Here is a 72,089-nt window from a genome sequence, read left to right on the forward strand (position 1 = left end):
TTTACTATGATTCTATGTTAGCACAATCTTTGACTATTCTATATTTCTACATTGATTTTAAGTAAAGTAACAAGCATAATTAAGAAATAAATAGAAACATACTGTGTTTTTTTGTCTGATTTAATGTTGAGTTTTATAAAATGCCTCTAGTTTATTTAATAAATGTAGAATTCCAGTGAACATTACTGAGCAGCTGTAGGCATACAATTTCAAAGACCATTTAAAAATCCTTTGAATTGAAAGTTATGCCCACATAAAAATGCGCACAAAGGAGGCGAAATAGGATTACCCAAAACAGAAAGACAAAAGAATCAGAATGAGTCTGCCTGACTTCACAAGACTACTCGCCCTTTTGATGAACATATTTCACTACGGAACAGTCAATATATACAGACAGTTATGGGCTTCTGGTGGTAGGAACATACTATAAATGGAAGTAAAATCACTAAAAGACTGCACGTAAACTGTGATGCTGAACCCATTTTTTCTCCTGATGAGTTTGCTACAGACAGGAAACTTGATTAGAGTGTGCTAGCGAAGATAAACAGAACACTGCAGATATCTGTTAAATTGAATCAGGGGGAATTAATCCTGACAACCGGAGACAGCGCTTGTTCTAGGGGCAGGGTAAATGTGCTAATACTTTGCGAGCTGGAGGCTTTGCTAACTTAGTCGCATCATGTTGGTACATTGTATTCCTTATTTTGTACCAATATTTCAGGAGTATCCTTTTCATGGGTGGGTATTGTAAGTGTAAGGCCGGTGGAATTATGAATGAGTAGACTCATTATCAAGGACTGGGAACTGAGAAGATCTGTTGAGTCACCTACTTAATTGCCAGAGGAAATAATGACCGCGTCGAGTAGCCGCAGTGCCACCCTGAACATAATATATATAAGCGAAAGGTAAAAGGGTCTCCATAGGGGGGTTCCAATTGTATAAAAAAAATTAGAAAGGCAAAAAACGTTTATTGGCGTTCTTGTAGCTCCTGATTGAAGAAGAAGAAATCAACAAGGCTCCAAATTCCTCCTGAGATCTCTGGAAAGACAAGAGTGTGAGCAGAATCCAAAGTGAAATTTAGAAGGCCAAAAATGCCAGAAGCAATAATCTGGGAAAAATTGCATCAAGGAATGAAGAATGAAATGAAATATAAGAAAACTAATAGACAGCGATTAACCCATCACTTGGTAATGGCTCTTTACATAAGGTAGTTAAAGGAACTGAAATCACTAAAAAGGTTTCATCCCATCTTGGATTTGGAGGCTCTGTTAACATTCTCTGGTCAACACGCCATCTTGGAGAGGGCTGGTCATATAGCTTAGGAACGAACAAAATGGATGTGTTTGGGTCCACGCTCCTGTCCACACACCTTCAAAAAGAGGAGCGAAAACAACTCCAAGTAGTTTTTAGGAAACCCCTCACCCACCTACCTAGTAGGTGGCTTCATCATCGGGGCCCAGCTGGATCACCTAGCGCAAACCAGCTGTACTTCAAGGCATAGGTCACAGACATCGAACATTTGTATTGTAAAGGCTGGGCTAAACAAGGAGGACTTATGTAGCCGAAAACCCTTGGTAAATGTGCCTCCATCTCAAGGTTCCTGGCAGTGCCATTGTCAAAAACAAGGCGGTTCCCCACCTCTAAATGAGGCAGGAACCAAAGTTTTGGCCGGAGGAGATATCTACCCGTTTATGGCTGATGTCAAGCTTCGATCAAGCGCTAAATGTGACCCAAAGTCTATTCAGATCATTGCTCACAGCAAAGTTCTAAGAAATGATCTTTTATAACCATTTTTCAAAGACATTAACAATCACACAGAATTTCATGCAGAACAGCGTGTTAGGAAGTAGAATTACAAGTAGGCAAAGATTCGGCGGGGAATTTATCATGACTTTGTTTATTATTGAAGGCACATTCAGCATTTCCATATAGGGTTTGAAGTCAGTGTTGGAATTTGCCTGAACACACACTTTGCAGCTAAAATTGCAAGGTTTATGAGTTTGTGTCGCATAGAACTCTCTGTCACACTCAAGTAGGCTTCTCTTTGCTCCCAGGCAGTGCAGGTATACAACCTTACCATTTCTAGTGAAAACGGCAATCACATACATGTTGCCAAGGGCAAGTTGCCCTCAGCTCATGCAGGTACCCGTCTGTGCAGGCTGCATTGGCCACAGTATCCTTGGAGCTGTCCAAAGCTGTCCTAAGAAAGCCCCCTTTGCCAGAAGAGAGCAAAGTGTCCCTGTTGTAGTCTTTTGCACGAGGACCATGAGACAGTACCCTCATGATACTGACATGCCTTATGAAGAACGTCATTGGAATTGGTGCAGTCTCATAGACCTGTACATATACAAAATAACTTTATACCTATATAACCTAAACAAAACATTAGACCACATTAGCTATATGGATATATGAATGAAATACACACTATCATAGTATAAATCCAAAAACAAAAGCCAGACACTAATATATACATATTCACTGTGAAGTCAGATGGGCGCCAAAAGGTCACAGGTGAATGGTGAACCCCAATACATAATAATGAAAAACACACAATACACCCAAAGGAATAGTGCGCATTGGTAAATGATGTCCAGCCATGTTAAAACGGTGAATTAAAATGTTAGAAAAGGATGCAAGTTTCCTGTCTGCACTTTGCACTTGCTGGTCTCGCATTAAATAAATAAACAAATAGATAAATGAATGAATAAATAAAATTGAGAGCAAGGAGCAAGAATGGAGTCAAGTGGTGAGAATTGGATGTGGGGGGGAGAGCGTTTGGGGGATAGGAAAAACAGGGGGTGAGATCAATGCATCTGATGTAGTGCTCACATTAAATAAAAAGAGTCCCTCAAGTAAGCTGTGGAAGCATATGACTCATTAAGTCAGAACCCTGAGGGACCAAAATTTCTCTAGGGTGGGGGAATAAAATAAGGAAAAATCCATAGAATCAAGAGGCGACAAGTGAGATTGACACTAAAGGACTCACCCAAACCCCACTTTAAGAACTTGTTTTGTATTGGCAGCAATAGGTTTAGTTACGGACATCTTAGGCTGTCTGCAGGCGAGACCTAAAAACGTATACAAAAGCTGGATATGTACAGACAAACAGGTGAAACCGCATCTGTATGCCGCTAAAGTGACACAGAAACAGTAGACAGGCTAGAGATATCAATGGATGTTAGAAATGACAATTTTGCATGGACAATATACAAAGCTAATTATTGAGGTTTCTCCTAGCACTTCTGTGTTGAATTGATATATTATACAATGAGGGACAAACTTTTTTTCTCGTCTTCATATCTCATTTGCATTCAGCTGCCAAGAAGAAATCCACTCCAACGAAACAAGTTCTCATTGTGTTACAAGCTGCTAATGTGAAGATGCTTATTGCACAACGTAAAAAGATTATAGCTCTCTCCAATATTGACCTTAGAATCAGCTACAAAATCAAGCATTCTAAATCTTCATACCCTTCACCTTCTTTGAGTGTCATGGGCCTCACCACAAATGTATTCAGAATATATGTTTATATTAACAAAGGTAAATTTACACATGTACATTTATTCACTTGTTTATTTACTCATTCACCTAGGAGTAACTTTACACTTTTTTACTAATCCCATTTCCGACTGTAAAGTTCTGCTTGTTCGTTTCACTCATACGCAGAGTCTCTACTACTGTCAAAGAAATCTCTGTAAAATGTAGGAAAACGTCTTCCATTGTATTCATTTGTTATGTAATACTAACATTAAATAATTGCATATATTTATTTTCCAGTTTAGAATTAATAAAATAAAGTCTAACACCTCATGAACTTAAATGTACAATAAATAATTAATAATTTATGATATGTTTATTTCATTTAAAATATTTTCCCTGAAGAATACATAAAAAAATATTTCTACATGAATTTTGTTTATATATTATGTATCAAAATCTATTTAAAATTACACATAGAATTGATTGACATATTATTAATCATTCAGCACATGTTTTAGTATTATAATTGTAATAATAAAATATATATATATACTAGATATCTTTAGATATATATTTATATATACATATACCAATGTATTTGTATATAAATATATATGCATTTATATGCAAAGCAAACTCATTTATATATTTATTTTAAAAGTTGTGATAATTTTACCGATGTCAATGTTTGATGTTATTTTAAGTCCCTAACTTCACCGTTTTCTATGGGAGTGGGTTGTACTTGTAGTACTTGCGAGTGGCATGTGGGGTGCTGGGCTTACTCCAAGGCCAGCCTGGAGTTCATTTACAACTTTATTTGGACTTCTTCGGCTGTATTAACTTCAGAACTATTATTTGGAAATAGCAATGGGCTTACACTAGTGTGGGTGGATGGTTTGTGTTTGCATGTCCCACCCTAATATCTTCTTACCACACCCTAATTTCCTACCATTTCGGTGTATTTTCCATTTACTCTCTTTGTACCTCCGACATTTATTATTAAAACGAAGTCCTACTTACTTGGGAGTGATCTCTGCTATCAAAGTGGAGATCGCTGCACAGAAAAGAAAGGCAGAGGCTGCAATCTATGCAAGTAGGTTTGCGAATCGTGTTTTGTAGTACGTGATTAACACTACTGTAGTACAACTAAACATACTACAAAATGCTGTTTGTGAATAGGGCCCACATTTTGGGCATGTCTCTGCACACAGATATCATATTTTTACAATACCTATAGGCGGTACCTTTAACTCCATTCTAAGAACTCACAAATAAATATGAGTGTATTTCACACCGAAGGTTCTGTGCAACTTGCAGTGGACACTAAACAGAAATATTTGCAGGCTCACAATAAGACATTAGGCGATTCTACCACACCAGTCGCAGAGATTTAAACCCTCTTGAAAACCCTACAGGCGGCAGATCTTTAATTTCTCTCACTAATAGTGTGAGATTCTGTTACTATGTAGACCTATCTCACTGGACCCTAGGTGGATTGAGAGATTCAAAGGTAAAACAACAAAACCTAATCAGCTTTGGGGATAGTCACACACCAGAGCATATCAGTGTACTGATGATATCAGTTACATGATAACGATTGTTTAACCAAAATTGAATATTGGAATATGGTACACAAGCCAATATGTTGTTGAAAAAGGAGCTGCAAATATGTAGCAGAGATAGTGCTGAAATTTCTGAACAGTGGTCTTCTTCAGTTCAGTTTAGTAAAGCTTCATTCGTTATATATCAAACCATAACCGACACATAAACGTACAGGCATTAATTAATAAAACAAAGATAAAAACATTTACCTTAATATAAAAACCCAACAAACAGATAAAATCTACAAAAAAAATGCATAGCATCTCTAATTGTGTTAAAAAAAGTCAGTGCAGTCCATTCCCTCCCTTCTTAATGCCGTACATAGTGCATGGCTTTTCATACTAGGTCAATGTAATCTAGGCAAAAGCAGAGATTTGGTCTTAGCTAGGAAAATATACTGGATATTTATACATATAGGTAAATTCACTTCCCGACAATTCTCCTGCATTTAACTACAGAGACAAGAAATCTGTAAATACTATAACACTCCTCTTAGTATTTCAGTTTATTTAAATTTCGTGTGCAAAGGTTTCAAGATACGGGTTGGTTGTTCTCTATATAACTCATAGAAAAAGAGCAAATAAAGTTGTGACTGCAGTGCTATTGAGTTACATGGACAAGGAAGAAGATTGTGTGAAGGCTATTATACTAAAAAATGAACAAATCCCACCCTAAATCTAATAAGGTGAAACCGATGGTTGCGCGGAAATGTGAGCAAGTATAACCTCAATGGCTGGGGTTGAAAATTGGTGGAAAATATAACTCAACAGACTTTTTCTTAATTTCAGCCTCCCATATCCTCCATACTTTACGCTCGATCTGTTACTGACAGATTTTCATACAAATCCCTTTTGCTGATTAGATGAGACCGAGTTCTTTATAGGCTGAAATGGCTGGGTCAGAATTGGGAAGGGACAATACTCCGCGGAGAAATCTGTTTTTGCTAGATTATTTTTAATTTTAGTTGTAGGAGTCCTGCATGGATGCTAGTATGCTTTCAGTACTTTTTTCCGTTATTACGTTTACTGACATTTGTTTAGTATTTGTTTGAGGTATTGGAGTACTCAAAAAGCAACTGACCATATCTCTGGAGTTCGCAAAATACTTGAAATACTGAACACTTCACTCAATTTCTTCAAATTCTAAATTGCCAGATTGAATTGTCAAATTCCAATGTCACATAAGCTGAGAATGGGTGTTGGTCAGTTGTTATATGTTTGTAGGATTTTTGCGTTTCAGCTGCTGTCAGCTAATAGCAGATGGTGTATTGCAAAGACTGTATGTCTTCTTTCTAGCATTCACTGAACCATTTGCAGGCTCCTACATAAACTTGGAAGGTGTAGTAATGCAGTCTGAAGAGTAAGTGGAACTAGGAGAATTGTCTTAAGTTTTAAATTCCATTTCTATATTCACTCTAATACTAGCCCTTTAGGCAATACTGCAGATTAGGGGCAAAGCGAGGTAAAGGCCATATTAAATGCAACTGTTAGGTCCACATAGGGGGCAATCGATGTAAGGATGGAGAAGTAATTAATGTGTTGTGCCAGGTGTGTGCTACTGGCTCAGGGCTATGACTCAATTTGGGTCTTACCTGCACTCTTTGTTTTAGCCTGGAGACTAAGACGATCGCCTTTAAGGCCTTCAGAATGGCCCGCATGTTGGTGCTATATTTGTCGCTTAAAATATTGATACCTGGAAAGTCATTGTTTATTGTACGCGATAAATATATCCAGTTGCAAGTTTCCACTTGAAAGTGGTTAATAATAACATGCAGATTTTGGTGCTGAAAGCTCCCATTGCCCCAAGTTTTTCTGGACCTTTTGAACCCGGGCAATAGCAGCAAGTTTTACTTGCTTATATCTACCTGGTGAATATTTTAACAGTCGGCACCATGGGGCAGATTTACAAGCCCCTTGCGCCACTTTTGCGTCATTTTTAACATGGGAAAAATGACACAAAAGTGGCGCAAGGGGCTTGTAAATCTGCCCCTATGTGTTTACCAGGTGTACTACAATCCGACAAACTCATAATTCTGGGTAAAACTGTCTTTTTGCACTGTTTTTAATTTGAATTGCGAGAGACAATAATAAATATGGGGTCTCTCGTAACTCAATTTTAACTTCACTTATCACCTACGCACTGCACTTAGTTCCCATACACTCATCTACTCTCATCTGGTAGGAGGTTAACTAGCTATACTAAAACATCCTCAGGCTCCCCATCACTATGACAGGGTTGTAGCCCTTAGGGTCACTAGTGTGACTGTAAAGAGGAGACCCAGATGATGAAGCATGTCACCATGTTGGTGAGTGATGGGAATCCAGAAATTTATTGAATATTTTTCCTTTCTTGTGGCGGCGACTGTCTCAGTGTTGTGTTTCCCTTCAGATTCTACAGTATATGGAAGATTGCTGTAGACCCTTGGATAATCTAGGTATGTGACTATTGTTAATTTGGGAAAGGTATCCAGGTTGGTCTTTAAATATTGCCTCAGACCCTATCTTAAGTGTTTGTGTTTTTGTTCTTATGCAGCTCTGGCTGTGGGTCACGTTAGGATTCTGGCCTTGCAGTAGTTCTTGGTTGCAAATTACACTAGCAGTGTGATTTTTGCTCCATCCTGTTTGTGTTATCTGTTGCTTGATATTGTATGCATCCTTGTTGAATAACACAGAACAGTTAAGAAAATAATAAGAGAAGAAAAATGGCAGAAAACTGTGGGTTATCATATGATGAGGATGAATTACAATAGATACTCTCTGCTAATCCTAGTATTTTGGACAGTCTGCCCGTGACTGTAATTAATAATGAGGAAGACTGTAGTAAAGTCCTGGGTTTAAAAAAATCACACTCACGTACAGTAGTCCAAGGGGTGATAATGGCAGAATATCTGTGAGGCAATTGTGCCCCGAAAGGACTACTAGTGAAAAATGCCCCCAGATTGTTTCTCACAGATAAGGAGTTTCTCAAAGATTGGTCATTGATTGCATGGCGATGTACGCGTGATTGACTTATCTTGATTATTAAGACAGCCAAGCGTGTGGCAGACACTATTTTCATTGAAATCCAGGTTTTGGAAGCACAGATAAAGACCACCATCACTAACATAGCTTTCAAGAAAAATCAGGAAGAGTCCAACACAAACAATAAGGAATTCAAGGATAATATCTTATTCTCTACAATTGAAAAGTTCAAAAAAGATTTGGCAAGATTCAGACATGAGAAGGTCTATCCATACACTAGTGACAGCTACGTCTCCCCAAAATTTAACAGCAGAGGACGTAAGCTGGGTTCCACATACGGTAGTTCTAGTTCTGACGAAGGGTCTAGTGCTAGTGACGCCGACACATCCATGAGGAATGGTCAACAATTGAGAGGACAAGGAAAGAATTTTCAACACAAATGGCGTGGTGGTCCACCTAATCATTATCAACAATGGTGGCAACCACACCCTTGGCAATGTCCACCTCCCCCATTCCATACTCCTATGGGTCCAATGGGACCGTTTCAACCACCAGGGTTCCATGGCAATTTTAATAATCAGCCTTTTTTAGGGCTTGGTCGGGGACGCTCCAGAGGGAAGCGGAGAAACCAACGTGCCCAGGTCCATTGGAGTCCACCTCCGTCTCCCTGGAGTTTGCGCAGCAACAAAAAGAAACCTCCAGGACAACCCGGGACGAGTGCGGAGTCGGACTAATAATGAATTTAAGTTCCAGGTCCCTCAGTATGGACGAAGAGAAAGTACTCAACAGAGGTCTGGGCCTTGTCACCACCACTAGAGGAGACTCGTTTCAGACCAATTGGGAACTGGACAATTTTTTCCGGAAGGTCCATTTACATTTCTTTTTTAAGGGTAAGGAAGAACCAGTTGATCCCCTTGATACCAACAAGGGGCTGAAAAAGAACTCCACATTCAATCCCCCTAATCGTTTAGTCCCGGCCCAAGTGTTGACATTTGAACAGGCCGTGAGTAATGACGTAGCGGCCATTTTTGAGAAGGATCAGAAATCATTTTGCAATTTCCCTAAAATTGAACAAGGAGCCCTACGTGGCCTTACTTCTGATGAACGAATCACAATAAAACCGGCGGATAAAGGCAGCGCGATTGTGATTCTTGATACTGATGTATATCGAGCAGAATGCCTCAGGCAACTAGGTGACAGAAATTCATATCGCCCACTCAAAGAAGACCCTACTGAGAGAATAAAAACCAAGATTGCGACCATGGTAGAAGAGGCAGTAAATGAGGGGTGGATCACTGCACAAGAGTCAATATACTTACAGACTAAACATCCTGTTATGCCCTATTTTTATGTGCTACCTAAGGTCCATAAAGCCATGAGACCTCCGCCTGGACGCCCGATAATTTCGGGCATCGGTTCTTTATTGGAACCGTTGTCTACATTTGTAGACTATTTTTTGAGACCTATTGTGAAAGAAATGCAAACTTTCTTACAAGAAACTAAAGATGTCCTGAGGATACTTCCTGATGTACAATTTAATAGTGTAACTGATGTGCTGGTCTCGTTTGATTTAGAGTCTATCTACACCTCCATACCTCTGGATGAGACCCTGGACGCCATTGCTTTACTCTTATCAGAGAGAAATTTAGTCTCTATAACTCCCACACATTTCATTATGGTGTGTGCTCAGATCGCTATGAAAGAGAATTTTTTTAAATTCCAAAACACCATCTATCTTCAGACTGCTGGCACCAGTATGGGCAGCATTTTTGCGCTGAGCCTGGCGAACCTCTATGTTCATGGGTTTGATCAAGTACATGTTCTAACTGCTTTGAATCCTTATCGAGGGTCAATACGCCTTTGGAGGCAATATATTGACGATATTTTGGTAGTCTGGCGAGGGGAAGTATGTATGTATGTATGTATGTATGTATGTATGTATGTATGTATGTATGTATATAAAATGTATTAAGCGCAACAAACACCCCACGGGTACCCTGGCGCTACGTGATTTAGAGGACCGATATTAATCAGAGAAATAGAGACAGATAGTGAAGAAAGACAATAATCAGAGGACAGTATCAAATTCTAGGAAACAGCCACGTCTTAATCCTTTTCCTGAACAGCATCAGGGAATTACACTGTCTGAAATCAGGTGGCAGCTCATTCTACAGCCTTGCTGCAGCAATGCTGAAGGTACAACCACCCAATCTGACCCTCTTAAATCTATAAACTTTCGCCAACCCGGCCGTAGAGGAGTGAAGATGTCGAGTAGGAATGTACCAGAGTAGTTTTTCTTGCAGAGGTTTTGGTCCAAGTAGCAGTGATTGACAGGTTCCTCACTTGGTTGAATAGTCGTAAGAGCTTTTTGAAATTCACAGTGGAAATAAACAAACATTAATTGGCATTCCTGGACTTACTGATTGTGGCCACCCCCACGGGGCTTGAAACGGAATTGTACACCAAACCTATGGCTAGGAATTAGTTATTGAGCAATGACAGCTTTCACCCTAAAGCGTTAAAAGACAACCTTCCATATGGTCAGTTTCTGCGGCTTCGCAGAAATTGTTCCACCAAAGAAAGCTTTGCAAAACAGGCCAAAACATTAACATCCCATTTGTGCGCAAGGAAATATCCGTCCAAGCTCGTTCAACGCTCCGTCAAACGAGCCAAAAATAACAACAGAGAGGCGTTACTGGATCCACGTGGACCGAAAGGAGAATTATCAAGGTTAACGTTTGTTAACACATTCAGTACAGTGACAAATGCTGGGAAGAAGAGTGTGCGGAAACACTGGAAAATACTTAACATCGGAAATGAAAACATTCCAGAGCCACTCTTCTCTTTCAAAAGGAGTACTAATTTGCGCAACCAGCTGGTCCATACCAGACCAAGGATTGCTCAAGCAAAAAACTCAGACACGCTGTGGGGGCTCCCCGCTGTCCAAGGACATTTTCCATGCGGTTCCTGTGCTGCCTGTTCCCAAACTAGAAAATCCAAATCTGTTGATATTGGAACAGGAAGACCATGGGTACCAAAGAAATGTACTAATTGTATCAGCGAAAGGGTCGTGTACCTGATTACGTGCCCGTGTCAGCTCAACTAAGTGGGCATGACAACCCGGAAGGTCAAACTGAGAATAATGGAGCATAGAAGCACAGTGAGATGTAAAAGACAAGCCACTAGACCGACAAGTCATTTCTTAGAAGCGACTCATCACCCAGTAGATTTTACTTGGACGGTTCTGGAACAACCGTCTGTCCAGAACATGTGACAGACATCTCCAAGCTTCTCTTGCTTAAAGAACAGAAGTGAGTGTTCAAGTTAAATAGCGATAAAGCAGGCCTGAATGATGCCATACCATGGGTAATGTATTAATGTATCATAAGTATTCAGACATCCAGGGTTGTTATCTATACAGCCACCTAGATGGCAGACCCTGATTCTGACCACTATCCATAAAGCTATCCTAACTGTTGACCCTGACTCCTGACCATGAGCTTTAGGTCTGACTTCAGATTATTAAGGTCAAAATTGGGTTTTAGAAAAAACCTTCACCCTGCCTTAGAAACACCTGCAATAATAACAGAGAAACATATGATAATAATTTTTGAGACTCCCTTATCTGTTTATATGGGATTCTCCATATGGTAATACATGAATAGCTACAACAGCATGTGTAGTAGAGCATTAGCGTAAATAATTAACAACAATAAGGACTCTAGCAGGGCCACATCAATTCTGTTACTGTGTGAGCAAATCGGGGGGCTAGGTTCCCATGGTGGTCTATCTGAATTAGATTATGACTGTCAACTCATTAATGTAGACCATATATAGTGGATTCCTTGAGAGAGTCAAGACCGCATGATATTTCAGCTAGTGACCACTTTTCCTATATTTTGGAGGGGATATTGTTTGTTGACCTTTGAACTACAGTACCCAGAAATCATGGCGAGACCTGTTAAGTTATGGTCCCGTGCTTGGTCATTTACTCTTTGGTTTCTTCATTTTTACAAAGTTGTACGGTCTTGCCAATTTTTAATAAAGATTTGGTGTAATAAAACACCTTATATACATCAAGTTATCTTACTTATGAAAGAATACATATTGGCGATGTTTTTTCTCTCCGCTTGGTGAAACTACAATACCCATGTGAATCCAGGTCGCGTCGCTATGACGTCATCACTCCTATGAGCGACATACAAAGAAGGAAGGAATGGGATTGTAAATATATACGGGACGCATTTACACTGTCGGTACCTCCCCGAAGGCTCTGCTGACCATCTTCTGGTACCAACGGAGTGCTAAGCCCAGAATAGAATAAAACAAAGCCGCTATATTTCGCTAGCGTGTTAGTGTCTATTAGGGGCATGCGGGTCGCGGCGATTCTTTCGCGTTATGATGCATGCTGTGTAAAACTCATAACGGAATTATAAAAGCTGTTACAACTTGCCACTGCTTAAGTGTCACTCTGTTGGAGATACGGCCGCGTTTAGTCTTTTTGTGGCACGTGTTAATGCTATAGGTATGGTGAGAGTAAGCATGCTGCCTGTTTGTTGGTAGACAATGTTGCGGTAATCTTTTGTGTATTTTGACACAGAGGCCATAAATAAAGAGTGTCAATACACGTTACTGCTTGGATAATGCTCGCTGTATGCAAAACGCTCCCTATTTTGAGGCGCAAGTAGTCTGGGTTGTCTCTTTGGTACTGGGTGCATGTTTCCCTTCATAATTGAGATGGTTGATGAACATGCAACAACCAGCGAAGGGCAAGGCAGAAGTCAATGGTGGGATCGATTTTAAGGGGTTCCGCTTAACTAAGCTAATTGGATGCTACATTGCAGAGTGTGTCAATATAACCATCTTGTTGAACATCGGTGACACACTCTTTTTGTTTATAAAGATATGGCTGTGAACAATAATATAAGCCATAACTAAGTCAGTTTTTTAACTCTGTGTGACCGACAGTGGATGTATGTGGTGGAGAGCTCAGTGACAAAGATGGGTTGTTAAGAAAGGCTTAAGGTCAATTCAATTATGGTCTTGCTCTTTCCTTTCTAGAGCGGTGCCTTCTTTTTTCCTGAGCTGTTGCCAGATGAGGTGAGGTAGCTTCCTTGCAATGTCTAGGTAAGAAATATAAGCTTTTGATCCATTTTTGGAGGATGCTAGCTGGCAATGTTTGATGCCACCATTTTGATAATTTCTGACATCCCTGTATTTTTTGTTGATTAACCTCATTGAGATGCATTTGTATTTATTCTTGCAGACACCTTCAGATACATGGCGATTGCAAATGGAAGGATTGTACACACCATATAAGAGGTGACTTGGTTGTATCATTGCCAACCATTTCTAATGTACTAGTATTTGACATAACTCTTTTTTACATTGAATTTTGTTTTGACGCTATTGCAGTAGCAAACATTAGGTGGGTTTAGATGGAGGCACTGGACAGAATGTTGTCTGAGTGTGCCGAAACATGTTGACCACTTTATTTTCTTAGACAGTTATCTGGTAAAATTGTCTTTTTGCACTGTTTTTAATTTGAATTGCGAGAGACAATAATAAATATGGGGTCTCTCGTAACTCAATTTTAACTTTACTTATCACCTACGCACGGCACTTAGTTCCCATACACTCAACTACTCTCATCTGGTAGGAGGTTAACTTGCTATACTAAAACATCCTCCGGCTCCCCATCACTATGATAGGGTTGTAGCCCTTAGAGTCACTCGTGTGACTGTAAGGAGGATACCCAGATGATGAAGCATCTTACCATGTTGGTGAGTGATGGGAATCCGAAAATGTATTGAATATTTTTCCTTTCTTGTTGCGGCGACTATCTCAGTGTTGTGTTTTCCCTTCAGATTCTACAGTATATGGAAGATTGCTGTAAACCCTTGGATACTCTAGGTATGTGAGTAAAGTGCCCAGAGTCAGAAAACACATAACAACAGGTCAGAAAACATATAGGAGGAAGGCAAAAAGTTCAGGGATGACCCTGCAAAAAGGGCCAAGTCCAACGTTCACTTTTTTCATGACTTTTGAAAAACTGACAACATGGAATTCAGAATAAGTTTGATGTAGTTTTAGGTGATATTGGTATGCAATACCAGATTTTACCATGTGATGAATTATGTTACTATTTTATTGCTAAAATGATGTCAGAACCCAAGCTGACATCCTCAAACAAAGCAACATTATAGAATCCTGTTAATTATTGTTAGCGATGAAGGGCTAGGCTAAGAGAGCTGTTTTTTCCCTTCACTGAATGGCCCCTTTAATGTAAAATACAAAAAAGCACTTTCATTTATGGGAGAGCAAACAGTGAAATTTTCACTAGTAGGGACTGTAGGAGGCCGGCTCAGTTAGTATATGGTGCACACTTGTTTAAGTGATGCACCTTGCACTAATGCAGGCAATCCTTATGGTTATTTTTTAGGTCTTTGATAACCATAGAAAGCTCTCAGAGTGGCAGCTGTGGAGAGCAGCCTTCAGGCTTATCTTGAAGGAGTGTTAAGCAGCTTGTTTTTATCAGTTTAATTATGCAGTGTAGGTTAAACGAAAAAGAACCACACAGCATTTGTATAAAAATACTTCTATTTATTACACAACACTTACTAACACATTGGTATGTCTCCTACCCGGAGATATCAAAACAAATACACAATAATGCTTCAATTGCAATAAGGTAAGTAGCACACAATGCAGTGTTCTCCATAGGGAGACCAAACCATGTATTAAGAAAGTGGAATGTGAACTGCAGGAGAGGACGGGACTTGGACCAGAAGACCCAGAGGAGCAATCAACACAAGGAACCACCAATGGTAAGTACCCCGGAACTCCACGAAGGCTGTGTGCAGAGTGGAAACACAGTTGCTTGCCCGATGGAAGTCAATGGAGAAGTCGCGGTTGAGGTTTTGCAGACGAAGTACCCTTCCCAGAGGACCCAGAAGAATTCCCTTGGAGAACAGAAGGTTGGAGAGTCACCCTACCCGTGGATGCCCCGGTGACCAGGTTACCTAAACCAGGGAACATAGGTGTAAAGGGGTGAAGAGACATCAGAAACCACAGTAGACTGCAATGGAAGACTTGGAGAAACGTGCTTCTGGAGAAGAAGTCTGGTGGAATCTGAGGGTGGATTCTGGAGGTGAAAAACCTGCAAGCAGAGGGGACAGAGTCAATGCCACTCAGGAGTAACCAGGAAGCACAGAAGAGCACTGCCCACCAATGTCAGACAGTTCAGAAGAGTTGACGGTGACCTTGTTGCTGCAGCTGTGAAAACCAGGCAATGTTGAGGAAGACCAGGAGCCATGCATGAGCTGTCCCACATCGGATGTCAGTGACCAGGGGATCGGTGTTTGGTGGGAGCACCACTAAGCCTTGGTAGCCCCAACTGGCGTGGAGAACAAAGAAGGAGCAACATTAGGACCAGCAAAGTCCAAGGAACTCACCACAAGTAGGAGAGTCAGGGAAGGCCCAAGCAAGCAGGGGAGCCCATTGAAGGAGGAGAAGACCCACAGGAGGACCCACGGGCCAAAGGCACAGGAGTCCCAAGAGGATATTGAGAAGCTCACCAAGACAGAAGGCCAACGGTGCAGAGGATGTGGTGAGGATGCTTTACTTGGCAGGAATAGATGCTGGAGGCTGGAGCTTCTTGTAGCTCGAAGATCTCTGGAGTGCAAAGCCAACAAGACTTGGAAATGGCAAGTTGATACACTGCACAGGGGTACCATCCCAGCGGTTCTGACAAGGGATACTGGCCTTAAAATTGCAGAGAGGACAGGTCAGGCCCTAAGGGAGTTGCAGAACCACCACTGGTGTTGGAGATCCTTTCGAAGTCCATGGGACGTAGGAGGAGCAGATCGGTCAGCTTTGTTGTTGTGCATGCAGATGCGTGACTCCTTCACTCCAAGGGAGATAACTTCAGGTGTCCCTGATGCCCACAGGTCTGTAAAAAGATCCTGGAAAAAGCACAGACACAGATGATGAGGAAGACTAGCAGAACAGCAAGACCTGGAGCTGCAGGAGTCATCCATGGTGAAGTCCGGGTTTCAGGCGAAGTCCAGCGAATTTCAATTGTCCAGATGGTCGAAGAGTGATGTGGTTCCAGGCTTGAGTCTTGCCCCATGATGAATATATGGAACCACCAAGGGAAAGGGTTAGAACAATTCAGGTTTCCTTCCCACAGGAGGGGCTGGACAGAGGGGAGGATACTCCCATGTCCTTTGTCCAGTTTCACGGCAGAGCGGGAGACAAGGGCTCCCTGAGCTGGCTCAAACTGAAGTATGCAAGAAGGGAACTAAATGTGCCCTTCAAAGCAGTCTGGAGGCACTGGCAAGTGACCTCACCCCAGCCCAATACACTAAATCCTGTCTGGGAGATGGTCACATCTCCCTGTGACAGGACCTATTGTTCTACTTTCCCCTGCTCGAGCTTGGCTCAGTAGGAGAAGGGCAGAATCATGTATGTGGTAGGCAGCAGCACTAGCTTGCTGTCATACCCTGAAAGGCTGTCACTAGTATCACAGTGTATTTTTCGAAAAAATATTAGGACACTTTATCTTTTCCTCTGTCTTCCTTGTCTCACTCCTTACTAGTGAAGACTTGTGCTGTCACATACAAACCCCATTTACTCTACTAAATAAAAAACGCTGTTTATAGACAAGCCCTATCCCTCAGAGCCCTACATATAACATGGAAATACATGATGGTCTGAGGAACAGAACTTCCTGTTTCTTTTTATCTCAGAGTACTGGGAGTTTAAATGCTACATTATTGTGGTTGCTTAGAAACAGAGAAAGTGGTAAGAGATTCTCATTGAGCAACAAGACACTGTGATGGAGGAAACAGGCAGCACTACAAGAAAGTACACTGAAATAAAATGACATGCTGGAAGCAATCCTGAGCTTATGTTTGATACTTCGGAGGGCGTTTCCCAATCAATCAATCAGTCAATCAATAAATAAATCAATTAATCAATCATGGTTTTGTAGAGCGCACTACGCACCCATTAGGGGGTCAAGTCACTGAGGGTTGGGTGTGAGCTGCTTCGTTGTGGTCATTCGAAGAGCCAGTTCTTGAGGTCCTTCCTGAATTGGTGCAGTGTCGGGCTTTGTCGGAGGTGAAGACGGAGCTCATTCCAGGTCTTGACTGTGAGGTAAGAGAAGGTCTTTCTACCAGCTATGGGCCTGTGGAAGCGTGGGGCGGTGGCTAGGGAGAGGTCAATTGAACGCAGGTTTCTCTTGGGGTCATGGAAGATTCATGATGGGTGATGAGTCTATTATGATACAGAGGTGATGTGCATGGGTTTCCGAGGGTGGCGGGCCACCAGGTGTCATCCCATGTGGAGGGGGTGGAGCCGAGGATGAGGACTTGTGTTTTCTCCATTGAGTTTCAGGCAGCTGCTCCTCATCCAAGTTGCCACAGCTTTCATCCCTTCTTGGAAGTTGTGTGTGGTGATGTCGGGTACCTTGGTGAGGAAGAGGATGAGATGGATGCCATCAGCGTAGGAGACAATGATGAGCCCGTGGTTTCTGATGGTGGTTGCACGGGGGCCATGTAGACATTGAAGAGGGTGGGGCTGAGGGAGGATCCTTGGGGTACTCCGCATCTGATCTCTGTCGGTTCTGAGAGGAAGTCCATGAGTTTAATTCTCTGTGTTCTGCCTGTGGGGAATTATCGTAACCAGTCTAGGGCCTTCTCTTGGATGCCAGAATTGTGGAGTCTGGTGGCTAGTGTGTGGTGGGAGACTGTGTCGAAGGCTTCTGATAGGTCTAGGAGGACGAGGGCTGCCATTTAGCCTTGGTCGAGGAGGGCGGGGATGTCATCTGTGGCGGTGAGGACGGCGGTCTTGGTGCTGTGGTTGCTGCAGAAGCCAGATTGAGAGGTGTCTAGGATGTTGTTGGTTTTCATGAAGTGTGCTAGCTGGGTGTTGATGGCCTTTTTGATGACCTTGGCTGGTAAAGGGAGCCGTAAGATGAGCCTGCAGTTCTTGAGGTCTGTCTGGTTTGCGGAGGGCTTCTTTAGGAGGGGGTTGACTTTGGCGTGCTTCCAGTTGTCGGGAATGTGGCGGTCTCGAGGGAGCAGTTGATGGTTTGATGTAGCTCGGGTGATGGCTGTGGAGGCCCTGTCGAAGATGTGTAGTGGGCAGGGTTCAGAAGGTGCTCCAGAGTGGATGCTCTTTATGGTCTTTAGGGTGTCTTCTGTCATGAGTGGGGTCCATGTAAGAAGGGTCTGTTGGGTGATGTCACTGGTTGTGGGGTTGCGGCGGTCCAGAAGTTTTGGTTGTAGTAGTTGTTGTAGAGCATCTTGATCTTGAGGTGAAAGAAGGAGCTGAGTCTGTCGCAGAGGTCTTGGGAGGGAGGGATGTCAGTGGTTTAGCTGGCGGGTTTGGTAAATTCCTGTATGATGGCGAAGATTTCCTTGGAGTTATGGGAGTTGGAGAGGATTCTGTCTTGGAGAAAGTTTTTCTTTGTGGATTTGATGAGTTGGTGTTGTGCCGTGGTGGCTGTTTTGTAGGCGGAGCGTGCTTCTGGAGTTTTGCTGTTTCTCCATGTCTTTTCCAATCATCTGGAGCAGCATATAGAGTCTTGGAGTGCCATTGTGAACCAGTTAGCTTTCTTATTGTGTTGTCTCGTGGTGTTCTGGAGGAGGGCGAGTTTGTTGGCTCATTTGGCGATCCATTGGTGGAGGTTACTTGCCGCTGTGTTGGCGTCTGTCGTAGTTGGGGGTGGAGTGCAGGTGAGGGCAGAGGTGAGGTGTTCTTCGGAGACTTTGTTCAGATTCTGCATGAGAACCGGCACAAGTGCTTGAGTGCAGTGGGTTTAGTAAAGGAGAAATGAATGCAGTGGTGGTCAGTCCAGAGCAGTTCTGTGGTGTGGCTAAAGATGATGTTGTTTTCTCCTGCGAAGATGGGGGTCGAGTGTGCGTCTGGATATTCTTTACCTCTGTAACTGCAGGAGATGATTAATAAACTGTTGCATCAGCAATAAAAATCAGGCGCTTCCCTGTAAACAAATTAGATGGAACAATGTGCAAAATGATGAAATGTGAGGAGGACTTAGAACAAAGTAGAACATATGTTCAAGGAGTGGACTTTCAATAAAGTTTATACTAGGGGAAATGCAAGTTTTCCTGAACCTACTGTTCAAGAGGAAGATTATTTTGATGCATAATGACAAAGAAAGAAACCAGATTGCTTACCTTTATATGCTAGAAGAAATTTTTTGGTCCTTCCCAGTCACAGGCTTAAGAGCAGCCTTTGAAGAAAGGGGCATTGCCAGGAATCCCAATGCCTCAAAATCAGGACTATGCCGACCAGATCAGAGGTAGCCTACTGTTACTCAATGAAGAATGCAAGTATTCTACAATAGGTAATTGAGTCCTTGGAATAGTGGAAAGAAGGACACAGAATCTTTTTTTTTAGATTGTACCTGAGGGTTTATTTTCCTAATCCCAGTTTAGAGAAAGCAAGTAATTCCCCAGGGGGATTTAAGAATTATCCAGACAAGCAGCAAAAATTCCAGTATCACAGAAAGAGAAGGGGACAGGAAGTTACTCCATAATGTTTGTTTCAGCAAATCGTCGGGAGAATACAACCAACACTTGATCTCAAGAGATTTAATTAATTTCTTCAACTGAAGCCCTCCAAGGTGATAACTCTACAATTGTGTTTTATCTTGAGCTCTCCTGTGATCTCTTGGCATGCCTGCATCTTCTATAGAGGGTCCTACTGATTGGTCTTTCCGTGGTACCAAGGGTATTCACCAAGGTGTTTGCACTAATAATGGGTAAAATGCATGTCCAAGGAATTTAGCTTTGACCTTACAATGATGATTTGTTAATCGGTTCTTCCTATTTTCCAGTGGGCTGGAAAATGTCAAGAAAGTGTGCAATTTCCAGCAGAAATATGGATTCTTGCTGAATCTCAGTTGGAGCTATCCCTGTTGCACCATTGAAGTGCAGCAATCCTGTGGACAGAGAATAGGAAAGGTCTTCTTGCCTCATGCAAGGAATATGAAATTGAAGGAATGTCTCACCTAGCTTTTCGAAAAATGGAGCAGCATCCAGAGAAATGTTATGAGTCACGGGGGAAATTACATCATGCCAAGCAGTTGCACCATGGTCCTGTCTTCGTCTCAAGCCTCTTGTTCAACATCTGTTGACACATTGGACTCCATGGTCAGTGAAATGCAAGGAGAGGGTTCCTGTGACCCCTCAAATATAGTAAGAATTAGAGTGGTGGTTACATCCAGACAACTTGGACAGGGGTAAGAGTCGTTCTTTAAATTCTCCTGTCCCAGCAGAGATCACCAAAGATGCCAGGGACAGGCAATACAGTGCAGTAATGAAATAGCAATCAGTTTAGAACTGTTGGAGTCCAGCAGAGTCTCAGATGTCTTTGAACTGGAGAAAGCTGGCAACAATATTTCAAGCTCTTCAACCTTTTCTTCCTCCCATTGAAGGACAAGCTGTGAGAGTCCAAATGGACAGAAAAGTTGCCCAAGTCTACATAAATTGGCAGGAAGGCACAATAATTAAAAGTTTAGCACTGCTGGCTCAAAAGATGGAGTTATGGGTGGTGTCCAGTTTTTTCTGCGAGGACAATTTATCTTTAGGGGAAAAGGTCTGAGCAAGTGGATTGTCTCCGATAGATATTTTGTTCATCAGCATGTTTATGTCTGAACCCTCTCATTTATCAGGAAATAGCTCAGAGATTTGCTCCTCCAGATTTAGACATGTTTGCGACAGAACAGAATGCCCCTCTATCCCTTGGCCTAAGGGCTTCTTTGGGAATTTCATCCAAACTCTCACCTGCTCAGCATTCTAGTAAAAATAAGGAAGGGGAAAGCGCAGGGGCTTCTGGTAGCTCTTTTTCGGGCAAAAAGGCTGTGGTATATCTCACATCTAAACTTATTGAAACCGGAAAGAGAAACGAGTTATTTTAAGTTCATGTTCATCCACTACCAGAATCATCACTAATGAGACTCAGGTTAGGGTTTTGGAAATTGAGAGAATGATGTTTCGGGAGTTGGGGTGTTCAGATGAAGTAGTTTTATCATTACAACTCTTCAGAAGGTCACAGTAGGGACACTTTTGCCACAGGGGTCGATGTCCCTCAAAGCCCTTTTGAAGTCCAGTCCAAAAAAAGTTGCCCTTGTCTACTCGTTTCAATTAGAGCAAAAGTGGTGGTTCCCTTTAACTGGTAGCCATTTCCATCTTTAGTGACCTGACTGCACTCTACTAACTCTCATGGGTCCAGCAGACTTGGGGGCAACATTTGAGGGTCAGGTCTTGGTCCTCTAGGCTGTACGTTGGTGGTCAGCCGTGGTCAGGAGTTCTTGGCTACCAAGTTGCCAAGGCATACTTTTTCAGCTTTTGTGGCCCTGTAGCTGTAACAAGAAGTTGAGTCAACTGACTCTTGGAGTCACCTTTTCTGAAAGAGGTGCAGAGATTACTTTTCCTCAGGCAGGGTATCACAAGCACAGTCCTTCTTTCTTTGCTGTCCCAAGGAACAGCAGTTATAGTAGGCCTGGTTTAGGAGTGACTTATAAATATTAAAAAGGATGGTTTGGGCCTTTGCCATTGCTTTAAATGGCAAAGTTGTCAGCAGTTTAAAAAAGCTCTGCCAGCCAGCAGTGGCGGTCTCGGAGTCATAGTTTGCTTTTTCACGCTTGTGGTGGCACATAGTGCTGCAGTCCACAAGAGACACTTTAACTTAAAGGCCCTGGATACCACTGGTATTATATACTAGGAATTTATAAGTAAGTATAGTAATGCCAAATGTGAGTGAACTAATCAGACACATACCTTTTAAGGGTCAGACCACAGGCACTGAGGTCTTCTTAGCAGGTCTTCTGAATTGAAAAGCCAGCAGCATCAGTCTAAAAACTTGAAGGAGATCATGCAAAAAGAGGCATTTCCTTAGAAACCATATATAAAGAGTGTGACTAAGATACATCCTCACCAAAAAGCCTTGCGATGAGGAAGGCAGAGTAGGGGAATAATGATCTTCATTACTTCAAGCCGTAGTCTTCTTTGTCACAGGCCGGCGTTCCCACCCACCCTTATCCAGAATATATTTTTATACATGCAACTACAAAGAAGTATGAAGTATTGATGCTTTAAATCATTTATTTCCATGTTATGGGAAGGGGTCTGAGGGTTAGGGGTTGTTTATAATCTATATTTTCTATTGGGGAGAGTAGTTAGGGTCTGCATGATGATAAGGCAATGCCCCAATGGCAAGGATTGTGGCTACAACGGTAAACAGTTATAATATCGATTCCAAAATATAGAATGGACATAATATCGAAGTAAAAATATAGAATGGACAAAATATTGAATAGACTCAATATAGTGTTTAAAAATATCGAATTTAAGGTAAGTAATATCGATTTTCAAAATATAGAAGTCAAAATACCGAAGTATACAATATAGGCATTAAATATATCGATTTTTTAATAATATCAATTTTTTTAAAGTGTTTTGTATGTTAGTATATGTGTGAAAAGTGTATATTAATTTTTGTTATGTATGTTTAATGTATTTTAAGTAATGAATTTTATGTAATTTAATTTTTGCGTAATTTAATTCTGTTGCGGGTAGTGGGTTTATAGGGGAATAGGGTGGGAAGTAATTTAATTATATTAAATGAAATATTAATTTTTAGCAATTATTATTAATTTTTAATTACATTTTGCTTTTTAGTTCTGTAGCGGGTTGTGGGTTTATAGGGGAATAGGGTGGGAAGTAATTTAATTGTAATTAATTAAATATTTGTATTTATTTATTGGTATTCATTTTGAATTTATTGTTATTTTTTAATTGGTAATTAATTTTTATTAATTGCCAATTAATTTGTATTAATTGATTAATTGTTAATTATGTTAATTTTCTAAATGTATTTTCTGTAGCGGGTTGTGGGTTTATAGGGGAATAGGGTGGGAAGTAATTTAATTGTAATTAAGTAAATCATTTTTTCATTTATTGGTATTGATTTTAAATGTATTGTTAATTAATTTGTAATTGGTGATTAATTTCTATTAATTGGCAATTAATTTTTATTAATTGGTAATTATTTTGTATTAATTAAATATTTGATAATTATGATAATTGTATTAATGTATTTTCTGTAGTGGGATGTGGGTTTATAGGGGAATAGGGTGGGAAGTAATGTAATTGTAATTAATTACATATTAAAATACTTTTTGTGTATTGATAATTAATTGACTGTTAATTTTTAATTGGTATTAATTTTTATTATTATTTAGTTTTTGTTATTGAAAATTAATTAGTTGTTAAATAATTATGAATAGGTTATTAATTTTTAATAAATAATATGTAGTTGTATTCCTAATTAATTATTACATAATATTAAATTGATTATTAATTTCAATTAATGTTTTATTGGTATTGATATTTAATTTATTTTTAATAATATATTAAATCATTACTTTCCCTACTGTTAAACTCATTGGAGTGGGAATAGTAATTTTCACCCTCTCGCTATCCAACGCTTTCCCTACTGTTGCACTCTCTGGAGTGGGAATAGTATTTTTTACCCTCCCGCTATCCAACGCTTTCCCTACTGTTGCACTCTCTGGAGTGGGAATAGTATTTTTTACCCCTACGCTATCCAACGCTTTCCCTACTGTTGCACTAACTGGAGTGGGAATAGTATTTTTTACCCTCCCGCTATCCAACGCTTTCCCTACTGTTGCACTTTCTGGAGTGGGAATAGTAATTTTTACCCTTACGCTATCCAACGCTTTCCCTACTGTTGCACTCACTGGAGTGGGAATAGTATTTTTTACCCCTACGCTATCCAACGCTTTCCCTACTGTTGCACTCACTGGAGTGGGAATAGTATTTTTTACCCCTATGCTATCCAAAGCTTTCCCTACTGTTGCACTCACTGGAGTGGTAATATTAAATGTTACCCTCCTGCTATCCTACGGTAAAATATTGTAAATTTTTTATTAATAACTTAAATTAATTATATCTTAATTTTAAGGTTATTTGAGTATTTTTAAGTATGTTTTAGTTAATTATATTTATTATTTCATTAATTTTAAATTACTTTAAAGACATTTAAAAAAATCGATATTTTGACTGACTATATTTTTTACAGACTATATTTTGGATTCGATATTTTTGTACTTACCTGTTTGTAGATAGGAATTCGATATTTTGGCATTCTATATTTTGGTGACTATATTTTGGTAAGTCTATATTTTGTCATTCTATATCAGAATTCTTCAATCTGTGGGGCGCGCCCCCCTGGGGGGGCGCGACACCGTCTCAGGGGGGGCGCGCACTCCACACTAAAATCTCACCTTTGTCCTCTACTGATGAACAAACGGCAGAGTGGAGCTGCAGGGGCCCTAAGAAGGGGTGAACGCCATCAAAGCCTCATTAACAAGAAAAAGGTCTTTTAAAGACCTGTGAAATACTCAGGTGGACTGCGCACCGGGAAGCTGTCTCATCAGGCTGCCACACACAGGGTTTGGGGGGGGGCTATCCTGGTTAATTCCTACAGCTGAAATGCTTTAGGTGCAGTGGGAGCCAAGGAGCCCCCTTTGCTAAAACTAAAAGCGACAATTTCCTCACACTGCAGATGAAATGAATGTCTGTTACTTGCTTTCAGTTTCAGCAGGGAAAGCTTCCTGCCTCCCACTGCAGCCTTGCGTTTCCCCTGCGCTGGCGCTACACTTAGCAGTGTAGCGCCAACGCAGACACCATTGCACTATAGTGCAAGGGTGTCTGGGTGCAGGGAAAAGATTGTTTATGTACAGGAGGGGGACCTTCCTGTACATAAACAATCTTTAAATACCATTTGAACCACTTCCATGTGTGCTGCTTGATGCAGCACACACAGAAATCACAAAATGGATTTTTTTTAAACATTACAAATACAAGGCATTTTGCTTTTTCCATGTGTGCTGCACAAGGCAGCACTAATGGATGAAGCAAAATGAGGAGAAATAATGCATTTCTCCTAGTTTCGCCAGCTTAAGACCAGGTTTTCCCTGTTCTTAATTTTAATGCTGTCTCACTTTTACGCTGCCCTTGTTAATAGGGCGGAACATCAAAATCAGTGCCTGTTGCAGTGGAACGCCCACCGCAACACCAACTGCCCACCTTTTCACGCTAAGCATAGCATGAATGGGGGCCTTATTTACAAGGCAGCGTTAAGCCAAGTTAAGTGGCTTAACTCTGCCTTGTAAATACGGCAATGCTCCTATCGCCGCCACAATGTCCTAAAAAGTGACAGTGTGGTGTCTATAGGGGCTTGTACATATGCCCCTGAGTATGATGAAACTATGAGTAGCACTATAAAAAAAATTATATATTTGCCAGAAAGGTGCTATAGAGAGATGATGTGCATTGTTGGTGAGTGGTAGTGAGGGAATTCATGGAGGAGGAAACACTCATTGTTTTGAACATTATTTGCCGGATATGGCCCGGGATATGTGGGTGGCGGTCGATTATGTAGTGTACCAGATTCCAGAAATTTCTGTCAGGTGGTGGGGGGGGCCCGACATTTAAAAAAATTCAGCTGGGGGGGCTCAACCTTCAAAAGTTTGAAGACCTCTGTTCTATATTATGTCAGTGATCCGGCTACAACTATGACTCAGAGTCATGAAGATTACTGATAAATAATCCTAGTATTATCCTTTGGAGCATAGCCAGTTTCTGAAATAGTCAACCCCTGCATCAAAGGTTGATAAAATAGATTCCTTTAAATGAATGTTATATTGATACAAAGAATTGTGTATACAGACGAAGGATAGTTTACCTCTTTAGCATCATGTATGATTTGAAAAGGCTGAGGAATCAGGAAGAAGGGTTTAGGCCAAGGTAGTATATTTAAAAAGGAGCTCATTCTAAATGAACATTTGCCTGTGGGTGTGCAATTTTAACAGATCCCCTACTGTTTCCTCATGTTTTACAATGAAACTGCATTGTTTTCAGTTGATTGCCGGCAGTGTCCTTATAGTGATTCGTTTTGAGTGCAGATCTCATGACAGTGCTGTTTGGCAAGTGTCCATCCTGTATTAAATCAAAGAAACGAGAATTAAATAAGTATTGTCATAAGTAAACTGATATGTGAGATAATAACAAGTGAGTTGGATTTTTCTTCTCATCCCCTGGATATGGATATATACTGATATAATCCCAGAATAGTTCATACAATTATCTAACACTCCCACAAACAGTTCCCTTCTGTCAGAATTCACAGAATGAAATTATATTTCATAACACTATTATAGACTCCCTGTGACATATGTCATATCGCATTGTGTGGCAGAGGTTCCTATACAAACGAGTCAGAGGTTTAAAAGCTGGTGTAGCCACAGGTCTATTAAAATCTTCGGAGAACCACACTTTTCTCAAATCCACCTTCTCCGCAGCTGATTAATTGATTTTCTTGTTACTGACAACCATTGTGCAGAATTAAAATGACGCAGCCTATGCAGCCCAACTTGTCATTTGCTATTTTGCTTCAGACTCATTATGTGCACTTTGCTGAAGTGCTGCAGAGGCTTCTTTGAAGACACTGATTAAAGTAAGCCTGGGGAGAACATTCTGTTCATGGCCTGTTTCCTTGGGGAGGATTCTGTCAGCGTTAACACATAAAGCTGACAGGTTCTCGGAAGGAATGAATGATTAAATGAGTAATAACATGTGCTGTTGTATATGTGTCTGTGCACGCACACGGAGTCCATTGTATTATAGGAGACTGACGGATCATCAGCAAGGGATAGCTGGGTGCTTGCGCTCATGGCTGTGCACTTGGTACTATGGTAAGGTAAGGTAATACTTTATTGTACAGTTAATTAAAACCATTACAAACCATCATCAATAAAAGCAGTTTCATGTTTCGAAACAGCCATAACAAATTACGATTATGCTATTGTAAACTATGAGTAAAAACTGCTATTAAAATAATAAAGCTAAAACGGTTAGATTGTAAGTCGAGTATAAAATTGGCCTAAGGAGTGACTCGATTCTGTTCTGTCAATAAACTTTGCGGGGATGGCCCTCTAAATAGGTCTTGCTAACTTGCATTCCCATTCAATTCACTTCATTGTTGAAGCCCTTAATTTTCCTGGGCTACAAGAGATGATCCACTGCATACACTTATGCTTGCTGAATCCAGCCCAAGAGAAAATTACCACATGTACTACAAAGAGATCGAACAGTAGTGTAGGAAGAAAAGAAAAAAGAAATCCCAATAATGCCCTTCAAACAGCACAAACAATTGATTGCTTGAAGAACAAATAGTTTCAGAGAGGCATCTAAGCCGTAATTATTCGGTTCTTGAACTCTGACCATTAACTGTTCAAAGTTTTAAAGTTTATAGCAGTAAAGCTCAATAAACACCAAGATACTGACTACTCCCTTACTGCCATCTGGTTACTTTGGCTCATGGGGTACAAAGATTATGCTGGGTTCCGTCACTGTCCTACCTGCTTATCCGCTATTGCGAGGCGGAGGCTTCTTCATGAGGATTTTAGTGCAGGCTTCTGCTCTGCAACCAGACCAATTTGACTTTTTTGTTTATTCTTTCACTTTATTAAGGTGAGCTTCTACAGCTTCAAGATATTTTACCAACCGGCAGCTAAGTTGGACTTTATCACCGGAGAAGCATGCCAGGACTTCTTGCCTGCATGACCTTATCCGGTTTTTATTGAATAGTGGTCTCAAAAGGGTCCGGCGTTCTTGAAGGAGATCCTTGCAGATGGTGATACGGTGTACAATATTTTCTCCACCGTTACCACATAGACGGCACTTGCTGGTGTTGAGGGGCGCAACCAAGGGCCCAAATGTTTTGCATAGGGCAACAGTCCTAGGCAGAATTTCAAAAACTTCTCTTTTGTCTTTTTAGTGAAGCTGGTCAGTAGATATGTTTGAGGCCTGAGTTTGGTGTAAGATTGTATAGTTAAATAGCTGTGTGCACGCTCCGCCAGAGAGACTTTGTCCTGCAAGAGAGATTCTTTTCTGACTATGTTATTTACTCCTTTTTTAAAGCCTGCCAAAGGCCCTGGGAGATACTATTTGATTGCGTCCTCCAGGTAAAGCCTTGGGGGGCAGTTTTGCTTCTCCCCTGCTTATTTTGTGGCAGCTTTTAAAATATACACCTTTGCGTGCCAGCTCTTCCTTTGCGAGCCCAAATTCAAGCCTCATCCGTGCAGGTGATGTGTATCCCGGCAAGCCAAAGATCATGCGCAGTGCTCTTGCTACCGTACCATCTATTGTTTCAGCGTCCCTTCCTCTGATCGCTTCACTGCTGTAAGTGATAGATGGAATCAGTTTTGCCTGAATCACCTGTATTAGGGGGACGAGGCTTGAGCCAGTGATCTTGCTTTTTAGGTTTCTTTGAGATACCGCAGTCATTAATCCTCTCTTTTTTATGGCCTTGCATTGTGGCTTGAAGTTGCCATTGGAATCTAAAATGACCCCAAAGTATCTATATTCACTTACAACATCCAGCTTCCTCGAGCCCAAGAACTAATTGTTCATTATTCTCATTTTGTGAGTGCTGATACACATGACTTTAGATTTTTTGATGGTTAATTCTGAGCTTGTTTGTTATAGAGTACTGCAATGTGATGTCCCAAGGAGAACAAGGAAACCTTACCCACTAAGGAACCAGGGTGTATCGTTTATATCAGAAACAACGGTTCCAGTGGCACAACAAATGCATGACTAATAATCAATACAGTTTAAGTTAATTAATAACAATTCAAAGGTTAACAGGGAATGTCCGAAAGAGAAACGGCTCTACATCATTGAAATTTTATTTTGCATCAGTCAATAATTCTTTATACATGTAGTGTTTCAAAAAATTAAGTGCAGAAGTGACCCAATGTGTAATGTGAGAACCAAGAGGGTACAGATCATTATACAAAGTAAATAACACACAGTGAAATACAAGGTTTCTAAAAGGGATTATGCACAAGAAAAGGAAAACGACCCTCTGAGTAACAATTTGTAATTTAAAAAAAAAAAAAAAAAAATTATTTAGAAGTATTAAAAAAGAAATTGTTACTCAGAGGGTATCCTAATAAAATGGTGAAAAGGTCGCTCAAGCGAGCGTGGTACTGTCCCAGGGAGGAATTACTTGTATCAAAACCAAAGAAACAGACACCAAAAATTGTGTGTGTAACAACCTTTGGTGTACATACTAATAAAATCAGAAAAGCAATTAATAGAGGGGCGTGGCTTGGCGCCGTGGGCAATGGCAGCGCCTGAGTGAGGCTCCGGCTGGACACCGGGAGAACTTCCTTTCTACATTCACAGTTCCTGTCCTCTGGTCCTGAATCCCCGTCGGAACACTTCCGCCATGTAGTGGCACCTTCGTGGACCTTTTTCCGACGTCGGAGGCTGAGGTATTTGCGAGTCCGCCTTCAGGGACGCTCCGGTATTAGTGGCCGCCATTACGCGGCTCCAGTCACGGAGCAGTCCCCTGGTGAGGGCGAATGTGATTTTACCCAGTGTGAGCGCTCTCCTCAATATGCCTGCAGTCCGCCTCTGACTCCCTCTTCAAGACCGCGCTGCATGTCTCGCCTGCTCTGCGACGTCCGACGGCAGTAAAGATTCTCCTCACACAGAGTGACCGCCATCTTGCGCGCTACGGAGTCCTTCAGCATGGAAAGCGGAATGTCTGTCAAGCTTTCATTTTCCATCAAGGTTTGACTTTTCCTGCACTTTTTACTATCTGGATACTTTTTAAAACGTCTTTGTTATTCCTTTTTCATTTTAATACCAGCAGGGACAGCAGTTTGATTAATGTTCCCATCAGTCCTTATGTTTACATGGGATGTCCTTCAATGCTGCAGATGTATCCTTCCTGCCTTCTTCTAATTTCTAATTTCGGTGGCGCACTGGGAATGTGTCCTATTTACAAGCTTTGCGGTTTTGAATCTCTCTCCATTTCTGATGAGCTCTATTTGTATTTCAGCCTCTCATGAACTTTAAAGCAGAATTTCATTTTCTTCTGTGAAATAACTGGATGCACGCTCCCACCTTCATGCACTGCGCGCTCTATGTGTGCACGTATATCCTCATTGACTTTTCTCAATATGCCTGAGTGGGTTATCTTTATATGAGCTCTTTCTTTGTTTTCTTTAGCAGCGCACCTTCTTCATTAAGGTTGTGACTAGTGCTTCTGCTTGCTACCATCCAGTGTTTGTCACTCTTCGTCCCAGGCTCCTTTGCATGGGAAAACACCAACACATGTCTCGCTTTTCATCTAAACCACCTACAAAGGTGGCTTTTGTCAAGAACTCTAAAGTTTTTTCAGCTTTGTCCCAAATGGAAGACTCCCTTCCACCTTCTGACTCGGAGGCACTCCTGGAAACGCCGTCTCCTACCTCTTCAGGAAAAGTAACGGCCAAACGACTCAAAAAGCATCCTCCGTCTCCACCTAAATCATCGTCACCTGTTTCCATGGAACTATTATTGGAGGAAATTCGTTCTTTTCGTCCTTTCCTTGAAGAAATTGGAACTTTACGCCCTTTCATGGAGGAAACTAATACCAAACTCCAAGTTTTAACGGACAATTGGTCTCAAATTGAAACGAGAGTTTCTACGGTGGAGCAATCTGTTGCATCTTTTCAAGAATCTCAAACTAAAGTCACACACTTGTCTTCACAGGTAGGGGCTCTTCAGAAGCAGGTGGAGGAGTTGGAAAATAGAGGCAGGCGTAATAATCTTCGCATTTACGGCCTGGCGGAAAATCTTGAAGGGTCCGATCCGCTTGCCTTTTTCAAGTCCTTCCTTCCCAAACTGCTCCATTTACCACAGGATACCTCTCTCAACATTCAACGGGCGCATCGTCTAGGCCGTTTGCCTACATCCCTCTCCATGTCACAAAGGCCACGAGGTGTCATCCTTTATTTCCTGGAATACACTGACCTCCTGAAAGTTCTAGCAGCTGCCAAGGCTCTTCCCAAATTGTCTTGGCTGGACTCTCCATTGTTCTTCGCCCAGGACTACGCCAAAGCAACTGCTAACCGTAGGAAAGCTTTCCTCAGCATGAGAGAGGCCCTCCGTGCCATGGGCGCCCGCTATGGCCTGTACCATCCATGTCTGTTTAAGGTCACTTACAATAACAAGACCACCACCTATGAGGATCCTGTGAGACTGCAGAGTTTCATTAATGCGCATCGTACTTCTACCATGGATACCTCTGGTCCTTCGTCCTTCTCTCCTGGCTGACTTTTTGCACTACGAGTCTGTCTCAAGATTCCAGTTTTCATGTTGATGCGCTGTTGTTCGCTTCATGTTTTTGGCTGACTGTCTGGTTATGTTAGCGAAGTTCTTGTTCTCCTCATATGTTCAATTAACGTGTTTTTTTTTTTTTTTTTTCTCCACTTTTTGAAACTTTTTGATTACTTGTTCATTCTATTCCCTTTTTCTAATGTAATGTGTTTTTTATCATTTCGCTCCCTTCTCCTCATTTTTTGCTACTGTTCCTTGTATTATTGTCTCAGTCATACCCCGTCTTTCTTCCCGCAGGAACCCCTCAACGCATGATGTCATCTCCCTGGTTCCTTGCCCGGATGCCCTCGACTGTGTTGCCTCTCCCATCTGGCTCCTTCCCCCCTCAACCTCTTCTCGTACCTCCCCTTCGTAGGTATGTTATTTGCATGTTTTTTGTACCTTCCTTGTTTTTTGTTTCTCTTTATTTTCCCTTCCTTTATCACTACTTTCATGTTTTGCTTTGCAATGAGGATTTTTTTCTCCTCAGGTTCTCTTACACCTTTCCTTCCTCTCTTTCCTCTTCTCTTCTTGCTCCTGTCTTCTTTCTTCTGTACTCCTCTTCTGCTCCTTACTCATTACTCACTACTCTCTGATCTCTCTCCTCTTTCTAATCTTTTTCTTCATGTATTTCTTTCCCATCTTCCACAGTTCCCTGTCTTCTTTTTTCGTCTTTTTTTCCTCGTTCTTTCCTTTATTTATACCTTCTTTTCTTCTATTCCTCATTACTTCTTTGCATTGTTGATTAAGGAATTTATGGCTTTCATGTACATACTATGTCTCTAAATTTGGTTTCATGGAATGTCAAGGGTATTAATTCCCCAATTAAACGTCAACGCATTTTATCTCACTTAGCTAAATTGAATGTTGACATTGCGTTTCTTCAAGAAACCCACCTTTCTGACCTAGAATCTGACAAACTCAAAAGAGGTTGGGTGGGTGACGTCTTTTTCTCACAGGGTGATGGGAAACGTAATGGTGTTGCCATTTTATGTCGTAGGTCACTTCCTCTAACGGTTCTCTCTCAAGAATCGGATACTAATGGCAGATGGATTCATGTCAGACTATCCCTAAGAGGTGTTCCAATCTCTCTCCTTAATGTTTATGGCCCCACGGCCGGTGAACCCCTTTTTTGGGCTGATCTCTCTCCCCGCATCACCCAATTTATGGATGATAACTTCATCCTTGCGGGAGATTGTAATCACCCCTTTGATCCTTTCCTGGACAGGAAGTCCGATGCCAATTATATTCCTACGAAATCGCACAAATTGTTCACCCAAACTATTTCGCAACATAAGCTTGTGGACTCCTGGCGTTTATGTAATCCAACTTTACGAGAATTCACTTTTTACTCCCCTCACCATCGGTCCCAATCACGGCTTGATTACATTTTTGTTTCCCACGCACTTACTCAAACTCTTCATGCTGCAGAAATTGGCCCGATTTTACTTTCTGACCATGCCCCTGTACTGGTCAATCTCGAAATTTTACCCAAAACTGATGGTCCTAAACGGTGGCGTTTCAACAATGCCCTTCTTTTGGATCCCAACTTTTCTGCTTCTTTTTCTGCCTTTTTTGATGAGTTTTTCCTCTTTAATGATATCCCACCTATTTCGAAACACACCCTGTGGGATACCTTTAAAGCAGCTGCTCGTGATTTTATTATTACTTTTGTTGCTAAAAAACGTAAATCTGCACGCCAATTTACCAAAACCCTCCTTCATGACATTAAAAGATTGGAACACGCCTACTTCACTTCCCATTCCCCAGATAGTCTGACATCTTTGGTTGCTGCCAAACTTAAATTTAATGAACAGTCAACTGAAGATGCCTCTTTGTACTTGCTTAAATCTAGTGCCAAGTTTTATGGTGGTAGGAACAAGGCCGGGAAGATTCTTGCAAATTACTTAAAAATCAAACAAAATAAAGTCACTATTGAATCAATTTATGATGACACTGCCCAGTTACACCATAAAGATGCTGACATTCTTGCTACCTTCTCACATTTTTACAAGTCCTTATACACCTCAGATACACCCACTTCTCCTCAGTCTCTTACTCACTTTTTCTCTACCATTCAGACCCCCCCCTCCTTCCCTCTTGACTTGTCCTCCTTAGAATCTGATGCCTCGCAGCCAGAATTGGTTGCTGCTCTTCATCGTTTGAAACTGAACAAAGCCCCCGGCCCTGACGGTTTCACCGTTGAGTTTTATCTCCACTTTTCGAAGCTTCTTATTCCAAAACTCCACTCACTTATCTCCTCTTTTACTGATTTAGGCACTTCTTCTGGTACTTTTTCGGACGCCCATATTTGTCTAATCCCTAAACCTGGCAAAGATGCCCAATATTGTAAAAATTACAGACCTATTTCACTAGTCAATATAGATTACAAAATCTTCGCTAAAATGTTGGCAATGAGACTGGATCATCTGCTCCCCGACCTGCTTGGAGATGAACAATCAGGCTTTGTTAAAGGCCGCTATATTACAGATAACACGAGGCTTCTATTTAACATCTTAACGAAATCTTCTCATCTCCAAATTCCCCTTGCAGCCATAGCTTTAGATGCTGAAAAGGCATTCGACAGAGTCGAATGGTCGTACCTTTTTCACACCCTTAATTGGTTTGGATTTGGTCCTAAATTTATCTCCCTAATCTCCTTGTTATACTCTCATCCTCGAGCTGCAGTTTTCGCTAATGGCCATATTTCTCCTTATTTTGATCTCGGTAGAGGTGTCCGTCAAGGTTGTCCCCTCTCACCCTTCCTTTTCAACCTGGCCCTCGAACCTTTTTTATCCAAACTCCGTCAAAACCCTAACATTACTGGTTTTAGTACTACAGAGCTTTCCGTCAAACTAGCTGCTTACGCGGACGACATTTTATTATTTATCTCGAATCCTACTGTTTCCATCCCTGCCTTTCTAGCGGAAGTACAACATTTTTCCTCAGTTTCTGGCTATAAACTTAATAACGATAAATGCGAAATTTTACCTTTAACGAAGTTTACTTTTAAAACTGATTTCACTGCCTCAAACTTCACCTGGAGTCCTTCCAATATTAAATACCTCGGCTTACATATTACCCCCTCAATTCGTGACACTGTTTCCCTTTGTTTAACCAAGTGCATCCAGAAAATATCCGATCTCACAGCTAGGTGGCATCCTCTTTATTTATCCTGGTGGGGCCGCCTTGATACAATCAAGATGATGATCTCCCCTATTATTCTTTACACTTTATCCAACATTCCTGTCCCCATTCCAGCTAAATTCCTCACAAAAATAAATTCAGTTTTATCTTCTTTTCTTTGGCATAAAAGCAAACCTAGAATGTCTTTAGCTAGACTCTGTCGTCCTCCCTCCGAGGGTGGGGTCAACTTTCCAAATTTCTCCGCTTATCATAAGGCCTTTTTGCTTCGTCAGTCTTCCTTCTGGTTACAAGACCCTGAGTCTCCATGCCCTCTATGGACAAAGGTAGAGCGCCTTTTTCTTTCACCTTTTTCTTTTGCTGAATGCATCTCCTTTTCTCGTAAGCCTGCCTCACTTCTTACCCCTATTCATAAGTTCACCCTCAAACTCCTCCATTCCTCTCACCCTTCGGCTCCTGCTTGCATTGCTGACTTTCTCTCCTCTACTATATGGCATAATAAGTACCTTCTGATCCGGGGCAAACCCATTCTATGGAAGTCTTGGAGATCCAAAGGACTGCTGTGGGTTTCCCAATTGTTTTCACGTTCCGCCTTCTTACCCTTTTCCATTCTTCGTCTCACCTTTCACCTACCCCTCACTTATCTTCCCCAATATCTTCTCCTCAAGGCGTCAGTCATGGCCGTGTATGTTACACTTCCTGCCACTCCTCCTCCTTCATCTAATCCAGACCCTATTGCTCACCTTCATTCTACTCTACTCACCCTTCCAAAAGCTTCTGTTCTTTACAAACAGCTTCATGTACACGCTATTCCCAGACTTAAGAGCAAAGTTGAGGAGCAGTGGGAGACTGATCTTTCCCTCTCCTGGCCGACCCCTCTTTGGGATAGGATCTGGTTAAAGATTCGTAAATCCTCCAGGGCTGCTTCCTTAACTCAATCTGCCTAAGAAGCTCTCCCCGGTGATTGCGACTGGGGCTGCGAGCTATTCGCGTTTAACCAGTGACAGAAAACGAAGATTGCTTTTAACTGTGTGTAACAGTGATTTTTAATTAGTTTGTGTCAAAAACGGTATTTCGTTAGACAATTCATACTTGGGGGCTTTTTATCACAGATTTTAACTGGGAATTAATCAGGCACTCTGACACCTTTTTCACGCTCTCCACTACTTCCCTACCTCTGTTGGTGGCGACTTGATCTCGCGTCTGGCAGCGGTGGGCGCCATCTTGGGGGTAGCGGGGTCAGCGCTCTAGTTGCGCAGGACTCACGCCCTCCTCAACTGGCTATAAAATGTGTGTTATCTCCAGACGGCGCAGCGGGCTGGCGCAGCGGGCGCGCCGGGCGCGCGCCGAAGCCGCGCCTAAGCCAAGCCCGTCTGCGCCCGTCCGAGCCTGGACCGAGCCCAGGGCCACCCCCCTTACATCATCACCCTCAGCAAGGTTAGTCTACACTGCTACTGATTTACGTCAGTTCAATACCACCTTTCAGACTGTACATGTTCCTCCTACATGCTTACTAGCTGACCCTATTGGGGGTCCTTTCCTCTGTACATTGTGCACTAACAAGAGCACGGTTACCCAAACTCACACTCCACCCAACTCCCAGAAACTTATACACGCTGCACTTGTTAACGCCCGCTCGCTCCCTTGTCATAAAATTGACATTCTGGAGTTGCTCAATAATTATGCTATTGATCTCCTATTTCTTACTGAGACTTGGGGAGACAATGCATCTGGGCCTGACTTTAAGGCTGCGATGCCAGAGGACTACTGTGTTCATAGGCAGGATCGCGTTTCTGCCCATAAAGGTGGGGGGATCGCAATAATATATCGGAACTGCCTCCGCGTGAAAACTATCGACCTTAAACATTCAAGTTGCGAGGCATTGGCTTTTACAATTACCCTCACCAACAACCAAACGTTCACAGGTAGCCTTCTTTATCGACCTCCAGGCTCCCGCTCTATCTTTCTCTCTCAACTGAATCAACTGAGTGAGCTATCTGCAGATCACAAACATTTCACTCTCCTGGGAGATTTTAATTTTCATCTTGATTCTCGGTCAGACAAAGATACTGACCAGCTTATTAACGATCTGCTTGCTGTAGGTCTTGAACAAGTGATCACAGAGCCAACCCACGAAGCTGGCCATACACTTGACGGTATATTTACTAATGACCCTCATATTATTAAAAACGCTATATTTCCTTTAACTTGGTCAGACCACTTTGCCATTTTATTTGATATACGAATAAAAAATACAGCTCCTTACACCACGTCTCTAAAATCTGACTTCACCTATAGAGATTGGAAAAATCTTGACTTTAATCAACTTGCTCAGATCCTCACTGACGACTTTGCTAGTATAGACACTACACATGACCCAAATAATGTAGCAGTTACTTACACCTCTATTCTGGAAAAAGCTTTTCTCACCTTGGCTCCCCTCAAAACACGAAAATGTAACAGGAAGACCCCTTCGGCCCCATGGTTCACCGAAAACCTCAGACTCCAACGCCAATACTGTCGTAACAAGGAACGACATTGGCGTAAAAATTACAACTCAGCAGATAAGAGCGCCTATAAAGCTGCACTTCTCAGCTATAAGCAGAATATAATATCTGAGAAAAACATCTATTATACTGCCCAAATAAACCAAGCCCAATGCAACATGAAGAAACTGTTTGAAGTTGTCAACCATCTTGCTGAACCTTCTAATCCTCGGACGGAAACGTCCCAAAATCTCTGTAACACACTCGCTGACTTTTTCTCTGAAAAGGTCACATCTATATTTAGGGACTTCAGCCCCAAAGTGTCAACCTCTGATACCTCTGACCCCGAGCTACATGAGACCCTGACAGCTTCCACTGAATTTACTGAATTCATCAGCACGAACCCACATGACATTTACAAATTAACTCAGTCAATCAAATCTGGTTCCCCTTTGGATCCCTGTCACCCATCCATACTCAATAAAATCCCAGACATTATCTCAATGCCATTGGCACGAATCTGTAACAGTATGTTTGCCACTGGTTCTTACCCTACCATTTGGAAAAACACCATTATTAGGCCGCTTCTTAAAAAACCTTCCCTAGATCCTACACTACCCTCCAGCTATCGTCCCATTGCATCTCTGCCGTTTCCTGCCAAGATTTTTGAATCGGTCATGAACAAACAACTTTCTGACTATATTCATACCAACGACTTGCTAGATGAAACTCAGTTTGGTTTCCGGCAAGGTCACGGGACAGAGACTGCCCTGATCAAGGCGGCAGACGAAATCAGGGCCACAATGGATAAGGGTGGACAAGCTGTCCTGATACTGTTGGACCTGTCGGCGGCTTTCGACACGGTCGATCACGCAACTTTGGTCGGCCGTGTCGAGGCCATCGGCATTAAACATAAAGCTAGGGATCTCATTGCATCATTCTTGGCGGATCGTAGCCAAGCGGTCAAGCTGGGTACTTTTACATCACCCACATTCAGCCTTCCCTGTGGAGTCCCTCAGGGTTCCTCGCTAAGTCCGACCCTTTTTAATATCTATGTTTCGGACTTAGCGAGGGTTATAAAGGAGCATAACATCAACTTGACAACGTACGCTGATGATACTCAGCTGGTGCTGTCTATTCACAAAGATGGACCTACGGTCGCAGCAAATTTCAAGAATGGAATGAGGGCCATTAGCAGTTGGATGGCCTCCAACTGCTTAAAACTTAACTCTGCTAAGACAGAAGTTATGCTCTTTGGAAACATTCAACCTGAGTGGTCCCCTTCGTGGTGGCCAGAGGAATTGGGATCCCCCCCGCAACCTGTCAGTAAAGTTAGAAACCTGGGAGTGATATTTGACAACAAGCTCCTTTTCCATCATCATGCGAATTCGGTAGCGTCATCCTCCTTTAACATCCTAAGGAAGATAAAGAAACTACTACCGTATCTTCCCACAGCTATGGGAAAAACACTCATATCCACACTGGTGTTCTCTCGCATCGATTACTGCAACTCCCTTTTCCTCAATGCTCAAAAAAAGGTTATCTCCAAATTGCAACTAATACAAAACGCCTCTGCTAGAGTCCTACTAGGTATTCCCAAATACAGCTCTGTCTCTAGACATCTTGACCAACTGCACTGGCTTCCAGCCAGAAGTCGCACGAAGTTCAAGACCCTTTGTATTGTCTACAAGGCAATAAACAACATGGGACCTAGATTTCTGAGAAGTTCTTTTAAACCTCTGCCAACCCCTAGAACGTTGCGTTCCAACACGGCTCACATGCTTCAGATTCCCAGAACAAGGACAGTGACCTGGGGAGACAGACGTTTCACCATAGCAGCGGCGAAATTGTGGAACTCTCTTCCGCTCAATATAAAGACCAGTCCATCTTTGATTGTCTTTAGAAAGCAGCTAAAGACATGGCTGTTTTCTCAATGACACTCTTGTGGATCACTTTAGTCACTGTTTTCTGTTTACTTTCTGGTTAGTGTCTTTTAGCTGTTAGCGCCGAGACACCCACGGGTATTTGCAGCGCTTTAAAAATTGCCAAAAATAAATAAATAAATAAATAAATAAATAAATCTCTATTCTTTATTTATAACCGTCTATTACACACTCCTTACACCCTTCACCAACGTTTCCCTAACACACCCGACACTTGTTGGTCATGTACTTCCCCACATGCTACCTTGTTTCACATGTTGTTCCTTTGCAAGGATGTTCATACCTTTTGGTCACAAGTTTGGGCACAAATTAACGTCATTTTTTCTACTACTATTCCATTTTCACATGCTCATGTTTTCCTGGGTAGCCTGTCTTCTTGTTGGGACTGTCATGACCTTAATGTTCGAATTGTTGATTTATTATTAGCGGTTGCCTTTCAACAGATCACGATCAATTGGAAGTCTGCATCTAGTATTACTTTTAAAGCTTGGTGGTTTAATGTACTTCACAACCACAGACTCGATACTGCTTTTGTTTTTCCTCCACAGCTGGCCACTAAACGTGCTGACTTATGGCTTCCTATTACATTATATTTAGATAAATGTGCACTTCGTTCTTTCCGCCCTAGACCTGCGCAGCAGGAAGTACCTAAACCTCCTTGATACCCTTCACATTACTTTCTATTTAACCACTCTATTTTACTGCATAGCCATATTTGCATTCTATTACATTACCTATTTATTGCACCCTTTATTTTTATGCTTTTTTCAAAATGATTTACCTTTATATTCTGCATGATGTATTGATTTTGTTGCATTGCATTGCTATCCTTTTTATTATTCCACCACTGTAAGTTTTTATTTCCCTTCCCCCCATTCCCCTCTTATTATTTCTCCACCATTGCTCCCTTATTAGTTTTGTCCCTGATTTGTATTATTCCCATGCTTTTCTTTAATAAACTTGATTTTGAACTGAAAAGAAAAGCAATTAATAAACATTGGGAAATCATTAAAGGCATAGATCCCGCGCTGGAAACTCGCCTTTTTGCATATAAAAGAGCTAAGAACATAAAGGATCATATGGTGAGATCCCCCACCGAAATTACTAAAAAACCTGGTACCTTGGAGGCAGCATGGGGCTTTCCCCCCCTTCCTCCCATTGTTGGTCACCATAGATGTGGTAATTGTATCATATGTCCCTTAACCGAAAACACAAATGTGTTCATATATGGTGAGTCGGAACACAAACTTGACTTTTTTTCTAATTGTAACACCCGAAATGTGGTGTACTGCATCTGGTGTCCCTGTGGATTGCCCTATATCGGGCAAACCCAGCAACCTATAAAAGCCAGAATAGGTCAGCACCGAAGTCGTATTAGAAGATCTGTGGTCACTGCTCCTCTGGTCCAACACTTCCTGGACAAAAACCACACGACGGAGGAAATTAAATGGCAAGTAATCCACATTGCGAAGCTGCCAGAGAGAGGGGGCAACATTGCACAAATATTGCAAAGACGAGAATGCCATTGGATTGACAAAGTCAATTCTATAAATCATGGTTTGAACTCTGCTGAGGAATGGCGAGGCTATGTCACCTCCCTCCCCAATAAATAGTGAATTGAAGAAACTGCATGTCATTGGTAAATTGTTGGTCATATATACGAGCTGATCATCATTTTTAATACATTGTTTATATCAATGTGCCAAGTAGGAAATAGTTTTATATTGTACATATAGGAATTGCTTAATCATTTCATTTCTCTGAATTATGAATAACAATACTTCTCTGCCCACCTTGCAATGTATATATTTAATATTCACTGAAAAAACCATAGGTTATAGACCATATATAGTTAGGAATTAGCATTTACAAAACCTTGAAAATTCACTGAAAAAACCATAGGTTATAGACCATATATAGTTAGGAATTAGCATTTAAAAAACCTTATTTTACTCACACAAAACCATTGAAATTCCATATATAGTTAGTTGTACTAACTATATATCGCGCACCCGCAATCCACTGCTGATCATGTCACATATTACATCATTCATGACATGGTCAGTGACATCACTGATGACATCACTGATGACATCTCAAATGACATCACTGATGACATCACTGATGACATCTCAAATGACATCACTGATGACATCACTGATGACAACATCCAGTGACTGTATTTTTCTGTAAAGTTAAAATATGTCTTGAGTGGATGTATAAGTGTCTGGATGAAGGATTTAGTAGGTGCATGACTGACTGTATGAGTGAGTGATTAAATGTGTCTCACTGAGTGCATGGGTTAGTGACTAAACTGTCTTAATTTGTGCATCATTATGTCTGTTGTTCTGAAAACTGCTGCATGTGTTGTTCAGTAGCTATATGAGTAACTATATGGGTTATTGATTGGTTGCCCAAGTATTTGTATGGGAGACTGAGTGTATGTGTGGGTGGCTGGGAGGTGTATGACTCTGTGCATAGATGTGTGAGCAGTTGATTCACTAGATGTATGGGTTCAAAAGTGCATGTGGAAACAGCTGTATGGGCGGTTGACTGTGTGCATCAGTGTATTGGTGAGTGAATGGATATCTCAGTGCTACATGTCAAAGTAAGTACATATGTAAAACACAGTACATGTGAGACTTGACATATATAAATAACTGTGCATAAGAGCCAGTGAATGTGTGAGTGGCTGTATGCATCATTGTGAACTTGTATCCAGGATTGTATAAGAGAGTAAATATGTTTTAGTATATGTTTGAATAAGTAAGGTGTGTATAACTGTATAGTTGGGAAAATGGAGGTGTGATTGATTGTTTGCATGACTGACTAGGTGTGTGTGTGTAACTTCATGGATGAATGACAATCTGTGAGTCTGTGTTTACACTGAGTGTATCTAAGGTTATATTAGAGTCTGAAGAGGTTCATCGTATTATCACATGAATGATGTCATCAGTGATGTGATCAGTAATGTCAAATGAGATGTCATCAGTGATGTCATCAGTGATGTCATTTGAGATGTCATCAGTGATGTCATTTGAGATGTCATCAGTGATGTCATTTGAGATGTCATCAGTGATGTCACTGACCATGTCATGAACGATGTAATATGTGACATGATCAGCAGTGGATTGCGGGTGCGCGATATATAGTTAGTACAACTAACTATATATGGAATTTCAATGGTTTTGTGTGAGTAAAATAAGGTTTTTTAAATGCTAATTCCTAACTATATATGGTCTATAACCTATGGTTTTTTCAGTGAATTTTCAAGGTTTTGTAAATGCTAATTCCTAACTATATATGGTCTATAACCTATGGTTTTTTCAGTGAATTTTCAAGGTTTTGTAAATGCTAATTCCTAACTATATATGGTCTATAACCTATGTTTCTTTCAGTGAATTTCAATGGTTTTTTAATAGCAAATATCATAAGCTGTCGATTGTCAAGTACGTGGTAAGAAAAAACATTTTCGTGTTTATGCACACTGATCTGCTTTCAATGCTGCCCCCCCCCTCATTTCTATTAGGAGTACTCTCTCTTTGCAGATAGTGAAGGGTAGTTAACGCAGGCCTTTGCCCCCGTTGTAATCCGTCGTGCCTGCTTCTCTCTCCATTTGATTGATTGTTATCCAAGCATTTACTGTTTTAGAATTGGTTCTCTTTGGTTCATTCTCTATTTACAAACAAGCACAGAGTCGCAATACTCTGTTTAATCTTTGCAGATAGCGAAAAATCGTGTAAAAAAACAAAAGGAATCGAGCAAAATCAGTAGGCCACTAATGGGATCTCTTTTTGACCTCGCTAAAATAGAAACATTAGGAACAACCTGTTGAAAATAGCAATGTGTATGTACATAAGCGGCGTTCATTTGTGTTCACAGTACCCCTTGTTGATTGTTTGAATCGAGCATTGAATTGTTCGAAGTTGGTTCTCTTAAGGATCTTCTCTGCCTGCAAACGGGGAAGAATAGGAATATTCTCTCTCCCTTTGCAGATAGTGAAGGGTAGGTAACGCAAACCTTTAACACGTCGTGCCTATTTCGTTCCTCATTGATTGATTGTTTGCCCGAACATTGACTGTTTGGGAATTGGTTCTTTTTGAAGGTATTCCCTGTTTGCAAATAAACGTAGGAAAATCTTTGCAAGTAGTGAAAGGGTAGGTAATGCGGACCTTTCTCCCCCGTTGTAATCTGTCATGCCTATCTACTCCCCACTGATTGATGCACCTGTTTCACCCGGACCATTTACTAGAGATAGGTCATCTGGCCCGACCAGAGAGCACCCCTAGTGAAAAGGACATATGCAATAATAACGAAGTGATCACTGTATCCTGTTAACAGAAACTTTAGCATGAAACAACCTGGAAAGAAAGGAATAGGAAAACGAAAATCAGTAGGCCACTAATGAACTTTTTATTAAATAACAAACAAAGAAACGATAACAATACGTAATGATAAAACCTATTATTGTCCTAGAAACAAGAAACGTTAGAAGTAAGCCCGTAATAAGAAACCTGAAAACAGTAAGAGAAACCAAGTGTGACATTGCAACGGCCACAAGGCAACGAGGCTTCATCGCCCCTCACTGCCCCAAAACGTGTCTGTCCCACCGCCTGCCACGGCCAAATAACGGCAAACTGGGAAAGATACAAGTCAGCAGACATCCGCCCCATTCTGGAAACTTCCAAAGTGCAACAGGTTTGCGGCTACGCCCAGCCGGAAGCAACACATATAAGGCGGGTCCTGCTGCCAACCGTCGGCAGAAGATCATCACGTAGGGTGTAGCCGGAGGAAAGGCCGAGGCCAATGGGACCCGGCCAGGGGGATTGCTACGACAACCCTGGAGAGTTGCAAGGGGGGGAATGTCTGTGTCCTCGACCCTCCCCTCTCTCTCCCAGTCCGGCCACCATCAACCAGAGGCCGAGGCCGACGGGATCCGGCCGCGGTGGCGGTAACCCTGGAGAATTGCAGGTTAGACCCTCTCTCTCCCAGTCTGGGCCAGCATCCATGGAGGGCCTGGGCGTGGAGAGGCCACTGCACGAAAGGCCCAGGAGAGGCACCACACGCCAAGGCCTGCCCCACCGGATGAGCCAAGGAACCCGTTCATGGGGCCAAAGCAAAGGGCGTCCGGCCGCCATCCACCGGAGGTCCGGCCCAAAGACGGACGGGACATTTCTTCTTTCTTTTATAATGGCTGCGACAACACTGGGGGGGGGATGTCTTGCACATGCCTCCGACCCCCCCCCCCTCGTCCTCATCGCCTGGTCCGGCCATAACAAATGTCAAGCGAGACGCCGTGGGGTGCACTGGGTGGGAGAGACGGTGCGAACAGGCCTCTCCCGCCTCCCCAGGTGGAGGCTTCCCAGCTGCACCCTCAGCGCTCCAGGCGCCCGGAAAAGGGTTCTTCCACTGTGGCGATGCTGCAACGTCTCGCCCGGCAGGGTGGAGCCCGTCCGCTCATTTGACCCCGCGATCGCCGGTAGCTACCGAACTCTCAAAATGGCGGTCGACCTGGCAAGAGCGGGCCCAGAATAAAGAAATGGCCCGGTCACTGGTTGACTCCACCACCGTAGTCCTCCACGACCTTGAAGATTCTAGAGGAGCCGCGGGAGTCCCCGACCCCCGCAGACACCCCCGATGGGGAATGACTGCCATGATCGCCCGTGGAGTGACGAAACTGTAGCCGCGGGACGTCGGCGCTCCCATGCTGGCGCCAGCCTCAGTTTGAATGACTAGAATCCTGCAGACCACAGTTCGGATCAGTTCCGGTGAAAGCACAGTGTGACCCAGTAGGAAAAATTGTTGCACCCCCTCCCCTTTTTGACTGATGGTTCAAACCACCGATCCTTTCCTTTGCCCTTTTAACGGAACTTTGGACTGCCTCCCCCCCCACACCCCCCTCCGGGGCGCCCCACGCCGTTATTCGGAGGGCGGCAACTTACTGGACATCACCTTGGTGCCATCCACATTTCAGCGCGTTCTGCTGCCTTGGAACTATTCGCACAACAGACCGCTACTGACGACCCACCCCCCGGGACGCCCCACGCCGGAAACCCAAATCAGTGCGGCACCCAGGCAACATCACCTGGGTGCCGTCCAGAAATCTGGACGTTGTACTGCCTTGGGACTATTCGCACAACCGACCGCTACTGACCATTGTTCCTTCTTTTTCCCTAAAAATGTTTAAATGTTTTTACTGTTTTTGTTTTGTTGTATATATTTATAAGTTATTAAAGTTTTATATTCCTACTACTTTGTTGGAGTGCTATATATTTTTAATGTGACACATAATTGTAAAAACTTTGATGTACAAAGAGTCATCCCTGGAATCTTCCGCTTCAGGCTCGGTCCCCTCCCCAATCACAATACAGGATGGTTTTCAGATAGTAGGAACGCGTGTGGTGTGACGGATCTCATCGGGTGTGGGCCTTGATCTACTATAACTCCTTTGAAGAGGGGTGATTCTTTACAGCTGGGGCCATAAACTACATCTGCAGGGCTAGCTGATAGCCTGGGACCGGCCTGGACAATCGGACACAGAGGAAGAGGAGTGTCAGAGGGTGCGGTAGTGAATAGGGCGAAAGGGAGGTGTCGGGCGGGCACAGAGTGTGATTCTCAGGGAAGAGCAGCGCAGATGGGGGGAGGTTTATTGCCCATGCATAAGACAGAGAGCGGGGGTGACCAGTGCCTGGGGGAGATGCTTGCGAGGGTGGGGAGCCATGCTACGGATCGACAGCGTGCAGAGAGTGGGTCTGGTCAAGGCATCTAAAATGGCTGCCGTGCACGACAAAAGTGTGGCATTTGAAAAAAGGCAAGATGGCGCAGACAATGTTTTTCAACACTTCCTGATTTCCTTCGAATCGAACGTTAACAGACGTTGGGGCATATTACCAAAGTTAAGCGATATTTATCGCTAACGATGCTTAGCAACGAATTTTTTACCGCTAAGCATCGTCAGAAATTATCGCAGATAAACCTTGCTATTATCAAGGTTTATCGCAAATGCGATAAAAAACGGCCGCAATGCATGAATATCGCTGAAAAGTCAGCGATATTCATGCATTACCGAGCTAATGCTCTTAGCCATGTTATCCACCTCCCATTGGATAACATGGCTAAGAACTGCTCAGGGCAGGTGTTAGTTTTTGGAGATATTCGCGCTTAGCGCGAATATCTCCAAAAGTTGGTAATAGGAGATAGATATCTTGCATGTTGTAATGCAAGTTATTGTGGTATATGGAACTCATACCATAATCTCTCAGGAAAGCAGGAACTGATCCTTTTGGGACCGCCTGAGAAGGCCTAGGGGGTGAGGGGTACTCTACTTTGCCCCCTTTTCACGTTCTGAACTATTTTATTTTACTCTCTTCTGTAATTACACAAAATGGCAGCGATAGGATGCATCAGAGACAGACAGTGAGAGAAAGGAGGCCGGAGATGAAGAAGAGATGTCAAATACACATTGGAGATAATAAAGTGGGAGAAGGGAAGTAAATATGAGTAAACTTACTATGTAACATAAAAATGTTGCACTCTATACTATAAGTCTCATTTTATACTACAATCACTTCGCTACAACCTCATAAATTAAAAATAAAAATGAATAATGTCTCAAACAATTTTTGATTTCTAAATATAAATTTATTCTTCTGAATTTTCATAATTTGAAAGAACTAATAACATGTCCTCATCAGGAATTTCCTCTTCAATCATCTCATCAGGAATCTCCTCATGAAAAGTCTGCAATGATGATTCTTGTAACTCTATGGTCTCCAAACATTCGATAAATTCGCCGTCAAGAGATTGATCAAAAAAATCATTCAAGTCATCTCCTCCTTGTGAGAATATTTCATTATTGGTGCTGTCAATTTCAATAAATGTAGTGGATAATTCAAAAGAAATTGCCACGGTCTCTTCATTGAGATCCATTTTATTTTGAAATTTCTTGCTGTAAATTGCAGAAAAAAATAATCACTTTCATTTATCGTTTTTAGTAATACATAATATAAAACTAACTTTATCAAGTATTTAGTATAACAGAAGGACTGTAAATAAATAACAGAAAACATTTTTCAAATTATCTTAAAGTGTACAACATAGTTCCCCTTACAAATTAACAACTCACCTTTTTGAAAGTAGGAGAAGCGTTAGTACTGTGTAAATCAAACACCAGAAATTGAGCACCAAAAATTCCTCACAAATGTACCTCAGACAGTAGTATCACAAAATGGCTGTGGTTTCCTCTCATTTTAGATATATACATAACCAATTAACTTTCATCACACACAAATACAAAACCAAAGTAACATTTTAATTGGTTCTAAATTTCAACACTTTCAAATGTGTTTTCCCCATGCAATTTTCCATAGGACATTTAGATACGTCTACAGCCTGATTGGCTGAACGGATTTACACCAAACTTGGCAAAATGGTACATCAAACCTTTTTTGCCCCGCGGGGTCCTTTTAAAACCTCCACATCAAACCTACGGGGTCAGGGAGGATCTACTATGCCCCCTTATGGTCCTTTGCCCCTTCGCTTTGGCCTCCTCTTTTCTCTCGATCCTACCGAGAGACAAGATGGCGGCCGCTACAGACTGTTTGGAATGTTTACAGACGCCGGAGAACCAATCAGCTTCGCTTCACAAAGCTCCGTAACGCGAAAAGTACGCGAACCGGAGCGCTGCCCGGTCCGCTGTTACAGATATATATCTTTTTTTGAACGTTAATTTCTCAAAATCCACTGGAGCACATATATTGAGACCTAGCAAAGGCACATCGGGCTACCAGTCCCTACAATTTTGCCAAGTTTCGTGCAAATCCATTCAGCCGTTTGGGCTAAAAGTGAGGCCAACCGCCCTATGGAAATTAACATTGGAAAAACGCGTTTTGGGACCCCCCTTTTTTCTCGGCCCCCCTTGACGAACCCCCCCCCCAATTTCCAGGGGCTGCTCAGAAACAAAATGTTCCATTTTCCTGAAAATTTCTGCCAATTCCGTCCACAAACGCCAAAGTTATTAGACATAGAATTTTCAAAAATCCCATAGAGAAAAAATCCTAACTATATATACCTACTGGCGACCGCCAGTAGGTAATATAATGTGTATATTAATGTGTTAAAAGTGGGATCGCTTTATACACCATATATGCAGTATTGTACGTAACCATTTCAATTCGTTGAAGCATGACCAAGAATGCTGTTCCTCTCCATCTTATAAGCTGTATGCTCCAGTGTGCTGTAATTCCAAGTGTAATTAATTACTTTTTGCCATTATATTTTTAAATATCTCCCTAACACAATTCCTGATCTCTAACTATATAAACTCCACACATGTACTGACACCACTATACTTAGTAGTATTTCACGATTTTATACGTGAAACTGCTACTTTATCCATTGCTCTGGGCTCGTTTTTGTCCCTTGTAGCCCCAGAGAAAGTGAAGATCGAGCTCTCCGCTCTCCTCACATTTCCTGCGTATTAGTCATAACTGCACGTAATGACGTTGCGCCCGCTAGATACACAAATCCTAATTCGGAAGAGTCCGCGAGGCAATCAGAGAGCACGCCAAAGTTGAATCCATCGGGTAAGATATTCTCTACTCGGCGGCCCCATAGCATTGCAAGGCTAAATTTAGACGTGGTCTGACTCGTACTTTATTTTTTAAGGTATCCACCCGACTCGGTGCTGCCATTGAGCAACACGCATGAGGCGTCTCCATTTCTACTTTCACGGCAATTGCCAGACACCGCCCAAATAAGTTACATACTACGTGAACTATCTTCACTCGGTAAGAACAACCCTTCCCCCCCCCCCTTGTTTTAGCCCGCATATGGCATCAGTGGATTATGTATGTAACTACTCCAGCATTGACACTGATGGCATGCTATGTGTATATATTTTTAAAGGTATCGTCCTGAGTTATCTGTGTGCAAGATCTCGGGCATATCCGGCTCTACTCGCTGATCTCTTCTTACTGCACCACTACAGTGGTAAGTTACGTTAGGCAATTAACATCTCTCTTGCCATAAAACGGGCTCAGAAGAAATATGTCTCTAATTAATCTCCTTTTTTCTTCTTTTTTTAAAAACATCACACAACAGTACCCGGCTGGGTCAACTGTAAGTGCATTATTATTACTTTTATGACTCACGCACGGTGTTTATCCTCTCCTTTCATGATCCTGTCCCCGTGCTTCTTTTACGTCCAGGTAATTAGCACTCCTGCCCTCAAACAATCTGAAATTATAAAAAAAATATAGCGGTAAAAGTAGTGTTCCCACCCCCTAACTCTCTATTCCTATCCCACAGAAGTCCCATATTTCCGAGTCCTGACGAGACCCAGTATACTGCTTGGGTCGAAACGCCGTCGACGCCCCCTGGAAGCGAGCCTTACAAACAGTGCCTATGACTCTTGATAGCCATTGTTACATCGATTGTTATAATTATTAATTATTTGTGGGTCGTTTTCCTTTTCTTGTACAAAATCCCTTTTAGAAACCCTTTATTTCACTGTGTGTTATTTACTTTGTATAATGATCTGTACCCTCTTGGTTCTCACATTACACATTGGGTCACTTCTGCACTTAATTTTTTGAAACACTACATGTATAAAGAATTATTGACTGATGCAAAATAAAATTTCAATGATGTTACGTAAATCTAAGGTGTAGAGCTGCAATGTGATGTCCAGCAGCCACTGCAGGCCTATCGGGATCCGGCTGATGAGCACCAGATCGTCCGCATAGAATAACTTGGACAGCTAGGTGCCCCCTAACTTGGGTGCGTGTGAATTGCTTTCGTTCAGCAAGATTGACAGTTCAGCCATAAAATGATTAAATAGTGTTGGTGCTAGCATGCATCCTTGTTTAACCCCTGTGCTTGTAGGTGTCTTCCTAGAAGGAAATTCCCCAGCACCTAGTTTGACCTGGACCCAGGTATCACTATGCAAGAGAATTAATTGGTTTAACAGCAGCGGAGGGATTTTCAGCTTTTTAAATTTTTGCCACATGAGATTTCTATTGATGTGGTCGAAAGCAGAGTTGTAGTCAATATATCACAGATATAGAGGTTGTTTTGCTACAAGTGCAGAGTCAATCAAAAGAGATAGGGCTTGTATGTTAGTGGTCGTCCCCATGTTTTTGCAGAAGCAGGTTTGATTATATGGGATTGCTGTTATATCTTCCACCCAAGATGTTAGCTCCTGGAATAAGAGGCCCGCATAATAGCTTAATAGCTTCTTAGGCCATTCCTATCTCCTTTTTTGAAGATTGGGGAGATGATTGCTCCCCTCCAGGTTGGTAGGATTGTTAAGGATTGCAGAATTTCTTCAAACATAGGTCTGAAAACGACAACCCAGTATTCCAGCTCGTGTTTTAACAAAATTGGGGGAATACCATTTGGACCTGGTGCGCCCTGAAGTCTCCCCTTTGAGATTCTTTTGCAGATCTGTGCATTCGTGATTGGAAATTCCTCGTTTTGTAGTAGAGCTTCTTTGAGTTGAGGTGACCAGGCTCCGAGAGCGTGTGTGGGGTTATATGACCCCACACACTAAATTCTAGGGCTTCATTCAAATGTGTGCTAAGGTAAATTATCCAAGCCTCTTCAGTGGCATAGGATTCGGTCCCCTGATTTTAATCGCTAGTCAAACTGTTGATCTTTTGCTAAAACTGCGCACTGTTATTTGTTTTAGCGTCTTGTTGAAGTTTTGCCCAAAAGGCCTCATCAGCTTCTTTTTTAAGTCGCCAGATCAGCTTGCTGCGAGCGTCTTTTAACTGTCTCAACTCTTGATGCGCGAAGGGGTCTATCCTCACTCTTCGGAGAGCTTGGCTAATCAGGGTCTTCACTTGGGGAGGTGTAGCATTTTAACGCATTCCCAGGTCTCCCAGTAATGGTAAATCTGTGAATGCACCAAAATCCAATGGTGGATGCATAGGACCATCCACGCACTACCCATGGAATGCCTTCCTGGAAGGCAGCCTTGCATGGCTTGGCAAATTTTACTTTAGTGCTGTGTCACCTGGTGCCCCCCCCCGTCCCCCCTTGCGTGCCTCAAGGGTGATGCACCACTTTAATAATTAGGCTCCTAAGTGTATATTCAAGGCTTTACTGTACCTGAGCCTTGTCCTCCTCTGTGCAAAGTGTCACCCCTCCCGTATTCAACAATGCAGTGACTCCTAAACCATTCTGGGGATTGGGCAGCGAGTCAGGGGTACTTTTCCCTTGTGCAGGTTGGGGGTTCACCCTTACATCCTCCACTTTTCTCTCCTTTGGAGGGCAGTCCTCTTCTAGTATCTGGGCATTATTCCCTCATATCCTTGCCTTCTTCTTCTCTTCAGCTCTCTCTATTCTTAGTCCAGATGCCTTTCACATAGCATGGTTGTAAGAAATTGGGCTATTGGTTGAGGGGGGTTTTAATGTTCTGAGTGATGTCACTGTGCTCATGAAGTTATGCTCAGAGAATAGAGTGCTGTTTGAGAGTTGCATTGTAGAAGCAGTTATGCTGTGATTGATATACTGAAGGTTGCATTTTTAGCTGTCTCTGAATGGGTACTGCATAAACTTCATGAACCTCATGAAAAAACAGAACATAATGATTCCATGAGTGTAAATCATTCTGTAGCAACAACCACAATCCTTATCAGGGTGAACCACAAACGTTGATTAATTATCCCGTGCTTAACCCTGTGCATAAAGTAAGCTTACACACAGTAGTAAAAAGAAAACACAACCTAGAAAAAATCCCACACTAATTTAAAAAAATAGAGTCAACTGTAATAAATAAAATGAGACCAGAAAGACAATCCAATCAGCAGAACCAGAGATATGCAATTTCAAAGTTTTAAGTGGGTACAGCGCCTAACAGCACAAAGTGCTGATTGCTAGACCAAGGGAAAGTCACAAGTTCAGGTCGATCGCAATGGAGTGCGGTCTGGGTACGGGGACCAGGTTAGTCCCAATTTAAAAGTTACGTTCTCGAGGTTGGCGCGAAGTGGCCACTTTGCAGCGGAGGAAGCTGCGAGGAACAGGGAGAGCATTGCAGATGGTCATTGCTGTAATACGAAGAGCATACCTAGTGCAGTGGATGGTTGCCAAGTGTGTAAGTCGTCACTGTAGAATGGAGATCCTGGCGGGCGTTGCAGACAGTTGCTGCTGGAGTTTCCTGTTGGCGGTCACCGCGGGCTGTCGTTGCTGTAGCACGAAGTACAGATCTTGGATTGCTGGTCGTCGCTGTTGGGGTCTGCAGTGCAAACAGTCGAGTTCACCAGAGATTCACGTTGGCAGTCGTCGCGAGCCCATTGCGATCACGCGGAGCCTAAAACTTTATGATTTATTTTTTTCTTTACAGGGAGTGAACTCTGATGCCAGCCAATGGTACAGGACCTGGGAAGGCACCTTTTATGGGTCAGGAACGCACTCTAGCAGAGGTTAGCAGGGCTGCAGCAGGTCCAGCTGCAGATCCAGGCAAGTGCAGTTGTGGTAGGTCAGCTAGGCAGTTGCAGGGAGCATTATGGAGCTTGTTGTGTTCCTGTAGCTCAAACAGGAGGTCAGCTAAGTGACTCTTGAAACCACTCAGGTTACATGGGATGAAGGTTGCAGGCTCAGTCTTCCTTCTCAGATGCAGGCCTTAAGCATCAGGGCAGTCATCTGGGGAACAAAGCAGGCCTCAAGCAGTAGGGTAGTTCTCTGGTAGCCGCAAGTCAGTCCTCTGAGGGAGAAGACAGGCAGCATGGCAGTTCTCCATGGAACATTGCAGACCTTCTTCTGTAGTGTCCACAGGTCCAGGAGTGTACTGATGAGTTGTTCTGAGAGTCCAATATTTATACCTAGTGACATCCTTTGAAGTGGGAGAAATGTCTACGCTATCCCCCCATCTGTTTCTGGCAATTTCCTTCCTTCCTTGCCCAGGTTTCAAGTGGCCTAGGGTGACAAAAGCCTGGTGTCAAGTTTTTTTGTGAGGCTGTCGAGGCAGCCATTTCAAATGTAAGTAGGGCAGTGGATAGCTCCACCCACTTATATTGGCAGGATGGCCCATCCTGCCAACATCTAGTCCCTCTTTGTATCTCTGTCTGGGAAGAATATACAAAGACCAACAGCCAACTATTCAGTCATGTGACCCAAAGCACAAGTAGCAGACACCAAATGGTTAGCGCAAGAAAATACCGACTACCGAAAAGTGTAATTTTTAGAATTGTGACTTATAATCTAGCTTTACCATTAAAGAGGATTTTAAGTTGCAATTCTTTTGAGTCCAAACATAACATTTCAACCTGTTCCCAATTCCAAGTTAACACTTATTAAATGTAATGAGGTAACCCAATATTATCCTATAGGAGAGGTAGGCTTCACAATAGTGAAAAACCAATTTGGGAGTTTTTCGCTACCAGGACATGTAAAATGTAAATTCAAATGTCCTACATTTTAAATACAATGCACCCTGGCCTATAGGCTGTTTAAGGCTTAACATAGAGATGACTTATATGTATTAAAAATAGAGGCTTGGGCCTGGCAAATGGTACAACAAGATATCCATGGGTCTACGAGCCTCAACAAGATCTGAAAGCAAGTGGCACAAGAATAGACCTTTAAATGTGATCAGTGGCAATCCTTTCAAAAAGGACGGAATCCCATCACTCACCATAGTGACATGCTTCATCATCTGAGATCTCCTCTTGGTTGCAAAACCTAGTGCAGCCAAGGGCTACAACCCCCTCACTGAGAGGGAGGAGCTCAGGGATGTTTTCAAATGGATAAGATGTTAGTAGGCTTTACTAAGATCCATCACATGTGAAGGACTTAAATTAGTAAGAGTGATGGGCACAGTGCCTAAGTGTAAACTATGTATGCAGATTAAAATTGGTTATCAAAAGAAGACTTTTTTTCATTATCTTTTGATCCCCAAATTAAAAACAGTGCAGATGCAGTTTTGAAATAATGACTTCCTAAGTCCAGAAACAAGGTCTAAATGTTTCAGCCATTATGATTGTATGTAATCGTGGCCTTCCTCAGGACCTAGATGAAGTAAAGCTACTGCCTGTGTGTATGTGAAACCAAAACATTTATAATAGGTTGGAATAAATACAACGGTCAAACCTGTAATCTAGGTTCTCAGTGGATTTCAGTGTAATGATGACACCTGGAAGGAGAGAAAGGTGACAACAAAAGAAAGGTCAATTATTTGTGGGAAGCGCTATATGAATACGAGGATCTAAGCGACCCATCGTTTCTGTTACGTTAATAGTGTACTCGTAACAATGTATGCTATATCGTGCTTACCCGTAAAGCACAAGAAAACACCCTCACCCCACCTGGCTGCAGCTCAAGAAATGAGGCCCCACTCTAAAGGAACAAGAGAAAAAACTAGGCGGTAATAAAACTTTGGGCATAACGTGAAATCTGCATTACCTATGCTGCCTGCTAAGTTTACAATTTAGTACTGGATGCAAGTGCAGTGCTAGACAGAACTATGCAATATTTTAAGGCAAAAACTGTATTGCAAGATGCTAGGCTTAAAATCAGGATATGCGCTTCCACTGCCCACATTAAGTGAAAACAAATAGACTGAACCATTGGAAATCTGGCATTGTATAAAAGCACAACACATATTACATGTCAACACAGGTAATCAGTTTGCTGTGCGACTACCCATGTGTATTTACTGCGTGGAGTGAAAACTACTATGACTTTCATAAAGAAAACCAAGAAGGAAGTCAAACCCTCAATAATTCAATGGTTCTCTCCGTTTATACACCGCAGATGTAAAATAAAATAAGTAGAGACCGCTATAACTATCCAGGGGAACAAACAAACTGCAAAGCAGGGCAGCTCCTGTCGCGGTGGAGAGACGAGTAGAACCCCCAGTTGCACTAAAGTTTACCCCCAAATTGCACTAGAGGTAAACAAAATGCAGACAAAGCCCAACTAACTGTACAAGCGGCAAGGGTACTAACCTATCCGTCGGTACCTCGAGCCCCAACTGAGCCGCTTACGGAGGTGACGACCGGCAGGTACTGCTGCTGTATTTATGTGTGTCAACCGCACTGGTGTTGCTCGTTGACTGGTGTGGTGCTCTTGCTGATGACGTCAGCAAATAAGGACTACAAAAAATCCCATAGTACCATGTGAGTTGTAGTCTTATTTTATTCTGAGAGCAAGCAACTGTGGAGCTGATCAGATATCCATATCAGTCCATTGCTGTGGTCGCGGCCCGTGCCTGGAATGCTCTCCCCTTTCATCTGCGCTCCAGTCAATCTGTAGCCCAATTTAAAAAAAATCTAAAAACTCACTTATTCAGTAGCAGTTCATAAGTTGATCCTTGCTTATCCTTCTTCTCCTTTCCCACCGCGCCAGGATACTCCCCAGTAACAGTGCGCGCTACAAAATCATTTATACATACATACATACATACATACATACATACATACATACATACATACATATCAGTACGGCAAGCCTCATTTTAGATCTTGCTAATGATGTCAACATATAAGGACTACAAAACATTCTTATACATCATGGGAGTAGTAGTTTTATTTACTCTTAGGAGAATGCAATTGTGGTGCTGATCAGATATCAGCACAGCAAACCTTGTTTCAGATCATATCCGAAACCTCGAGTGAATATTACGATATCTACAAGTTACTGTTGTCCATGCAAGCAATATCAAGAACCAGATGGACCCATGGCTATTTATATTCGTCAGTAAAATGTAGAGATGAGTGTAACACTGTAGTTTATCATATATACGTGTATCTTTACACTGGTGGTATACTGTGCCCTGCTCAATAGTAAGAGTATGTAAACATCAAGTATCCTCAGTGTCTTATTGGCCAGATGATCCACATTTGAGACAGAGATATGAAGTGTGACTTATGAACTGTGTCTACAATGTAAGACCAAAGTGAGTAATCAGTCCTTTCTATTCAATAGGTGTGTTATTTGCCAGGCTACAATGAGGTCAAGGGAATCTCATCGTTAAGACCCAGTTTGTCGCTCTGGAGTTTGAACACCCACCTTTGTTCTTCAGAAAATAGTTATTTGGATACATCAGTGATATGCGTGGGATGAATAGTTCTTCCAGCACGGTCCATTTGAAATCATCTGCATTATGTTTAAGATCTAGGAAGTGCTTAGTAAGCCCTGTGGCTTGTTTCTTGCATCTTGTTGTGCTCTTGTGCTCAAGGATCCTGAGTTTCACTTCTTGTGTGGTCATGCCCACGTACTGGTACTTGCAGGGACATGTGATCAGATAAATTATTTATCACTATTGCAGTTAGTGTGTTTACACTGCACCCAAGGTCTTGCTGTACAGATATCTATTGTGTTCAGTTTGTGGACATGCCGCACAAGACCCACATGGAAAATGCCCTTTCACTGCTGGCAAGTTCCAAATGGTTTCTTATGTATGGACTGGCTGGATTTCAGGTCTAGTGTGGATCAAATTGTCTCGTAGGTTGGAGCTCCTTTGAAAGGAGAAAAGAGGTAGAGGAATCTCCTCTTTACCGATATTAGGTATCCACCAATTCTTACGCACACTGTTTTAGATCCCGTTAGCATTAAACGTGTTAACAAACGCCAATCGTGTCATGGGAGGTTTCCGTATTTGTAGATCCAAAAGGGCATCTCGATTGTTATTAGATGCGCATTTGAAAGCGCTTCGTATTAGTCTTTTGGCATATTTCCTGTCTTGAAGTTGTTTAGAAAGTGTCCTCGCATGATCCTCATATGTATCTTTAGCGGAACAATTTGTCCGAAGACGGAGGAATTGCCCATAAGGCAAGTTATCATGAAGTGATTTCGGGTGATAAGAGTCGTAACATAAGAGAGAGTTTCTTGCATCGGTTTCCTATATAGTTAGCTCTCCAATCCAGTAGATGTTGAGAAAATCAATAGATCTAGAAACGGCTGTTTAGTCTTATCAAATTCCATTGTAAATCTGACACAGTCGTTTCTTGAATTCAGCCATGTCTGAAAGGTGGTAATGATGTCCGGATCCCCTCGCCATATGACGAAGATATCATCAATATAGCGTTTCCACAACCGGATGGATCTGTGGAAGGGATTGGTGTCAATGAGTACATGATCTTGTTTGAACAGATGGACATACAAATTCACCAGACTTGGCGCAAAAACACTTCCCATGCTAATACCTGATGTTTGGAGGTAGATGGTATCTGCAAACCTGAAGACATTTTCTTTCATTGCTATTTTAGCACATTCCATGATAAAATGCACTGGAGAAACAGTGTCCATGTCTCTCTTGTCCAGAAGCAGTCTGATAACATCTAGTGTCTCGTCTTGGGGGATGCAAGTGAATAAAAGCTCAACATCAAACAAGACCAAAAAATCTGTGTCCACATTGAAATCCACTTCAGGCATCTCCTTCACCATAGGTCTCAGAAAATAGTCCATAAAAGTGGATAAATGTTCAAGAAGAGATCCTAGGCCTGATGTAATCGGGCGTCCTGGAGGAGGTCTCTGGGGTTAGTGCACTTTATGCAGTACATAAAAGTACAGTATCACCGGGTGTGCGGTTGTCAGGAATCTGGCCTCTTGGGTCGTAATACAACCCTCGTTTGTGGCTTCTTCCACTAGATTAGAAACCTCACGTCTTAGTCTTTTGGTTGGGTCTGTTTTAGGAGGACAATAGAACCTCCTATCATTTAATTGTCGTAGACATTCTGCGAGGTATGTGTTGGTGTCCAAAATTACTATTTACCCGCCTTTGTCCGCCGGTTTGATGGTTATATTTTCATCCGTATTTAATGTCTGTAGGGAATGTTGCTCGTTCCTGGGTAAATTATAAAAATGTCAATTCGCTGTGGCATAAAGACTGGTTACTTTATCAGTCACCGCCTTTTCAAGGGTCAAGACTTGAGCGGGGACTGTGTGGGCAGGTGGATTAAAAGTTGAATGTTTTTTAAGACCAGTATTGACTGACTCTATCTCCATGCCTGTGTTCTCTTGGTCTTTTTCTTTGATGAAAAAGTGTAGCTGTATCTTCTAGAAAATCTTGCCATTTCACATTGAATCTGAAAAGGGTCACCATTGAATGTGGGTACAAACCCTAAGCCTCTGTTTAGTACAGCTTGTTCATCAGATGACAGAGACTGGTTGCTCAGATTGATCACTAGGCCGTTTCTGTGCTGGTCCCTGGTTGTGGAGGGGCTTTCTTTTTGCTGCGGGTGCTCCTTAGTGATGGTGGGGGGCTCCAGTGCACCTGGGCCTGCTGACTTCTCCTTCTCCCTCTGGAGCGTCCGCGGCCAAACCCTAAAAAAGGCTGGTTATTGAAGAATTGAGAGTGATGTTGAAAGTGTGGTTGAAAGGGTCCCATCTGAGGCGGGTAAGGTGGATTGGAATACCCCCAAGGAGTGGGGGGGGCCACCACTGTGGATGTTGAGGAACTGGTGGGCCATTTCTCCAATTCGATCTATTGTTTCTCCCACGTCCTCTATTCTGTTGTCCACCAGATATCGAGGACTCGGACTCACTCGACCATTCTTCACTGCCTGAGGATGAGTAGTTGGAACCGTAACGTCGTCCTTTCTTGTTAAATTCAGGCGGGGTGTAATTATCGCTCGCATAAGGATACACTCTTTCGTGTGAGAAATGTGCCAAATCGTTTTTGAATTTCTCAATTTTTGTCAAGAGAATAGAGTCCTTGAATTCTTTATTGGTTTTATTGAATCTTCAGTATTCATTTTAAACAGGGTGGCAGAGATCGTGCTCCTAATCTGGGATTCAAGGACTTGTATTTCAACAAGGATTGTATCTGTTACACGTTTGGCTGTGCTTATAATTAGTATTAGCCAATCACGCGTACATCGGCAGGTGATTACCAACCAATCGTGTAAGAATGCCTTGTCTTGGAGGAATAGCCTAGGTGCATTCATAACAATTAACCATGTTGTAGCACAATTGCCGCAAAGATTTTCTGTCATAATGGCCCCATGGATCAATGTTTGTGACTGTGATTTCTTCAACCCCAGTAATGTGGCCCAATCATCAACATTATTGACCCCAGTACTAGGTACTTAGTATAGCCTGGAGTGTTGCATCATCAAAAGCTAAACCTGTGAATTCCGCCATATCTAAAATACAGCGGGTGTCTAGCACAAAATCGACTCAAAACACTGTGAGCGACGTCTTTGTTTATCCGAAGTGTGCAATTAAAAAAAAAAAACACAGCCGTGGCTGCTCTAGAACAAGAGAAACAATAAGGTAGATAGGGGGTCTAAGGGAAAGTTTTAAGACCAGTGCATAGATATATTCCCCAAATATAACTAAAATGGGATTCCGTCCTTTTTAAAAGATTGCCACTGATCACATTTAAAGGTCTCTTCTTGTGCCACTTGCTTTCAGAGCTTGTTGAGGCTCGTAGACCCATGGATATCTTGTTGTACTCTTAGTTATATTTGGGGAATATATCCATGCACTTGTCTTAAAATGTTCCCTTAGACCCTCTATCTACCTTATTGTTTCTCTAAATGGTTTATTTTGCCAGGTCGAATTTGCAGTTGAAACCTGCACACAGGCTTCAATGGCAGGCCTGAGATGTGTTTTAAGAGGCTACTTAAGTGGGTGGCACAATCAGTACTGCAGGAGCAATAGTAGCATTCAGTTTACAGGCCCCAGGTACAGCAAATACAATCTTACTAGAGACTTACAAGTAAATTCAATGTGCTAATTGGGTGTAAGCCAATTTTACCATGTGAAAAGACGAGAGCACATGCACTTAAGCACTAGTTAGCAGAGGTAAAGTTCACAAAGTTCTAATGCAAACAAAAACTAACTTCAGCCAACAGGATGGGAGAACGCAAAATGTTTGGTAGAAGACCACACAGAAAGGCTGTCAGGTCTAAAACTGGTCCTTCAAGGCCACTTCTGTCATCCCATTGGAGTATCTCTGGGAATTATTTCAACAAGTATTCAAAGATCTAGTATTAAGTATTAGGCAAGAAGTATTGTTTCTAGAGCTATCTTGCGGAAGATTAAGGAATCTGCCTAAGTGTACAGGTAGAAAAGACAAAGGTGCGCAACCATACATCTACTCATCCTTTAATGCAAATATTTGAAACACATATCACAATTTATCAGGAAGACCAAGATTGAAATTTGAAAAAAAAAAATGTGGACACCTGTATCAATACACAATAACAGAGAGCAGAATGCACAAGTATGCAGGAAAAGCGTGCATTATTGCTATTTTACCCTCTGTTTCTTACCCTTGTGAAGAATGTTTGAAGATATTTGGAGGTCAAAACATTATTGTTTCTTTTTAGCAAGTTTACGTTGAGAATAACTCTAATTCTTAAGCACAGGAGTTTCGGTCTGGTGTTAGCCAAGACATTTTAATTTGAAAAAATATATATGTATAGTATACTTATTTTAAGTGGTTTACAGCCAACTGTCATGGGACTTAGAGGCCACCCACTTCAGCCCCTGGTTAACTTGTCTATGAGTGACTGCAATTTGCTCTTTTACAAGATGCACATCCGCACACATTGTAGTTTTCTTCAGTGCGAGTGTTATCGTTATTACGTTTTTAGTCTGGTGTTGCCTTTGTGTTTGGAGTCAGATATGAAAGCAGGGTGCTTTCTACCAGCTCTTCCATGTGGAGCACAGAGAACATCCAGCTTTATCAGTTACTATTCCTCCTAAGTAAGTAGCATTTGGAGTGACCTTTGTTTTTTTTCTTCTTTTCTAGCTGTTTCTATTTCTCAGCTTGGCAAATTCCATTTGAACTGTTTCCCTGAAGTTCTCATTTCATTTTAGTATGCATGCAATGAAGTACATTCTTGTAAGTTATTCTTGTATGTATTTTAATTAAGGGCTATAGTTATATTTGTATACCAATTTAATCAAATTTGGCAGCTGTAATTCTAAACAAGTGTTTCATAATAATAATGCTGGATAGTTTGAGCCAACAGGCCTGCAATGCACCTATCCAAGCGCCTCGAAACCATGTGTGGGTAGGTGTCGCATTATACAAGTTTAATAATAATAATCTGTATGTCCTTCTTGTATGACTTTCTAGTGTGCCTTCAGTGCTCTCCTATGACATGCGTATCTAGGCATTGAACAATCATATTACCAGCTTTAACTCTGCTGCTTATTCCAGTATTTTGCTCTGTCTGTCTGTACGTTCGTCCGTCCCTCCCTCCGTCCGTCCGTCCGTCTGTCTGTCTGTCTGTCTGTCTATCTATCTATCTATTCATCTTTCTTTGCAACCCTGTCTAACTTAGCAAATCTGTCTGTCTTCTTGTGCAAGTCTCTCTGTCTGTGCAAGCCTCTATCTATCTGTGCCAACCTCTGTATGTCTATGCCTGTCTTTCTGTCTGTCTGTGCAAGCCTGTCTGTCTGTGCTAGCTTCTCTCTCTGTCTGTGCAAGCCTTTGTCTGTTTGTCTGTGCAGGCCTCTGTATATGTCCCTGCCTGTCTGTTCAAGCCTTTCTGTCTGTTTATCTAAGACTCTCTGTCTGTCTGTGCAAGACTTGGCCTGTCTGTCTGTACAAGCCTCCCCATGTGTGGCATCCTGTCTTTGCAAGCCTTTCTGTCTGTTTATCTAAGACTCTCTGCCTGTCTGATCAAGCATGTCTGTATATGGAAGCCTCTGTCTGTGCAAGCCTCTCTGTCTGGCTCTCTGTGCAAGCCTGTGTGTCTGTGCAAGCCTTTCTATCTGTATAGACATCTCTGTTTGTCTTTGCAAGTCTGTCTGTCGGTGCAAGCCTCTGTGTGTGTATTTCTGTCTGTGCAAGCCTGTTCATCTGTACAAGCCTCTCTGATGTCTGTCTGTGCAAGCCTCTTTGTCTGTCTGTCTGTCTGTCTGTCTGTCCCTGTGAAAGGCTCTGTCTGTCTGCTAAGTCTCTTTCTGTCTCTCTTTGCAAAGCCTCTCTGTGCAAGTCTATCTGTCTGTCTGAGCCTCTCTGTCTGTCTGTTTGTGCAAGCCTATCTGTCTGTAAGAATGTTTTTCAAAACTATTTAAAAAAAATAGCAAAAGCAAGAGGCTGGCCTCCACCGGCAAACCAATTCACTTTTTTAGGTATGCTTTTAGCCACGGCCTTTTGATTTTCTTCATAGTTATGTGTACAACATTGTTACTTTTAGGAGTTTCCGCCCAGACTTTATCCATTAGTCTGTTGTTGTGCCATCCGCCTTCTTTTCGAGCCACAGCACCATGCATTATGGGAAAGTGGTTAGCACATTTCGTCCATTGGCTGATTTCACTTTCAGTTACAATATGCTGCCCTTTCACAAGGAAACATACAAAAAAGTGATGGATGGAATATTTGAATTAATCTCAGCCACTGGTAATTACTCTGGCCACATCCCAGCACATTGTTATTCTGCACAACATGCTGCCTCTGTTTGGACCCAGCCATATGCAAATCGAACTCATTATTGACCCTGATCCAATGAAAACAGTCCAGACCAAATTGCCAGGCCATGTCAGGCCCTCCCTGAAACAGAATATAAGCAACCCAGTACCGATTTCACCCTGAGTATGACTTTTCAGCCAGGTGCAGCTTTCACAAGGAGCATATCCACAAACAAAGTAGTCCTCTTTGGCGTCAGAGATTACTATTGTAATGTGTGCTTTTTTGAAACTATAAAAATATTTTTGGCTTTAGCCAATTATTTTTTTAGATAAATGGCCTGGCTGCTTCCCTGGCAACAAGGTTTTGCACAAACTATGGTGGAACAAAACAAGAATCGCAAAAGTCAAAAGGCAGGCTGTCAGCATTTGTCATGGCATCAGCATTTGTACTAAATTTAGACAGGGTACTTGATACCCCTTAGCTTAGCTTCTGTATCCATGCTCAACATATACTCATAACACCCTTCTGAAGAATCTTTGAAGACATTTGCAGGCCAAACTATTATTGTCTCTTTTTAGCCAGTTTAGGTTGAGAATAACCCTAATTCTAAAGCACAGGAGTTTAGGTCTGGTGTTAGCCAAGACCTTATGATTTGAATATATATATACTTGAGGAAATACATGTCGAAATCTTCTAAAGGTACCTTGGTTGAAATCATTAAGGTCAATGTGGCACCAGTCCCATATGCGTCTGTTATAGTAACATACAACCTCTCATATCTTTCAGGGACAAGAAACAAGATGGTCATATTACATTGATCCTGTTAAGAACAATAATACTTGGCTCTAAAATGGTTCTAGTACTCAATTCATTAGATCACATGGTCACCAACCCCCTATCAATAAACTCACAGTGGATGTCGCGATAGCATAGTGCTATAAAACACTGATGCCCCACAATACCTCATTATGGGTAATGTGGGCATTCATTTATATATGGAAAGTAAAGATGGACAATACTAACCGTGATCAAAACCACAGAGATTGAAACGCGTTGGTGATGGTGGCAAGTGAATAAAACTGCTTTAACTAAATCTCTGGAGTGTAAAAAAAATGTATATAAATAACATACTTATTTAAAGTAGTTCTCAGTCAGCTGTCATAGGGCTGAGAGGGCGCTCACTCAGAAAATAGACTATGGGCCATATTCACAAGGACTTATCTCCGATTTATCTCCACATTAATGCATCAAAAGTGGAGATATATTTAACACCTCATTCACAAGCCGGTGCAAACTGCAGACATTGCCAGTATTCCCGCGATAACTGCCTCAAAATGTATCTCTATGGTGGACACCACCAACTTACACTAATGAGATGCAGAGTAGGCATTCCCGTGCAAAAACTCTTGAAAAACCACAACACCCCTTTCTCAACGAATGTCCAGATCTGCGAAGCAAACCAAAAATAGGTGATAAGCCGCTTTAGCACCAGGGATTTTACACCTGCCTTTTGCTGGTGCTAAGCAGGACGACTACCCACAGCATGAAAGGGAGCCCAGCCAAGAGCCACATCTGAGGACCCAACAGATGCCACGGAGACAAGGATCATGCAGCTCCGATACCCATGAGGGCCCCCCCCAGACATACACATACCGGCACTGGTTGGCGCCGAAGCTAGAACACGGACCTCCACTGAATAACATAGAAATCACAGAATATCCATGTGTAATGCATTTCAGGCGAAACTTGACCAGGCTGGAAATGTGAGAATAATAACACGCCTACCATTAAAGAGCAAGCAGGCATCCCTGAGCCGGAACCGGGCTTGTTTTTTGTGACCGACATTCCTACCCATTTCCTCAAAGGACCTTTGTGCTGCTGTCAGGGGATGTCCATTCCCACTGGACCCAGAGCAGCGATCCTGCCCTCCGGCCCCTTCCCTGCTGCATGACTGCGAAGATCCACTCTGATGCCAACACTTGATGCAATCTGAATATGAAGTCAGATGGCGGTACGTGCAAAGGTCGCAAGCCTAGAATGTTATTGGAAATAGTGAGGAGCATGTTCTCATAGCAACATCGCCTGGAGTGAAGATGGTACTTTTCTGGTGCTGCTGTGCTGATCCCCAGGTATCGCCGGCTAACGCCGGAATTATTATTGACATCACGATAATATTATTTACTGTGTTCTCCGCAGTTCCCTGTTTTTATCGTCATGTAGCATGGGCTTGATAATTCCAGCATAACATGGCGATTAAACACAGGGTTAGGCGGCGTTAACTTTTCTGGCGATGGCTGACGTTGGCGATAGTTATCGCACGTTTTTGTGAATATACCCCTATGTTTTATTGGATATTACTATTTGGCATACAATGATTGATTTTAAAGTAGATGACCTGTCCTACAGTGATCATTATCTGTTGAACTTGATGGTGTCTTATTCCACATTCGAAGGATCACTGTATTCCTCTAGGGCTGTTCATCCCATCAATCAGGTTGGGTATAAAAATAGGTTTGTCAAGTGGCCTAGATTTGTAGAAAATAAGGACACAATAGCTCTAATGCCCCAGAGCTTTTATAACCTATTTGAACCTTATATTAATTGTCTGGTCAACCTGATCCCGTTGGCTAAGCTTCACAAGCAATAACGTGCTGAATAAACTGAGCACTTTTGTAAATTAACTTATTCAATGATATCCAAAAATGTAGGTCCCTCTCCATGGCTCACCCAGGATTGCCATAAGTCTAAATCCACATTACTCAAAGCTGTCAAAAAAGGCAGTCCTGAAAGAGTGAACCATGCCAGAGTTTAATATTATAAGATCATGCGCTCTAGCAAATCCAATTGGGAGTAAGAGAACTGATTCGACTTATTAGAATCCTCTAAATACAGACATGGCATTATTTTGACACATTATTGCCCCTGGGTGTACCATGGGCTTTACCACAACAGTTCATCACATTGAACTGTCCAGGTGGGAGCATCATTTTGCACAAATATATTCTGTGGAAGTAGTACCATTAGTCACCACCCCCAAGGGGACTGTGCACTCCACTTTGGGTGGTAATTGTTCACATCCCTTGCACATTGATTTTTTTATTTTCATGACCCATGCCTTGGCTGCTCTAGAGAGATTAAAAAAGAGGATGCATGGACTTGATAAAATACATGGGGATTTATTTCAAGCTGAACCAACAATTTGGATACTTTACATCAACTTGTTGTCTAAATGTATTGCTGCAGGTGCCCAAGTTCCAGCCAACTGGTTAGGGGCTGAAAGCCCAGAAACCTCTTGGACAACTTCCAAAAAGTCTTTGTTCACCAGGTCCTTAATAAACTGGGGGATTGGATGTTGCAATTAAACTTGCCACCCTTACAAGCAAGCTTTATAGAAAAAATAGGGACGGTCAATCAGGTCTTTCATTTGACCTTAATTGTATCGAGTTACACTAGACTAACCAATTACCATTTTGCATGTTGTCCTTATAGACCTGAGAGCAGCCTTCAATCCTATGGGGAATAGTTCTGTCCATGGGAGTTCCACCTATCCTTCTCAACATCATAGTGAGGTTTTATGAGGAAAATCATGTCTAGGTCTGCTGGGACAGCAATGGTGAAGTTACGGAACGCATCACTGTCTGAAGTGGGATAAGAAAAAGGTGTGTTATAGCTCCCACCCTTTCTTCATTATATATAAATGATGTCATTGACCATCTTAAAGGCTGTATCAAAGATTCACCTAAGTTAAAAGAGCTCACTGTTCCGGTGCAATTGCTCGCCGACGATACTATTCTAATCTCTGGGACTCCTAGGGGCCTAGAACATTTATTGTCATATTTTTAATCCTATTGTAAAATGAAGGTTCTGGAAATAAACATCTCTAAGTCATAGATAATGATCATTAACCCATATAAGTGCTGCAAGGGGAAAATCAGACTGGGAGATAAGGTGTTAAACAGATTTGGGAATTCAGCTTGATGACAAACTTTGTTGGCAACCACATCTTGAGAAAAGTAAGGCCACACTCACACATAGGGCAGCTGATATCTTTAAATTTTTTAAGACAGCTTTTTCTAGGGCCATTTCACCAGCAGTTGAGGTTCACTGGGCCAAAGGTCAAACCGCAGCACCATACAGGACTGAAATATGGGGGCATTCACCTGTAATGCCTTTAACTGCTTAAGAAAATAATTTCATAAAATCATTAAGTAACCTACCCCAAAGAACCTGTTTAATTCACCTATTTAAGGACATCCCCCTTAAACGTATTGAGTTCTGTGTTGCCCTGCAACCTCATATTTTGGGTCAGGTTATGGGCGACTGAGGAACTGCATGTGTATAGTGAAGTTTTGATGGAGATATTGTTTGTGGCCTGTGCCACTAATCTTCCATGGTTTCAACATATTTGTCAATGGTATTGGAAATTGGGCTTAGATGATCTATGGACAACCCCTGCAGAATCACTGAGTTCTAAAGGGATAGTTAAACCAGCATTTTGGGAATATAGTCAAGTTGTCCCGCACAGATGCACCTCCATGGCCACTTTCGCTAATAGTTTCATCCTTCATAAGCCATTTCGTAGGTATAAAGCATATGTAGACTCCATCCAACCACCATTGGCTAGGTCCTTGTCTTTGAAGTTGCATTTTGGTGTCCTTAAAATCAATAAGCACACAGCGGTGTGGAAAAAGGGCACTGATAATGAGGCTTTATGTGATCTGTGCACTAATTGTGCTGTTGAAAATATTAAACATGTTTTATTTTTTCGTCCACTGTATGTGAAACCTAGACGTAATTGGATTAGAACTCTTAGGGGCTTATTTCGATGTTGGGTGAATGTGGAAATGGGACCGACCAATAGCCTAATCACGATGCGACCGCACATGGTGCAGGCACATACTCCCATTCCTCTATGGGAGCTCGTGTTATGGCCATAAACCGGCCTTAACACAATATCCCATAGAGGAATGGGAGACTGTGTTCATCCCTGCACCCCGTGCCTGCCACAAGGTGCAGGGATCAACAAGCGGGCACATATGAACCAGAGGCTGAAAACAGAAGGGGGCCCTGCTAGGGGCCCCTAAGCATGCTTTCCAGCAAGTTTTCCATTTCGGAAAGGTGGGTATGGAATCCATGCCGGACACTGTGCATCATAACCCAGAAGGTGGATATGCCTTCCATCTGGATTACGGGCCGGTCTCCGACTGGCAGACGGGCTCCTGGAGCCCATCGGAAGCCAGTCGGAAGGACCAGCTGGTTTCAGTTCCCAGGCTGTATTAGAATCAGCCGTTCGGAATTGAAGCAGACGATCTCTGTTGTAAAGCTTCCGACCTAGGGCTGGAGGCTTTATGACCGAGATCGTAATCGGGCCCAAAGGCTTACCTTGGGCTTCTGCCCCTTGCAACTAGCACTTAGAGGGGCATATTATCAAGGGGGTTTATCTCCGCCTTTTTGGCTTTAAAAGCCAAGAAAGCGGAGATAAAATTATCTCCCTATTACCTAGCTGTCGTTAACACCAGTTAGCGACAGCTAGTAGGAGATAGCGGCCATCTTGGGCCCCACTTTGCATGTCAGTGATATTTATCACTAATGACATGCAAAGTGGGCGTGCCAAGATGTTAGCGACTGGAAACAGTCGCTAACATCGCTATCTCCTATTACCAACTTTTGGAGATATTCGCGCTAAGCGCGAATATCTCCAAAAACTAACACCTGCCCTGAGCAGTTATTAGCCATGTTATCCAATGGGAGGTGGATAACATGGCTAAGAGCATTAGCTCGGTAATGCATGAATATCGCTGACTTTTCAGCGATATTCATGCATTGCGGCCGTTTTTTATCGCATTTGCGATAAACCTTGATAATAGCAAGGTTTATCTGCGATAATTTCTGACGATGCTTAGCGTTAAATAATTCGTTGCTAAGCATCGTTAGCGATAAATATCGCTTAACGTTGGTAATATGCCCCTGAGTATTTATAACCAATACTTCGCCTTTTGTTGTTATTGGCCTGAGCAGATGTTTGCACATTGTATGCTTAATTAGGTAGTTGGAAGGAAAAGATTATTAAACCTACTTAACATATTCTGGGACCATTGCACTGATGTTTTGTTTCACAAATCCATACTATTGTTTCCTACGTACATAATAGTTTTAATTACGAATGCACTTTCTGATGTTGTTATTGTATGCTATATATGAAGCTTGACGCATCATTATCGATTGATTATTATATGCTAGTGTTTGGGCATGAGGGGGATACCCTCTGTGACACAAGATCTACAGGTCCTATCAGTAGATTTTTAAACACTGCTGGATGAAGTAGTGGATCGAATTATCTGTCTTTAGGTCTGGACTAAGCTTTAATACATATTCTGCGTGGAGTCTATTTTTGTCCCCCCATGTTACAATGCACTTTGTTAACACTATGATAATGAATTGTTTGATATTGTATGACTATTTATGCATACAATTGTAAGGTTTGTAATCGAAATAAAGTATTTTTGATGATGAGAGAGTCCATTACTTTCCAAACTGTTAGACACACAATGCACAGATAAAGATCTGCAAACCTCTGATAGTAAATTGATGTTCAACCCAGAAAGTGTGAACAACTTAAAAGATCTAAGCCATCATACACTATTTTATCTTTCAAGATGTCTTTATTGCTTTTTAAACAAAACAGTATAGTACAACAGATCGTTAAACAATGCCACGTCTTCACACAGGTATGATCGACAATTCCACAAATGTAAGGCAAATACGCTCACGTACACATTTATCTAGCACATTATGACAGGAAACTGGCTTGGGTTTGTCGCTATTACTAGCACACTATAATGATATTCTCAGCGTCAATAAAAAGGAGGAAAGTAAAATGGGAAAAACAGAGAAGAAGAGAAAAAAGTAGCAGAACTTAATACTAATGAACCTTAAATGTGCATAGGAGAAAAAGAGTGCTGAGTGGTGTCTGTGCTCCCTCCAGAGGGACTGGGAGGAGTGTAAGCTAAGTGTAAGCGTGAGGGGAAGTGAATCCCATACGGATCAAGAGTTCTCTGCAAGGGGGAATCATATAGACAATATATGACCCTCTTTGTATCCTAATACCTTACAATTCTAATCATTGCTAATGTTTTATTATGTATTAAATATGTTTATTGCTTATTTATAGTCATTTACTTTTATATTTGCCTTGAACATGTATGTTAATTTCCTCCTCGTGTAATTGGAAAATGATACCTTAACATCAAATTTTGCTCAAAATATGATATTTTATTGCAAAACACAATCTCATGTTTACGGGCAAATAATTTCAAAGATAACTGATAAGATGCAAGTCCAATATGCGCTGAAAAAGAGAAATATGTAAGTAATATTTTAAGTGGTACGTACAAAGTGGCACAAAAACGAGAACCTTTCACTGGCTCGAAAATGTTCCGGATCCAGTTGATAGTCACTGCCCCTTGTGGCTTTCTTGAAGGGAATGGTGAGTTGCTGTCGCAATTCATGTATCAATCTGATTCCCATCAATTGCGCAATAAGAAGGCATCTACTTGCCGAAGGAGTGGAATTTACATTTCTCTCTCATTCTCAAGAAGAGTGCTCATGCATGTTCATTCTGCGTGGAGTCTATTTTTGTCCCCCCATGTTACAATGCACTTTGTTAACACTATGATAATGAATTGTTTGATATTGTATGACTATTTATGCATACAATTGTAAGGTTTGTAATCGAAATAAAGTATTTTTGATGATGAGAGAGTCCATTACTTTCCAAACTGTTAGACACACAATGCACAGATAAAGATCTGCAAACCTCTGATAGTAAATTGATGTTCAACCCAGAAAGTGTGAACAACTTAAAAGATCTAAGCCATCATACACTATTTTATCTTTCAAGATGTCTTTATTGCTTTTTAAACAAAACAGTATAGTACAACAGATCGTTAAACAATGCCACGTCTTCACACAGGTATGATCGACAATTCCACAAATGTAAGGCAAATACGCTCACGTACACATTTATCTAGCACATTATGACAGGAAACTGGCTTGGGTTTGTCGCTATTACTAGCACACTATAATGATATTCTCAGCGTCAATAAAAAGGAGGAAAGTAAAATGGGAAAAACAGAGAAGAAGAGAAAAAAGTAGCAGAACTTAATACTAATGAACCTTAAATGTGCATAGGAGAAAAAGAGTGCTGAGTGGTGTCTGTGCTCCCTCCAGAGGGACTGGGAGGAGTGTAAGCTAAGTGTAAGCGTGAGGGGAAGTGAATCCCATACGGATCAAGAGTTCTCTGCAAGGGGGAATCATATAGACAATATATGACCCTCTTTGTATCCTAATACCTTACAATTCTAATCATTGCTAATGTTTTATTATGTATTAAATATGTTTATTGCTTATTTATAGTCATTTACTTTTATATTTGCCTTGAACATGTATGTTAATTTCCTCCTCGTGTAATTGGAAAATGATACCTTAACATCAAATTTTGCTCAAAATATGATATTTTATTGCAAAACACAATCTCATGTTTACGGGCAAATAATTTCAAAGATAACTGATAAGATGCAAGTCCAATATGCGCTGAAAAAGAGAAATATGTAAGTAATATTTTAAGTGGTACGTACAAAGTGGCACAAAAACGAGAACCTTTCACTGGCTCGAAAATGTTCCGGATGCAGTTGATAGTCACTGCCCCTTGTGGCTTTCTTGAAGGGAATGGTGAGTTGCTGTCGCAATTCATGTATCAATCTGATTCCCATCAATTGCGCAATAAGAAGGCATCTACTTGCCGAAGGAGTGGAATTTACATTTCTCTCTCATTCTCAAGAAGAGTGCTCATGCATGTTCAGATGGTCCGTAGTAGAGAGATCAGCACAGCCAATGCATATGTTTTGCATGTTCTCTGGATATTTAAAAAGTTTCCGTCTTAAAACTCCTTAACCTCGGGGCAAATTCTGCTGCAATGCGTGAGTTTTAAAGGATGGGCCGGCCGCGTCGGCCAACGGATGTGAGCAGCACTACCGAGGTAGTGCTTGCGACGTCTGTTTGCCGACGCGCGCACGCAACGGGATATATGGTCTCACTGTAGTACCTCTCACAACCTCTCAATAAATCGACTGAAGTCAAACTGTAGCTCCCATGATCATTAAAATCTAAGTGGCGTGACAGAATAAATTAGGAATTTGCATTTGTGATTGGTCATAGCTAGCGGATAAGTACATGAACATTGTTTGTGCTGGTAGAAGGGCAATATGTTTGTGAGAACTTCCAACCTGTAGAAATTGGAACTTTAATCCTTTATTAGCGCAGACTCGATGCAACGTCTACTGGTGGTATTTAAAACCCAATCCAAATTGTGGTTTGCTTTGAGTTGTAACCCAAAATAATGCAAGGCATAACAATGTGCTGCTTTGCTTTGCGTCAAGGGAGCGTTCCATGGGTGGTGTATGAGTGTTCCCATGCAAGCACCTTTGGGTTTTGACACAAATACCTATCTACAAAGAATTGTAAACAGGGATTTGCTCCAAAACCGAGGCATAATGAGGAGAAGTGTTTCCATTTGTCCCCATTTTTTACTCTTTGCATGTGTGGAGCATTGAACAGCACACATGCAAAGAGAGAAATGCCCTAAAGAATTGTTTTTGTTCACAGAGAGACCCTTTCCTGTACCAAAGCTAAACTTCCCACAATGTAGACACCCTTGCACTATGGCACCAGGCATCAAAATGTGTCTCAGTGCAGGAAGAGACCAGAACTGTGCCGCTTCTTAGTAGGTATGGTGCAGTTCTGCTATCTCAGAAACTTTCCTTGCTGAACTGCATTGCATAAACTCTTTGTAAATCTGGCCCTAAGAAGCTGAAGGGAAGTTAATT

The sequence above is a fragment of the Lissotriton helveticus genome, chromosome 1_1 (genome assembly GCF_964261635.1).
Source record: "Lissotriton helveticus chromosome 1_1, aLisHel1.1, whole genome shotgun sequence".
Classification (NCBI taxonomy): Eukaryota; Metazoa; Chordata; class Amphibia; order Caudata; family Salamandridae; genus Lissotriton; species Lissotriton helveticus.